The sequence below is a fragment of the Arvicola amphibius genome, chromosome 12, assembly GCF_903992535.2.
Source record: "Arvicola amphibius chromosome 12, mArvAmp1.2, whole genome shotgun sequence".
Lineage (NCBI taxonomy): Eukaryota > Metazoa > Chordata > Mammalia > Rodentia > Cricetidae > Arvicola > Arvicola amphibius.
In genome coordinates, this window is record NC_052058.2 from 51,381,406 (window position 1) to 51,451,538 (window position 70,133).

General features: G+C 45.4%; 1 protein-coding gene across 5 annotated transcripts; it reads left to right on the top strand.

The window, feature by feature from the left end:
• Nucleotides 1–22,405: 22,405 nt before the first annotated feature.
• Fam107a (family with sequence similarity 107 member A) lies at nt 22,406–43,899 on the top strand. 5 transcript variants are annotated; one of them, XM_038349062.1, is made up of 4 exons: nt 22,406–22,484; nt 39,008–39,182; nt 40,629–40,785; nt 41,557–43,899. In XM_038349062.1, exons 1-4 carry the CDS (start codon nt 22,406–22,408, stop codon nt 41,653–41,655), a joined length of 510 nt encoding a protein of 169 aa, XP_038204990.1. In that variant the 3' UTR covers nt 41,656–43,899. The 5 variants fall into 5 exon arrangements, with proteins under 5 accessions (XP_038204990.1, XP_038204988.1, XP_038204986.1 ...); XM_038349060.1 differs by lacking the exon at nt 22,406–22,484 and adding an exon at nt 28,664–28,718; XM_038349058.1 differs by lacking the exon at nt 22,406–22,484 and adding an exon at nt 29,721–29,914.
• Nucleotides 43,900–70,133: the final 26,234 nt, after the last annotated feature.

A 70,133-nucleotide genomic window follows, 5' to 3' on the forward strand; every position in this document is an offset into this window, starting at 1 on the left:
CAGATATGATCCAAAGCCTATAGTAGAGGATTCCCTGCTTGGGCTGTTACTCTTCTGCCTGATGTTTTCAGCAATGTATTCAAAAATTTAAATGCCCTGATTTATAATTTTCTTTCTTCTGTTACTATAAGTCCTTAGCACATTCAACCAACCCCACATTGGATGAGATCTCCAAAATCAACAAAGAACTCAAGAAATTGGTCATCAAAAGAACAAATAATACAATTTTAAAAAGTGGGATACAGACATAAACAGCGAACTCTCAACAGATGAATCTAAAATGCTGAAAGACACTTAAGGAAATGCTCAATATTCTTAGCCATCAGAGAAATGCAAGTCAAAACAACTCTGAGATTCCATCTTACACCTGTAAGAATGACCAAGAACAAAAATACTAATGACAACTTGTGCTGGAGAGGATGTGGGGTAAAGGGAACACTCCTGCATTGATGATGGGAGTGCAAGCTGGTGCAGCTTCTTTGGATATCAGTGTGATGATTTCTCAGAAACAACCTGCCTCAAGATGAAGCAGTACCACTGTTGGGTATATACCCAAAGGATGCTCAATCATACCACAAGGACATGTGCTCAACTATGTTCATAGCAGCAATTTTTGTCATAACCAGAACATAGGAACAACCTTGACCAAAGAGTGGATAAGGAAAATGTGCTACATTTACAGAGCAGAAAAAAAATGACATCTTGAAATTTTCAGGCAAATGGATAGAGCTAGAAAACATCATATTGAATGAGATAACCCAGACCCAGAAAGACAAATATCATATGTACTCACTCATAAGTGGCTAATAGACATAGAACAAAGAAAAACCAGCCTATAATTCACAATTCCAGAGAACCTACGCAACAAAGAGGACCCTCAGAGAGACATACATGGATCTAACCTACATGGGAAGTAGAAAAAGACAAGATTTCCTGAGTAAATTGGGAACATGGGGACCATGGGAGAGCGTAGAGGGGTGGGAGAGAAAGGGAAGGGAGAAGACAAAAATATATAGCTCAATAAAAACAATTTTTAAAAAACTGTTAGCACATTCAAATGTGGTATTTGGGGTGACCTGAATCTGAACTCCTATGCCATGGTCACTCACATTTGGCTGTAGAATAAACCACATCGTACTTCTTTTGAGATAAGAGCTGTGCTTCTACACAGTCCAGAGCAAGTATACTATCAAATGAGCTACAGCTCCAGCCCTTTTATGTGTGTGGCATTTTGGGGGGTTTTTGTTTGGTTTGGTCTATTATTTAAGACAGAGCGGAGAGAGAAAAATAAAAAAAAAAAAACAAATGTAGAAATGAAAGACTATGAATGGAAATTCCTAACCTAGACCAGTGAATGGCCTCTGAGTGAGTCCATCTGGGCCTCTTCTCTTTCCCTGAGTTTCCTTACCTCAGAGAGGAAGTGGGTAAAAGAGACCAATATGGCTGCTCAAGTGGCGGGTAAATCACACTTCCTCCATGGAAGAATTATCTTAATTATTTTCCCTTGATTCATCTACATTTACTTCATCCCAAGCACTCTACCCCACTACCATGAAAAATACTTTCACCTAAGATAAGTTACCCCGGGCAAGACAGTATCTCTCTTTGGGCTCTACCATCCTCCTAGCTGCGGCTGGACAATGGGTTAGAGCTTGTGGTGGTTTGAATAGAAATGGTCCCCATAGGCTCATATATTTGAATACTTGGTTATTAGGGAGTGGCACTATTAGGAGGTATGTCCCTGTTTGGATAGATGTGGCCTTGTTGGAGGAAGAGTGTCACGTTAGGGTTTCAGATGCTCAAGCCAGGCCCAGTGTCTCTCTCTCTCCCTTGCTGCCTGCTGATCCAGGCATACAATTCTCAGCTCCTTCACCACCATATCTGCCTACACACCACCATGTTTCCTGCCAGGAGCATAATGGACCAAACCTCTGAACAATAAGCCAGTCCCAACTAAATGTGTTCCTTTATAAGCATTGCTATGGTCATGGTGTCTCACAGCTAGAGAACATTGACTAAGACAGGGATAAAGTGGGGCAGAGGAGAAGATAGGAAGATGGAAACAAACATTTCCTTAAGAGCTAGCCCTACCCAAGGTGCACAGAACATTCAACAGCCCCATCCCCAGCAGGGGACTCAGATTCTACCCACAGGCACCAAAAACCAAGTCTCCCAGAAATATGCAGGGCCCAGCCAGCCTGTCGCTGCACTCTGACTCTGGGGTTTGCCCTTCTCATGCATAATACGAATGCTTCAAAAAGACAAAATAAGAATGCCTGGGGCTAGAGAGCATGAGGTTGGTAGCGTGAGGGTCTGAGTTTTTGCCCCAGAATCCACATGAAAAGGCGGGACATGGGGGTGTGTGCTTTGCAACCCCAGTTAGGGACAGATTGCTCCCTGGGGCTTGGTGGCCAGCCAACCTAGCCAGTGAGAAACGCTCTCTCAAAAAATAAAGAAGAATGAAGTGGACACCCGAGGTTGGCCTCTGACCTACACACACACACACACACACACACACACACACACACACACACACAGCAGGCGGGGCGGGGCGGGAACGCAAGAATGCCTTCTAACTATTAGACTCCTACAAAACCGCTCTGCATAACAAAGGAACCCAAGCTTCAGCAAACCCGAAGAGCAGGCTCTGAGGGATTAAATTTGCTGTTCAGGATCGCACCACCAGTTCAGGACTGAAAGACTGAAACCTGGATACAGGGGACCCCATAGCCCACATTTTCAATTTCCCAAGCATCAGGATTGAGACTGTTCTAGGGCTAAAGTAAGCCTTCACTTTGCCAGGGAAAGTAACAGCACCCCTGGGAGCCACGGTGAATAGGGTTCTAAAGTTCAGAAGCATCACATTTCTTTCTGGGAAGTGGAACAGGAGGGGCCAACCCAAAGGGTAGCCTTCCTGCAGGCTGCGACCCAAATCACAGCTCCCTGGCTGGGCCAGGCCCCGCTCTCAGGTGACAGGGAGTCTACCATACCGCCTGAATAAGTGGCGGCTTTGTTCGGGAAGAAATCAGATCGCAGAGCCTGGGGCCCAGGCAAGAACCAGGCCAGGAGCTTTCTTTTGCCATCTAATATCTTAGTGGATGACAGCAGCAGCCTGGGCAGCGGGATAAGCCTTGCTTGATCATCATGATATCTCGCTCCTAAGTAAGATTGGAAAAGGGCCTGAGGTGTAACAAGCGAATAGCACACCAGAACCTGCAAGGGCTGGGCCAGAATCGGGGCTGGAATGGTGTCTATCATTCTGAAGCACCCAGAAAGGTTTTCTCTATCTGCCGAGCCTTTTAGAAATGCCTTGGAATTGCTGGGTGGTGGTGGCGCATGCCTTTAATCCCAGCACTTGGGAGTCAGAGGCAGACGGATCACTGTGAGTTCGAAACCAGCCTGGTCTACAAGAGCTAGTTCCAGGACAGGCTCCAAAGCTACAGAGAAACCCTGTCTCAAAAAAAAAAAAAAAAAAAAAAAAAAAAAAAAAAAAAAAAAAAGGTAAAAAAAAAAAGTTTTGGATTGTTTTGGGGTGCATGATGTGACACATATTGGTGGAGGTCCCTGTGGGCCTTCAAGCAACCAGCTCCTTCAATGGCCTGGTGGTGATGCTGTGATCCCAGCTAGGCACGGGGTAGTGACACAATTGTTCTCTCAGGCTGTAGCCTCAGGTTCCAGATGCCACCAACATCTAGAAACAACAGCAGGATTTTTCTCTCCAGTTGTAGAGCAGAAGTCAAAGTATTGTCAGGGCGTCTCTCCAGAAGGCTCTAGGGATCAGGTTCTATGCCTTCCCCACCTCTTCTACATCTGGTAATAGAGTTCCTCAGCCAGTACATGCGCAGCTCCACCCCGTCTCTGACCCCTGCTTTCTCCATCCGCAGGAGACGTGGGAGATGGTCCAACCAGCAAGGTGTCTGCCAAGCACTCGAGACCTAAGTCTGAATCCCAAATACCCACATAGAATCCAGAGTCAGGACCACATATCTGTAACCCCAGTGATGGGAGAGGCAAAGTGGAGATCTCTGGAGTCATTGATCAGCCAGACTAGCCAATCCAGGAGCTCCAGCTTCAGCGAGAGACCTTGTCTCGATACACAAGCTAGAAAGTAATAGAGGAAGATGCTTGACACCGACATTTGTGATTTGTGTCACTGTTCTTCACAAACACTGCGTACACACATATATCGCAGATATAGATATCACACACAGAGACAGACAGACAGACACACACACACACACAGGTCAGACCAGGGCCCACTCTGATGATCAGACGGTAGACTTGAACGAATGACTGCAACTGTGACTTCCGTAGAGGGAGCTCACCCATTTATTCTGAAAATACTTCCGAGGCATGAAGAAGACCCCAGATCAGCCTCAGTGCCCCTGTGGTCATGATCTGCTCCAGACGACCCATAGTATAAGGAAACAAGCATGCTTCCTCCTCAGCCTTCCCTGACGTTGCAGAACATCATAAATTCAAACTCTGCCTGTTACCATGACAATGGTTGGGTGCCAGCATGGGCATGCCTCAAAGGACCAGCTAGCTGCCCCTTCTGGATGTCCGAGCTCAGTCTCCAGGCCCTCCACTGTCAATAACCACGGGGCAAAGGAGACAAAGAAAGATCTCATAGTGGTAGGGATGGGGGTCTCTGACACTTTCTGGAGACTTTAGTTGGAATTTAGGTTCTATGAGAAAGGAGATCAAGAAGGAACTGCAGACCTTTCAGGGAGGCGTGTCCTAGGAGCATACGCCTCCAGAACTTGTGTCACTCAAAGGAGAAAATCTGATCCTTCATTGTCTCCTTGGGTCCCAGAGTGAGCATGTCCCTCACCCTACCTTTAGAAGACTCATTTTGAATTACTCACTGATCATCCTGAGGCCAAGGAAAGATCCCCTAGAAGCCACAACTTCAGCTCTTCCTCTAGGAGGTCAGTCATTTTCTTTTTGCTAAGAGCCCCATGTGAGGCCTTTACAGTAACTAGACACAAGTCTTCAGGACTGACCGGAGGATGGGCAACACCCTGGTCCTTTAGACCTGTGTCTTTCTTCCTCAAAGATTATTTGTAGCGGAATAAAGTCTAAAATGTTTGATTATAACTGTGAAATTTTTAAATTGTTTCAATAATTAAGAAGCTACAAAAGACTGGAAAAAAGACTTTGTGTGCAGCACAACATGAATCCAACCACCTGCTAAAGCACACAGCTGACTGTGGCCCGGAAAGACGCCTGTGTCCTGACGGCCTTTCCTCCCCATCCCTGCCAGGTATCGTCAATCCCCTGGACATCGCCACGGAACCCCAGAGTTCCAACCTCTTACCAGCCCGGCTTAACCCGAATGTAACCAGTGCTGCCACTTCCCACGGGTGCTTTCCTTCCCCTAACGTCATATTCCTGAGAGTCATCAGTGTTGCGCTGTGTGTCTGGGAGAGATCTTCAGGTACTTCTCTGGGTCACCTGCCTATACCATGGTCATCCGACATCTGGGTGTTCCCAGAATGTGAGGTGTCAACTTTCTCGCAGGCGTTTGCAAGTCTCTCAAGTGAGAATCTAGAAGCCTGAGGGCGCATTCTTTCTCACATGAATCCAAAGTGACTATGACACTTCCAAACCCACCATCCATGACCACCTCACTGGCAGCCCGCATCCTAACTCCCATTTTATACTTTAAGCTTTTTCTGTTTTTGTGCACCTGGTGGCAGTATGACTGGAGCCTCACTGTGGGTTTTTTTCTTTATTTTTAAGTAACATACTTGATTTAAAAGGTGCACTTTGAAGATTCTAGATTGTTTTTTCTAATACCAACAGAGTATTTACAAATGTTGACTGTATCATAGGTTGTAAAACAAATAAATAGCAAAATTATCAAGATTATTCATTCACATCATAGTGTGTATTTACAGCACAAGTAAAAGCAAGAAACAAATAAAAAACAAGAATAAGTGAATATATTTGAAAAATATGAAACACTTAAAAATTAACCAAAGAAGCTGTATGGTGGTGGCACATGCCTTTAATCCCAGCACTCAGAAGGCAGGGGCTGAAGGATTTCTGTGAGTTCAAGGCCAGCCTGGTCTACAATGTGAGTTCCAGGACAGTCAGAGCTACACGGAGAAAATCTGTCTAGAAAAAAACAAAGAAAAAAGAAAAAAAAAATTAACCAAAGAAGATGTCGGGAAAATCTCTAGGTTGAACAACAATAAAACTGCTATACATTGAAACTTACGGGATTTAGCTGCAAGACCCTAAAGGGGACGTTTATAGCTTTAAGTTAATATAGAAAAGAAATTTGAAATTTAATGAGGTAAGAATACAAGATAAGAGTTAGAAAAAATTAACTAACTAATTAATTAAACAAACAAGAAAAAAAGCAAATAGATAAGTAAAAGGCAAGAGAGAGTAGCCATCCGAAGAGCAAGCACTATAGCAACTAAAGAGGTGGAGAACAAGCATGTTGATGACGAAAGTCTCATATGTGGCCCTGACTGTCCTGGAGCTTGCTGTGTAGACCAGGCTGTGTGTGGGGTCCATGGAGGCTTTATGGCTGGGAGGGAACCAATCCAGGTGAGGTAAAAATGAAACTCGGTTCAGTGTGACTTAGTTAGCCGTCACTGGTTCAAACTTTGAGAGTACCGTACCAGGTCGCTTACTTTGGCCATACTTAAGCACAGAACAACTCTAGGAAAAAGATTTCTGATAGCTATTAACTCAGTCCCAAGTAAACAACAAATTCAAGACATGTTTACAGTGAAATTCTCTACAAAGCACATCTGGTTTCTTAAGTAAAGAAGTAAATAAGAAGAAATCATTCACTAAAGATGAATACTGTTGGCTCAGAGATAGTGCCCACGATTTAGGGCCTAACGAGAATGCCTGTAGAAGTCAGGACTGGTCTGGCTCTAAGATAACATAGAATTCACTTAGGCTGTTGTAAAGTACAAGTGACATCACTCATCAGGATGGGTCTTATGGTCTAAAAGCAATGTTCAAGATTTAGGGAGAAAGGGACTAGGATAAACAAAGCATAAATTCTGGGGGAAATGGGCAGGGCCTGGCTCAGCAGATAGCGAAGGATCACTAGGTTGTAAACTATGTTCTTCTCCATATACCTTCTTTCTTTGGAAAGATAAGATGCATGTTGAACTTTTTTTCCCTGGTTTCTCCAGAATTTATCTGTGTGCACAGGAAATTTTGCCCTCTAAAAGGCTGTCCTTGAACTCATGAGACACACTGCTTCTGACTCCCAAGTGCTGAGATTAAAGGCACAAATCACAATGTTAGGCCCTTAACCTACAAATTTAACTTTCTAGAAATGTTTAGGTAATATTATTGAACAAAATTGGATGAAGAAAAAATAGAAAATCTGGATAGTTGATAGTTCATTTGAAGAAATCAAATCACAAAATAATCCACTACAGAGATCGAATCTTGAGATGATCCACTACGGAGAAACCATCAGACCATCAACTTTAAACCACCATTCCCTAAACTTTACGGGAATTCCTCAGCTGGGTAGAAACCAAGGGGCCACTTTTCCCACTTCACTTCACGATCATAAAATAACTCTGGTATCAAGGAAACGGAGAACACAATGGGCCAATCATTCTTGAAGGTAAATTTAAAGGGAAATAAACAGGCTGGGGAGGTAACCCAGTCAGTAAAAAGCTTGCTTGTCTGGGCATGAGGACCTGAATTTGAGTCCTAGTGAACATGTAAAAAGTCAGGCGTGGTGTGCCTGTCAAAGCAGCACCAAATACATAGAGACAGGAGTCTTCACTGGTCAGCCAGCCCAGGCAAATCTGCAAGTCCCAGAGCCCGGCGAGAGGCTCTGTCTCAAAAGAGAGAGGGGGGGTTGAGGAGAGAGAGAGAGAGAGAGAGAGAGAGAGAGAGAGAGAGAGAGAGAGAGAGAAGTGAATGACTCTTAAGGATGACACCTGCAGTTGGCTTCTGGCCTAAATGTGCGTGTGTGCGCGCGCGTGCACACACACACACACACAAAACAAAACAAAAAAAAACCAGTTCTCCCAAATTCCACTAAGAGTCAGTGGTACTATAATTGCTTCTAACCTAGGTACCTGCTCCAACACAGTCTCTTTATGTCTGCACCAGTTAGCAAGCTCAGCATTGAAGTTCAGGGGGTCTATGTGTCCGAAAATCAGTAGTACTCTTTCCAGGGATGCCCTTTGGAGAGGGAAAGCCCTAGTGACTTCTCAGGTTTGGGCCACCTGCTGCAGGCAGCGGGCATGCTTCTGGCTGGACCCCCAGAGACCTAGGTTGCAGGGAGTCATAACACCTCGAGCAAAGGCTATCTGAGGGTGTCTGTGACCTGTACTCTTAAGCAGGTTGCAAGAACCAATGCGTTCTTCTAGCTAACCAAGTCTGAACTATTCCAAGGCAAAGAATTGTCAGCCCTAAAAGCCAAGCTGGGGTGCTGGGTGGGGCTGAGCTCTTGAGGAGGCCTTCAGTTCAACCCTTCCATGGCAGTAGTGGCCTATGGTGCTTACCTAGTCTTAGGAAGAGCTCATCAGGAAATGTTTCTAGAGGAGTGCCCGTCTCAGCAGCGTTCTGGAAGAATAAGCCAGACAGTCCAGGTGAGGGAAGCTTCCAGTACCAAAGCCAAGGAAAAAAGCCTCGATGCCATTCTGGGCACCTTGAGCAGCTCAACCAGGAAGTAGAGGTGGAGGCCTGCTGTAGGAGAGGGCACAGGGATCAGAGCTGGACAGAAGCTAGGGCACAGAAGCTGGCATGGAAGCCCCAAGGCCAGAGGCTAGATTTGTTGCAGTATCAGGACTCTGTTCCTACTGTCGGCACACTTCCGCTATGGAAGGCCTTGGACTTCTCAGCCTCAGCCCCCTCCTCTGTAAGCGGTTTACTAGAACCCACCAAGTACAAAACTGAGCACCCAGCAGGAGCTCCACAGACAGCAACTATTTTGTTATTTTTATCTGGCCAAGCAATTCACTGCCTGGAGTTGGGGGGGGAGGGGTTCTGGCTGTGTGGAGAACAAAGGAGATGGCTCAGTAATAAGAGCAATGGAGGGAGCAAAGTATCAAAAGCCAGACAGTAATGGTTACTACTTTGCAAAGACAGAGGTCTGCCCTAAGAGGTGGGCGTGCTGACTGAGCACAGAGGACTGCTTTTCTAGTCCTGAATCAGGGACCTTCCTCCCTTTCCTCATTGGCTGAGTCAACAGGAAGATACAGTCTTTCACTTCATCTAGGTCCTAGGTTCCCTCCACCACTTAACATCTGTCAATTTCTCAACAACCACCATGCCTGTGTTCATCTATACACCATTAAAACTTACCAAGCACATGACCTTGGCACATCTGCAGGTCATGAGGCAGGCCTCTCTAAACTTCTAATTTGGGCAGGTGGGGCAGTTAGACTAACAGTTTGGGTGGCGGGTGGCTAATTTAGCAGGCTACCATCAGGGCCCAGCTTTTCCTATTTATCTGTAGTTGGATTTAAGCCAACTCAAGGTACTTTTCATTTGAAAACAAGCCATAAGATTTTATGTCTTACAGCAGGCAATGTGACCATGCCAACCTACAACGGGACGCTTATCTCCAAAGAGGTCAAGTGAGAATGGAGAGATGACTGAGCCAGTAACGTCCTTGCCTTACAAGCATAAGGACTAAGCTCGAACCCCAGGACCTACGTGGAAATACTGGGCACAGAACTGTGCTACACATTGTAATCCCAGCTTCTGGAAGGTGAAGACAGGAGAATTCCCAGCTTCTCAGTGACAAGCAAGTCTAGCCAAATTGGCTAGCTCCAGGCCAGGGAGAGACTCTGTCTCAAAGAATGTAGGAATAACAGTGTAAGGAGCTGTCTGTCTTCCTGCCTGGGCTAGTACTGTCGAAGCAATACTGGCAGAGCCCTACCTGTTCAATGGCACACTCTCTGAACATACAATACTAGCCTGCTGTCAAAGGTTTTCTGGCCCCACCCCCACCTCCTCACCCAGGGCCTGAGTGATAGCCTGGACCTGAGCAGCCCCACCTGCCTGGTGGGAAGCGGGCTAGCCTCCAGAAACACTCCAGTCCCTCACTGGTGAGAACAGCTGTCAAGAGCTGTTCTGTTCACTTCCTGTAAACCAGGACTTGGAGACACAGTCCAATTGGTAGCACTGTGTTAACCCATTTTACAGATGTGATGTTCACTGCCTGGAGAAGTGAAGAGAGTGACAGAGCTAGGAACAGCCTTGTGATGATCTACACTAACACAGGCTGAGCCCAGAGCCGTAGACTCCCCCCTAGCCACGGGCACACAAGGAATTTCAGAAGGTTACAAATAGTACTCTCCCTCAAGACAGGACTCTGGGATCAGGGCTAGCTCTTCTTCACCCCAACAGGTTGAGCTTCATGGACAGCATCAGACATCCCATGAGGTCAAACCTGAGAACAAGTTCTAGTGTAAAACGGCAGCTGGGTGGCCTTAGGAGAGTCACTTAACTCCTCTGGGCTTCCGTTGTTATCCCTTATGGAAGGGACTGAGGACAGGCATTCTGCCGCTGTGCCTGAAGGCAGCAGAGCCAGTGATCAGTGCTCTTGGTGATCAGATCCTGCCTGTTGGGAATTCCTAGGGCTCATTTCAAGTTGGGTTCCAAACCAGAGCGGCCTCAGGCTCTGAACTCCAGTTGGAAATAACCACAAAGTCTGGGACTCAAGCGTAATCCACATGTTTCTAGTAACTATGGTAATCTTTCAACATGTTAACTAGTCCCAAAGTAACTTGAGAGAGGTTTCAGATGAGCTACAACTTCCCAGGCTAGCTAACAGAGTGGGGTAAAGGGGGGGGGGGCACCGATACCCTGGATTTGCTTCACATCCATGCCAGAAGCTCACTAAATGGCTTTATTTCATCCCACCTTCTCTATGACTCTGAATGAAGTCAGAGGTTGGAGGATGTTGTGGGAACTGGACTAAAAAAACCGAAGTCATGGGGTGCTGGAGTGTACCCGCCTCCAGGTGGAATCTAGGTGATTGACTGAGGACAGCCTGCAGGCTGGACTCCCTAAAAAGCATAGCAGCTGACTGGGGCTGGACTGGCCATTTCCCCATGTGCGTCTAGAAGCAGCTTTGGCTAGCCTTAATCTTGGCCTTAATAACTGAGAAAGAGCAGAGAGTCAGGATGGAATGCTCATTTTGTATTCTTTCTCCTATTCTGCCTCTTCACTGTCTACAGTGTGTATTAACATCATCATCAAGAGAAAATGCTTTTCAAAGAAAAACCCGCCTACAATTCACAATCCCAGAGAACCTAGACAACATGAGGACCCTAAGAGAGATATACATGGATCTAGTGTACATTAGTACATTAGGAAGTAGGAAAAAAAATCTCCTGGGTTAATTGGGAGCATAGGGAGCATGGGAGAGGGTAGAAGGGGAGGAGAGAGGAAGGGAGGGGAGCAGAGAGAAATAGATAGTTCGATAAAATCAATACATTTTTAAAAAAAGAGAAAGGGCTTTCTGTGAGTTTAGGATTTTTTTTTTTTTTTCTTTTTCAGAAGGCATGACTACTCAGAGGAGTTGAACCACAACTGGGAAAACAGCCTTAACTCTAGCACCTGATCCTATTGTTTTCTTGTAGGGTGAAGCCATGCCTCCCTTTCTGTAGGACCAAGCCCTGAAGGTGTACTCACTCTAACTTGACATCCGTGCTGGCTCCTCAGAGAACTCAGAGGCATGGGTCCCTGCAGATCTTGGGAATGCAGCCAGTGGAAAGAGGAGGTGCAGGCAACACCAGCCCCGTGCCAGTGCCACAAACCCACTGCTTATTCATTAATAAAAGAATGCCCAGGCTATTTGGGGCACCTGTAATTTTCTACTTGCATAGCCAGGGAAGTGGCTGCCTGCCCGCTCCTCTGCCTGCTCATGGCGCCAGAATGGAGGAAACAGGATCTTGACTGATGTAACAGAATCTGAACAGAGCTTCGCGGATGATTTCCCTGCCTTTGCCCCGTTCTAGAGGTCCCATTGTCCCCCATATGCCCCCTGAGGGAGCTTTGAGTGATGGAGAAGCAGCCAAGTTTGGATGCTGAAGAAGAGATGGCTTCTTCCAGGCACAGGAAGCAAGTGCAGCTTGGCCATTTGCCAACTGTGAGCCTTTGGGCGGGTAGCAGTCTCTGAGGTACAGGCTCTCCCTCTGGAAAACAGGGACAATCACTCCCCAGGCAGGTTTGGATGCCAAGAGGTGCCTGGTGCTTAGGATCACTAGCCTGTTGCTGCTACTGCTCATTTCAAAGATCAGAAAGGGGTCATTCTGGAACGTTTAAGGCTAGTAGAGGTCATGTGACCCACATAAGACCTTGTAGCTGGTAAATGGGTCAGAAAACAAACAAAGGCGCAGGAGCTGGAGCTGGGAAGATGGCTCAGTTGCTAAATGCCTGCTATGTTATCAGTTAAATCTCCAGACCAATGTTTTTTAAAATAATTTTTTAAAAATTGGCATGGAGGTATACGTTTGAAATCCCAGAAGATGAAGACAGATGGATCCCTGGGGCTCACTGGCCAACCAGCATAGCCTGCTGGTTGGTGAGCTCCAGGCCAATGAGAGACCATGTCTCAAAAAATAACAAAAAGTAGGTGGTGCCTGTGGAATGACACCTGAAGTTATCCTCTGACCTTCACACACACACACACACACACACACACACACTAGTTAGACAGACACAAAAGGAGACAGTCCAAAGAATCTAGAGGGGACCCACATGACCCCCAGAGTCTTGCCTAGGGCCCAGGTGAGCCCAGCTAGCTGAGATTCACCAGAGATAAGCAGTTCTGAGGAGGAAGGTGGCCTGAGATACCCAAGGTTGGGCAGGGGAGGCAGACCCAAGGACAGTTCTCATAGGCACCAAGTTGAGCCACCAGGAACAAGGGCACACTGTAGTGAAAGACCAAGTCAACACCAAATCCCTCAGGATCCTCAGAAGAGAAGGCTCACTGGGGAACCAGCCAAGTCTGAAAACTTGAGAAATTAGCCAGTGCTTTGCAGAATCATTCCCTGAACAAAGAGCTGAAGCAGCTAGAGTCCCCAGCAGAGGAGTGGAAAAGCAGCCTGTGAAAGTCCAAAGGTATCGCCTAGAGATTTTACTGCCTGCTAAGACAATATTTAATTAACACTTTTCTCAGGAAGATAACAGAATCCAGGATGTAAACAATGTCCAGTATACAGTCAGCCTTTCCTAGAAACAGAGAAGCTGAATAATATAAACTTTCATTAAGGAAAAAAAACATTAGGCACTGATGCCAAAATGACCCTAAGGCCAGTTTGTGCATGAAGATCCTAAAGATACGGCCCAGGGACTGTCTCAGCCATTAAAGGCCAGGCTCACAAACAAAAGACTCATCACAGATTCCCAATAGATGTCCGCTGCTCATTTCCACACAGAGTAGTTGTCTGTTCCTCTAACCACTTTGAAATCCTTCACATACTAAGTTCCTGCTGGCTGTAGAACAAAGCCACCGGGAGCCATCATGAGCAGTGATGAGAGAGACTGCCAGCCTCACAAGTCCCTCTGTCGTGCCTTGCTTTCCTCTTTTATGAAGTGGGACTCTGTTGAGGAGTCTGAGTGTGTTAGCAGATCCCAAGATAAACTCTGGGCTAGGAGCAGAAAGAATCTGTTAGAGAAGGGATTGGATCTGCTGCTGGTACCTTGTGGGGAACCCATAATGGGATGTTCTCCTCGGGGTACAACAAAAGCTGGGCTATGGGTGGAGCCTCTGCTCCTTTTCCAAAGGAAACTTTCTGAGGATTGTCTCCTAGCAACCAGATCTTTCAAGGAAGCTACTTGCAAGGACCTTACAAAAGCACAAAAGCTCTTCCTCCAAAGCCCTCCTGGCAACCACTTATCAATGAGGTGCTGGTGAGAATACAGTACCAGTATAAGCACACTTGGTAGGGTGCAAACCCGGGGTGAGGGAGGGAGGGTCCACCCATACCTGCCACCTCTTCTCCTTCCATGAAATAATAAGCAATCTAGCCTTGGGGAGGATAGCATGGCTTCAGATCTGAATTCAAAACCCAAGTCTTATTAGCTGGGTGACTTTGGGCAAGTTACTTCAACCTCTGTGGGCTATAAACTGAGTGGTCTCCTATCCCCATTGTTCCTGTGCACAGTGCTGGCTGGTAAACATCTTTGACCGTGTGTCTCTGTCCATAGCTCAATTCTTTAAATCAGATTCTTAGAACTAGAATGACACAGGTATTTGGGTGCGCTGACTCGTGGGGCTTTTACCCCATTTCCAGCAGGGTGGTCACATGTCCACCATTCCCTCCTGGAGCGGAGCAGGATGTCCACTCCGCATACCCTCTCCAACACCGGAAGTTGTTATGATTTCACATCCGCCAGTCTGAGAGGAGGAAGAAAATGTAGTATTGTTGCTAGAATGTGTGTTTTCCCTCGGTTTCTGAGGGGGCCAAGCATCTCTTCTTACTTTTGTGGGCTGTTTTGGGTTTTGCCAGCTGAGAACTGCATTAACAAAGGTCCCTCTGGGGATCTCCTCCCTTTCCTCCTCCCAGTCTGTAGCATTTGTAGCGATGGGTTCAGTAGCTCCCTGGGGTGTTTCATAATCCTGCAAAGCTCTGCTTCCTGCTGGATAGGTGCCCAAGTAGGTGGTTTTCACCTTAGCTGAAGCCCTCCCCAGCTAGGATTAGTGGGGATTCAATTGCTTGGCCTCCAAGCACCTCCCACCAAGCGCCACATCCCATCTACATGCCTACCCCATAGGGATGGCAGAAACCAGACCTGTTAAAAGAAGAAAAACAATCTGTTTTCTCCCAAATTCCAAATCCACCCAACAAATACATTCCAGGAGTGATTGTTATCATGACTTGAGGAAACTTTTCAGAACTTATCAGAACATTGCTTTTAAGTCTAGTGCTTCTAAGAGGTTTAAAATCAGCCTAGACTGAGGTCAAAATCTATCACAGTTGGAAAAAAGAAAACCTCCAGCCATTGGCCCTGGAATTCCACTGTAACAGTCTTCCTCTGGGCGAGTACAATTGCCCATGTGCAGAGAGGAAAACAAAAGGTCAGCCTCTTCTTCCCACTGAGTCAGATGGGGTGGGGGTGGGGGTCTGAACCCAGTCTTACCGCAAGCAGCTAGAGCCTGCCAGGGTGGACTTGGACGCTGGACATCTGTCTGCACAGGTGCAGCTTCAGTTCTCAGCAATATATGACCCCGCCTAGCAGTGAAATGAACCGACCTAATTCCAGGCTCATTCTAAGGCAGCTGGCAGGTCACTGGGCACAAGTCTGGTACAGGAGTCTGAATCTAGTGTTCCCTTATAGTGGAATCCCTCAGTCAAATAGCTGCTTCTGGTAGGTTTTCAAAATCATTAAAGAAATTGCTGAGATCTGCAAAGTATTGGCCAGAGTGGGGGGAGGGGTAGGAAACTTTGAAAGAACAAAAGCACATGACTGTTTTGCCTTTCCACTGTTAACACTGTGCTTCAGAGACTAACACAGCACAGCAGGCAGCTCCATTGCAGCTCAAGAAGGGAAGTGGGGGAAGGAGGTGGAAGAGGAGGAGGTGGAGAAGGAAGTGAAGGAGGAGGTGAAAGAGGAGACAGAGGAGGAAGAGGAGGAGGTGGGGTAAGTGGTGGAAGAGGAGAAGGAAGGCAACATCTCCAAATGAAAAAGTGAACACAGCCGGGGAAAAGCGTAAAGTGAGTTTCTCCACACCACCAAGAGGAGAGATTTCAACACTACTCATTCATTCTGCCTAGAGTCACAGTTGAACCGGAAGGAAGGACAAGAGGGAGGGAAGGAGGGAAGGAGGAATCTAAACTCCCATCAGAAAGGATCCACAAAGCAAATGATGAATGACTCTCCCCTCCAAACATGACTTAAACTGTGAACAGCATGGACTGAACTCTGTCCCATGCGGTAACTGCTCTGACATCTGTCCTCTGGCCTTCAGCTTTTTTCCTATGGGTCTCACAACTCCCCAGAGTTGCACAGTCCAGTGTGACCCACTTTAATTAAAATGAATCCAAAGTAAGGTTGCAGCCACTCCATTGCACTGGCCATGCTGTGAAGGATGGATAGCATCCTGTGGCTGGCAGTGCCACCCAGACAGCACTGAGGACCATGTGTGTAGGAAGGGGCACCTCTCACAAGCAGACCGCTTAGTGAATTTGGGGACTCCGATGTCATATTAGGAAGCAGGAAATCACCAGCATCCTAGGAGCCTCCATTGCACCACTGTGCCCCACCCCCAGGAAAACTTTTACCCCAACTTCTAATGCCCCCAAGCCATAGAAGACAAATGATTGTGCTCCAGCCATTCTGGAGGGTAATTTGGTGACATCTGCTAAAATTTTAGATGCATGTATTTCTTGCCTTACCGTTTCCACTTTGTAGTATCTATCCTAGAGAAGCTAGCGTGTGAGCAGAGAGACAAGCATAGGACACACAGAGCAAAATCATTTGAAATCACCAAAAACTGAAACAAACGAGATGTCCAACTAAAGGGAATTGTTTTTAAAAATCAAAATCAAAAGGGCACAAAAGCCTAGGGCCTCACACTGCATTGCACACAGCAGCGTGTCAAGAGAGTAAAGGGAACACAGACTGACATAGAAATACCCCCCAAGAAGGCAGCTGGGTTCAGAAAGTGTTCGGCCTGCAAGCATGAGGACCCAAGTGCCACCCCAGCACCCGTTTCTGAAAGCCAGGTGTAGTGGTACACACTTGTGATTCCCATTGCTGGGGAGGTAGAGGCTGGTGGATCCTTGTGGCTCACTAGTCAGCCAGTCTGGCAGAATCAACAATAGTCCCCAGGCCAGTGAGAGACTATCAAAAAACAAGGTGGACAACCTGAGAAACAACAACAAACGTGGTTCTACAGTCTTCACACAAGCATGAATACAAACACAGAGAGACAGGTAGACAGGGAAACAGATTCATATTGAGAAGAACGAGAGAGAGAGAGAGAGAGAGAGAGAGAGAGAGAGAGGGGGAGGGAGGGAGGGAGGGAGGGAGGAAGGAAGGAAGAAAGAAAGAAAGAAAGAAAGAAAGAAAGAAAGAAAGAAAGAAAGAAAGAAAGAAAGAAAGAGGGAGGAGGGGGAAGGAGGGAGGGAGGAAGGGCTCTATGGAGCTTACATTTTATGTCACAGGATCTTCCTTCTTCCCTCCCTCCCTCCCTTCTCCCCTCCCTCTCACCCTTCCTCCCTCCTTCCCTCCTGTGCTGTGCACCTAGGCTATGAACCCAACAGCAGCCGGATAAATCCCTGCATGGGAAGCTGCCCCAGAGCCAGGCCTTTAGTGGGGCTGCTGGGTTTAATTTCCTCATACCGGGGAAGAGAGGCACAAAAGACTGGCAGATGTCCTCAACAATAGGGCCGCTCCATGAAGGCAAGATGCTGAGGCAGAAGGCTCAGGTGGATCCAGCAGCTCACAGTGGCTGTGGCCTCAGTGAGTGGGTAGTTCGTGAAGTGGAACTCCAGGCTCTTGAGTTAAAAAAAAAAAAAAAAAAAAAAAAACATTCAATCTTTAAGATTAGCTTAGTGGGAAGAACGGCTCTACGGACCCTGTAGGAAAGGGTCCTTAATCTCTCCAAGTCTCTGTTTTCTCCTCTGGAAAATGAAGTGAGAGCTAAGCATGAGGAGGAGTTCCTGTAATCCTGGTGCCCAGGAAACTGAGGCAGGAAGATAGGGAGCTCCAGTCCAACATGAGCGTGTGTCCTAAGGTGGAGCTGGTGAGATGGCTTGGTGGGTAAAGGCGTTTGCCTCCCGAGCCTGGTAACTTGCATTCAATGTGGTGGACACATGCTCAAGTGTAAAAAACCAAGACAAAAACATTTATCTAGTGAGGATGTCAAAGCACGGTCCATAAATGGCTGCAGCTGCCCTTGGCAGCGTCTCTCTTCCCTTAGAGGCCAGCAGCTCCACAGCCAGGTGTCTGCTGACCAATGTGAGCACTCAATTACCCACCATGGAAGGACAGTCACAGATATCTTTAGTACTGTCCAAAAGCCACAAAGCAGGTACCAAATAAACCAGAAGCCACTCCGCTGAATGTGGCCATACCCACCTTTAACCTCAGAAGCAGAGGCCACTGGAGCTCTGTGAGATTCCAGCCCAGCCAGGGATAGTGAGGCCAGTTTCAAAAGAGACAAGACAAGACAAAGAAAGAGGTCCCTAAGTGTCAGGCTATGGGGACGTATTTCTGGTGTTTGTCTGATATCTTTGACATTGTCACACTGAAACATTAACCTCTAGGTAAACACAATGTAGCAGAGTGGAAAAGGAGAAGCTTTGGTGGAAAGGGCCATTGAGGTTACCAGCCACCAGCCCAAAGAGATTTCCAGCAATCAGGGCTCGGGAAGCAAGCAGATGGTGGCCTCATAAGGCACAGGAGGCATGCAAACATTCTTCTCCAGCCAAGACACAGCTGTGGTGAGCAGCGTTTGGATATTTTGCATGCCAGGCAAAAGCGCTGCCTCTGCCCATCATAGACAGAACTGACACCCGCCAGTCTGGCAATGGTTGACGACCAAGTGAAGAAAAGTTAGCTGCGTCAATCGGCACAGTCCTGGTAGAAGGCAATGAGTTACCATGACTGCCTCAGCAAAGACCCAGGTGGCATTTCTGAGCCACCTCGCTTTATCAGTGCCTGTGAGTGCAGAGACCACTCAGTAAAAGGGCACCCCCAACTCTGGCAACGTTGCCCCATGAGGCACAGGTTAGCATCCATTTGAAAAGTTCGACAGGTATGCCAAGAGCATTTTTTAAAACTAAGTTCTGGAAGCTGCATTGTCTTTGTAATGCTAAGGCTGTGTGTGAGCCCCAGCCTACTTCCCTGCTCTGTGTGGGGAGACACTGGAGAAGGGCTTGGGTGTCCTTCCAACTCTCTGGAGTAGGTCCTTTTTCTATGTCGCAGAGTCTCTTTCCACAGATGACGTCACTTGTGCCCTCAATCCTTTTGAGAAGGAAGACAAAAGAGCAGCCTGACCGTTTTCTAAACACTGCCCCCTTCTCTGTTCTCTTCAGTGGCAATGCTCAAAATGGGAAGCCTCTGGGGACCGCAGTCCCTCCTATTTACCTGAGCAATGCCACACAAGGAGCAGGTAAGCCTCTCTTGATGTGTCTGTGGAATTACACAGCGTGTCAACACAGGAGAACACAGGTCTCCAGCAACTTTCCAAACTGTGAAGGCCACAGCCAAGGGGCGCCTAGGAGACAAAACACAACAGGCTGTGTGGGATCCTGGAGAGAATCCTGGGACTGAGAAGAGCATTCACTAAAAACTACAGAACAATGAATAAAATATGAACTTCTGTCTGCCGACGTGTGTCAAATCTGTTCATTCGTTTCAAGAAACCTACTATGGCACATGCACTCATCTAAACATATTTGATTACACTTATTTACTTACTTATTCATTTTTGGAAGGGTGTGAATGCCATAGCAAGTTTAGAAGGTTCAGATGGCAGCCAGGATGACCCAGGTGGGCCCCGGGGATTGAACTCAGATCCTCAAGCTGAGCTTCAAGTGCCATTGCCTGCTGAGTCATCTTGCCTGTCCTATATCCATTGTGATGTTAAGGATGGAGATAGTTGGTATGGAACACAAGACAGTCTTTGTACTGTCTTCTTAACTTTCTTTTAAACCTAAGACTATTCTTAGAAAAAGAAGAAGAAAATAAAGGAAAGGAAGGGAAGGGAGAGGAGAGGAGAGGAGAGGAGAGGAGAGGAGAGGAGAGGAGAGGAGAGGAGAGGAGAGGAATTGTTCTGATTTGTATATGAAGCATCCCCATGCACCTCTGCTAAAGCTCTGTAGCAGAAGCTTGATCACAATGGCAGCAGATATTCAGAGATGAGGATTTGTGGAACCAATTAAGCCATGAGGACTCAGGCTTCGGGGGTGGGTTAATCTATTGGTAGATCCATAATTTGGTGACATTATTGGAAAGTGGAAGATGGACAGATTTGGAGGAAGTGGTTCATTGGGGGTGTACCCTTGGGTGCTATTACTCATCATTGGACTCTATTTTTCTTTTTTTTTACTTCCTGATGGCCACGAGGTCAAGCTTTGTTATGACACCTACATCTCCCTGGGATACTCCACCTGACCAAGCAAGAGAGCACCAAAGGACTATAGACTGTGCCTCTGTAATTGGGAGCCAAAATCAGTCCTCCCTCCATTAAATGGCTTGCCCTGGGTGCTTTGTCACAGCAGGAAAAAAAGCTAATACATTTTTTTAAAGGAGCATAATTAGGGCTTGGGGAGATAACGTGGGTAAGGAATACTTGCTGTTTTGCAGGGGACCAGTTTTCAGTTCCCATCACTCACATAGGATGGCTCACACTGGCCTATAACTTCAGGGGATCTGACACCCTCTTCTGGCCAGATCCCATGGTGAAAAGTGATATGTAAAAACTAAACGGACGAGATGAGTCAGACCTCCCTGCAATTTACCAGGGCTTACCCAGAGACATCTTTCCACAGATGCACCAAGTACACATCCCTCAGCCACTCTTTTCCTCAGTCCCTCTCTGCTCAATAGGGGGCTGGCTCTGTCCATGGCAGCAAGTATAGGGCCATCTAGGTTCAGATCTCAGCCCCTGCTACTAACCAGTGAAGTGACCAAAGGCAAGTCCCTTGAACCTGCGTCCCTGGTCCCCCAGAGGGACAGAAGCCACTGGGTGGGTCCAATGAGAGGCACCATAAGATGGCTGTCCTTCCATGCTCTGAAGGAAAGATGTGACAGGAAAGTCCTACGTGGTGCTGACAGCTAGTTGTTGGTGACAATCATGCTCAGCCAGGTCAATCAGTGAGGCTCCTGAAGGTCAGGGTCACCTTAAGATCCTTCAGGATGTTTGGGGTGTGTCGTGTGTACTCTGGAACACTGGGTGGCGCATAAAGAGCTGAGCACCAAGGACTTCTGGTACAAAAGTTGGGCCGGGCAGTGATTGGGGGCCCACCAAAGAGCAAGAAAACAGGATGGCAGGAAGCACACAGAGGTGATGGGGGTTATGGTGGTGGGCAAGGCCTTAACAGCTAACTCATCATTTCTTGGCCCACCCAGGCACAGCCTTGGACCGTCCAGTGCCCTAGACAGCTCCCATGTTTTCGGACACAAATTTTACAGATTCAGAACTGGCTGGATCTTAAGTGTGTAAGTCATTTCACCTGCTGAGTCTCAGTGACTTTATGCTGGAGGGAAGATTCACACTTTAGGACTGTTCTGAAGAGAGACTTCTATAATAGAAGCAGTGGAGAAGAATCAGTATCTCGGGTCAGACCATCAGAATTTGTGTCCTAGCTCCATGCTGAGTGACCTCAGAGCAGTAGATTAGCCTCTCTGAGCTTCTGTTCCTCTCCTTTGTAAAATCAGAATGCTAAGAGACCCGACTTAGAAGGATTATAAAGGTTAAAGGAACTAGACCACAAATAGTGCATACTTTATATTCTCTTGTTTTATTTAGATGCAGTGTAGCCCAGTGCAGGCAAAGCGGAACATCTCACATGTTCCACATCTGCCCAGTGAATGTTGCCCCATGAGTCTCCAGACTCTTCCACTGGCCTTCTCTCCTGCCTGTTTACAGAACACCAGAAAGCCAGAGAAATCAGTCCTACGGCATCCTACCAACTTCCCCCTTCAGCTTTCCCCTACCCCAGCAAAGACCCTACCTCTCAGTACCACTTAAATCTTTGGGGAGTGTTCATTTACTTGCTTGCTTTTTGAGACACCTTTCACATAGCCCAGTCTGGTCTCAAACTAGCTACGGTCTGAGGATGAACTTGAACTCCTGATCCTCCCACCTCTGCCTCTTAAACTCTAGGATTACAGATGTGCACCACGATCCCAAGTTTTATGCCGTGCTGGATCTCGAACCCAGGGCTTCATTCAAGCAAGCACTCTGCCAACTCAGCAACATTCTCAGAGTCCAAAGTATTGGTGCATGGTGTTTGCTCTGAACCCAGCGGGTTCTAATCACTTCACCTATCCGCCTGCCAAGCCTCACCTTATAACCCTGTGGGCAAAGAACTATGTATGGCTCTCCACGCATCTCAGATAAGGGTCCTGGTTTTTATCTCTTCACCAGCGGACTGGAAACAAATGCCAGGAATGGCGCTTCTGAATCCCATACCTGCTTACAGCCTTCACAGGGGCCAGAGACCAGGAACAGGACGAAGTGGGCAAGAAGCCAGGCTGGAAGGAGGCCGGCCACGCTCCATGTGATGCTGCAAGGGTGTCCTGACGCCCGCTGTGCCCTGGCTGCTCCGTGCACAGAGACTCCCTGTGGCCCCAGCCCTCTAACACCACCCAGGAGCCTACAGTAACCAGATCCTCAGCGGGCGGGTGGAGCAGCCAGGCGCGCGTCACTATCACTGAGACGCTACTCAGGCCCTCAGTCCAGGCTCAGCGGTGGGGACACTCAGCTCGGGGCATGGCGCAGAAGCTGGGCGAGTGGTCCAAGGCGCCCGCCGAGGCTACCGGGCTGTACCGGGCAATGCTGCTCAGGTCGGGTAAGTGGGAACCACCGGGACCGCCCCCTGCAGACCTCCGCTTCCCTGGTCCTTCCTTCCCTTGGTGCCGAGGTTTCTTCCTTCCCATCATCTCAAAGTTTCGACATTTTTCTATCACTCCTTTTCTTCTCTCTCGTTTCTTTTCCCATCGATTGCCTTCTTCTTGGGTGTGGAAGCAGATGAGCGCACACAAAAGCAGACTCTTGCTTAGACCCCAAGTCCTCCCTGCCGAGGTTCTGCGAGGTCCCTGTCGGGATTAGTATCTGGCAGTGTCCCCAAGAACAGCCCAGAGTAGGAGGTAGGTCTGGCAGCAAAGAGGGAATTCCGAGAAGGAAGAAAGCCCTGAGTATTGGCCCTGATGTCCCGTAGATGGTTGCCCATGACGAGGGGACAGTATGGTCCAGGCAGCTCAGAAAGCATTTGCTAAACGTGGGCGCGCATAAATTGGAAAGGAGACATGAAGCGGCTTTTGAATTTTGAGGATGTTGTTGGATGACAGGTGTTCATCTCTAAATCTTCTGTTGGCTTATGTGCGGATAAGCACTGTACTTTTTGCTCAGGACACTTTAAACGCCTTTTATTCAAATAATAAAATAAATGACTATATGGTCAGCATAAAAAATAATTTGGAAAAACCTCGAGATGTAGAAAAAAAAAAGGAGAAAATGCCCTTAGTGAGGACTTAGATGTTTCCGTCTGGAACTGAACTCCGGGAAAGGGTTTGAGAAAAGGTAAAAATTGGAAACCACTGGGACCCCTGCCCTCTTAAGGAAGTGATTCGAAAGTGTCAAAGGACTTGTCTCCCTGGCCAGTTGCCTTCTGCCCAGGCAAGGAGCGGGTCTCAGTCAGTGGCGGACTATGTGACCAAAAGTGCTAAAGCGGCCGGTAGGTCAGAGCATTTCGCTGTTGTGGCGCCGCCTGCGTCTGTATAGAGCTCTGGGGATCAGTGTTGCTGCGCCGCACCGCTACCGTCGCCCAGACATCGCCGCCCAGCTACCCGTTGCAAACTTTTGAACAAGGGTTCCCTTAAGCCCCTAGACAATAACTGGCCAAGGTTTCAGGACCAACAGCGCCTTCCTGGCGGAGGGTCTGAACCCCACCCGCATAAAGCCAGCAACTCCCAATCAAAGAATCAGATTTCAAACCTCAAAGCCCGCCCCTTGGGGCCTCAGTTTTCCTAAAGCTGGCGGCAAGGTTCCCTAATCCGAAGACCTTGCGCTTTCTCTAGCTGGAAGAGCTGCTGTGAACCGCTGCTCTCAACTTCCAGCGCTTCAACACCGACAAGCAGGAGCTTCAGGGTCACAGGCTGGTCCCCTAACTATCACAGCCAAGCCAGGAAGGAGACAGAGGCCTCCCTGAGGATTGGATGCTTACTGATGGAGCACTCACTAGAAACATAAAGTGTTGTCTAGTTCCACCTTCATGATTCTGCCAGGACCCACTAATTATCCTCTCCGTTTAGTGAGTAAGCAGACAGTTCCAGGGAGCAGCAACAGCAGCCCTTAGTCCGCTAAGGAATCTCCCACCTACCTCAGAGGCAGAAAACAGTTTCAAACTCAGGGCTACCTCTCCAAAGTTCCAAAGACCCTTTCACAGCGGGTCGCATACCAGATATGCGGCATATCAGATATTTCCATTATGATATATAACAGTAGCGAAATTACAGTTGTGAAGTACCAATGACTTAATTTTATGGTTGGGGGTCACCACAGCATGAGAAATTGTATTAAAGGGTCCCATCATTAGGAAGGTTGAGAATCACTGATTTATACAAAGAGAGGACAATTGTTCCCATCTCTGCAACCTGGTGATGAATGCATCTATACATATTTGGATGAGAAACGAAAGGGCAGAGCTTACTTCATAATCCTACTAACTACAAACAGCCTCTTTTAGTCTATCCCATGCATAGTTTATCTGTACATTTGTTTCCTAACGTATTTCCAGTGTTTTCCCTTGAATGGGAACTTTAGTGTTGTTACATGAGGTATTACGATAATAGTGTCACTTAAGCAGGTGATCCAACTCTAGGGCTAAGGTTTCCCCACCCTTTGCTCTGTTCATCAGAACAACTGTCCAGTTTCAGAGATGAGGAAGACATATTGAAGGTCCTCTAGCTGGACAGCAGTGCATCCCGGGTTGGTGTCTGGGCTGACATATACTCATAGCCCCCTGTCTGAAAGAACTCACTCTGTGATAGAACTCACACTCAGTCATAACTGAAAAGCTACTGTCCCTCCATAAAAGTCTACCGGGCATGTTTTACTTCCACCCTAGGGAGGAAGGCTTCTGTCTGGAGCCTGGATAGCAGGGTACCTCTTCATATGCCTGTACTTCTTCTTAGCCACCAGGGGGCAGAAAAGCCTCCATTCCACTATTACTCCCAGGGAACACAGCATGAAAGAATTGAATCTTAGTACAATTTGAACCTCACATAAACAACGAAGAATAGTTTATTGCAAGTAGCTCCAAAGATAAAATGGATGTGCTTGTATGTACTTAAAAAATTCATTACTTATCTGAATTAAATTCCTCTAGGAGGGCTGCTTTCCCCCACCGCCAGCCCCCAGACATGCAACCATGAATTTCTGAAATTTTATGGTTTACTATGATCTGCCCATCACACATACATACACATGGGGTGGGGTGGGAGAAACATGAGAATATATCCTGATTTGTCTCACTGCAAGGCAAATAAAATAGGGTAAGATCACTCATAGAGACTAAATTCACTATGCCAACGGCAAGGGGTTCAGAGCCAGCTTTCGGAAAAAGAACCCTTGGTTCTTGAGGCCCTGCCCCACTTCCCGTCTTCACGCTTGAAATCCCATCCCCGGGGTAAATGTCTTCCAGTTCAAACTTGGAAAGGCAACTCTTCCCCAATTCACAATCACCCACAAGCTTCTTCCCCTGCCCCCAGGATCCTTTCATTAGAATATGTTTGGAGTGGCCAGAGAGGTGGCCAGTTTGATCCTAGGACTACTCTGTGGGCTTCTTTGGAACTTGAAGCTCTAAAACACAGGGTCAAGGAAAAATGTTCAAGTTGCTATGGAAACTTCTCTGATGTTTGTGGGCCCCTCTGAATTGCCTTTGGTGCTACTGAGCTGAAGAAAACTAAGCTGAAATAAAAGGAAAGCGTTTGGGGAGGTTTTTCCTGTGCTACAGCAAGAAACGCCCCAGCACTCAGCTAGCTGCCTTCCCTGGGCTTCAGGACCCTTCCCTCTCATACTCTAGGTGAACGCAGCAGCGAAGCAGGGCAGCTTCCTTCAGTCTTCCCACTGTGGGGCTGCCCATGGGCTTCTAACGCTCTTTGTTTCAGAAGAGAGGAAAAGCAGTGGCTCCATCTTGAACCCTGAAGATTTCTGGAACAATCTCCTGCTAGATTCATTTGCTTAAGGGCCCCTGCTTTCCCATACTCAAGTCAGACAAACATGACCCGTACAGAATTCCAAACCGAGTCTCGGGACAGCTGCTTGAAGAGGCGGCTTTTCCCCCATACTTTTGCGTTCTTATTGCTTTTCTCTGACAAAAGCAGTGTGTGGATGGGTTTGCTTGGTTTTAAACCGCAAACATTACAGGACAGTAACAAAAGACAAGAGCTTACAACTGCGTTCTATCAAACAGTAGTTCTCAAACTTTAAAATACCAAAGATTCCCCTAGGGGAATATGCTAACTGGGCCCAGCAAGGACCTCAGTGATAGATCACATATCTAGCATGCCCAAGGTCCTGCTGTTGAGCCACAGAACCCCACACACATACACAAACTTCCTTATCGAGGTCCCATCAGAAGTTCTGATACAGCACTCTATGAGCCTGCCCCAATTCTTCTGTTTTCCCATCCAGAGATACCTAGCAATGGTGGTTGAGATTTACTCCCCTAGAAGTAGCCTCGCCGACGGACTTGTGTACATAGAAGTGGGTTCTCTATGTATGGAAGGGGCATCATTGTAGGTGTGATTGTCCCCTACAATGTGGGGGGGGGCAGTCTTTACAGGTTGGCATGGAGGTTGACTGAACCCATCATAAGGTGCTGCAATCTCTTTTATTGACGGCTGTGGTTTTTGCCTCTGTTTGCCCATCTCCTGAGCAATGTCACGAGCACTCACACACGACAGGAAGCTGCTTCGGTTACTTTCAAGACCATGACAATTTTGAGTGAGGTAACCCAGACCCAGAAAGACACACATCATATGTACTCACTCATAAGTGGTTTTAAGACATAAAGCAAAGAAAAACCAGCCTACAAATCACTGTCCCAGAGAACCTAGACACCAATGAGGACTCTCAGAGAGACATACATGGATCTAATCTATATGTGAACTAGAAAAAGACAAGATCTCCTGAGTAAGTTGGGAGCATGGGGACCTTGGGAGAGGGTTGAAGGGAAGAGGAGAGGCAGGGAGGGGAGCAGAGAAAAATGTAGAGCTCAACAAAAATATTTAAAAACAAAAACAAAAGACCACGACCTGACAGAAACATGATAGAAGAATACTGCTTCCCTTATAATAGCCAGGGGTAAGGAACAGGGAGAAGATGCACCCAAAGTCACCCCATCCCAGAGACCTACTTCCTTCCCCTAACTAACCCCCCTTCTGATAGCCTATTCAACTGTGAATCCATCAGTGCGTTGATCTACTGATGAAGGTAGGGCCATCACGACCTAGTTACTTCTGAGCAGCACATCCGGAGACTAAGGCTTCAGCACTTAGCTTTTGTGGGGAATACTTCATGCCTAATCCATAGCCAGCATCAAAGTATTGAGACAGAAACCACAACGAGAATAAGGTAAGGCTCCTTTTGCTGGGCTGTCACCCCCATGGGTGAGCCTGTTGGGTCTACACCAAGTTGGGCTGTGCCAAAAGCCTTAGGTAGAACAACATAAAGAGTCCTGGCCACACAGTGGCACTAACACCTAGCACTGATGTTTCTTTCCCAGCTGTCCTTGGCCATTCATCAAGCAGGAGAGTGGGTGAACAGTAAGAATAGTGACCATGGCTGATGTGGGGACTCCAGACATAAACAGAAGCTGTCAAGGGTCCTTCCCTAGGACCCTTAGAGCCTCAGTTTTCAGAAGGCACTAAGGTTGGTTTTGAGGGGCCACTGAAATCCCCGAAGAAGAAAAAGCACCCAGTTCCTTCTCTGTTGAATAGATAAGAAGGAAAAGAGTAGCAGCAGTAGTCAACAAGTCCTTTGTCTTAATTAAATGACATCTCCTGTGGCCCAGGCTGGCCTTGAACTGGCTCTGTAGCTGAGGGCAATCCTGAACTGCTGATCTTCCTGCCTCTACCTCCCCAGTACTGGGATCACACGCATCAGCCACCACACCCAGTTTTACACTGTGCTGGAGATGGACTCCAAGACTTTCTGCATGCTAGGCAAGCATCCTACCCCTGAACTACACCCCCAACCCCTGACAAGGCTTTAGTCCTCCTATTCTACTAGGAGAATTGAGTGAAACGAAGCCACCAGGGTGGGAAGCTGGGGGAGGCTACCATTCCAGGAATTTCCAGAAGAGCAGAAGTTGGGAGCAATAAACACAGAGGACTATACATTGTTTCTAGAACATTGTCTTATGCCTGAGTACCTGAGAATGCACAGCTTTAGGTTTCTATGGCTTCAGAGTGCTTGAAGCACCCTCCCACAGATCCATTTTCCAGGTCCCTCTGTCTCCCTCCTTCCCCACTGCAGTTTTCCTGGCCTTCTGCTACTATTCCCAGCTCATTCCCACTCTAGAGCCTTGACACTAGCTGCCCTCCTGCTGGAAATCTCTCCCACATAAACAATGGCCAGTTTCTTATGAGTCAGCCTCTGCCATGCCCACCCTTCCCAAACTCTAGATCACTGCCCTTCTCTCATTCAAACTTACTTTCTGCACAGTCATGCACCACAGATTGGTGTTTTTTTGTGTGTGCCTTCCTTATCTGCTCTCTCTCTCTCTCTCTCTCTCTCTTTCTCTGTTTCTCTGTGTGTGTGTCTCTCTCTCTGTCTCTCTGTCTCTCTTTGTGTCTCTGTCTGTCTCTGTGTCTCTGTCTCTGTCTCTGTCTCTCTCTCTCTCTCTCTCTCTCTCTCTCTCTCTCTTTCTCTCCCTCTCTGAAGGTTCCAAAGTTCATGAGAAAACAAACTGGGATAAAGGCCTAGTCTCACTGGCAGGTGCTGGTCTCCTTACTGGGGAACACAGGATAAGGCCACAAGCAGAAACACTCCCAATGCTCAAGCGGAAGCTAGTTCAGAGGTAAGGGGAAAGTCTCTGATCTATGCGCATGTGGATTTGCTTTGGGGTTCTGCCCATGTCCTCAGCTTCATTTGCACACAGTCTCATTGTGACCAAGAACAAGCATGGATATTGGGGCCCTTAGCACATGACAGTTCTCTCTGAAGCGTACATTAGTGGACACCATCTCATTGAGGTTTTATTACCCAGCCACAGAAACCAAAGTACAGAAAGGGCTGGGATCAGGTCAGGTCTGGGTATAGACTCCATCAGCTACCCTCCTCCTGCCTACTACATCCTGCTGCTTCTTCTTTGAAGCCCCAGGCATGAAGTTATATGCGTTATATGTGTTTTGTTATTTGTTTTGGTTTTTTAGGGATAGAATTTCTGTTTAGCCTGGCTGTCCTAGGACTTGCTCTGGTAGACCGGCTGACCTCGAACTCAGAGATCTGTCTGCCTCTGCCTCCCAACTGCTGGGATTGTCCACCACTACCCATGTATGCATGGATTCTTCAAACCATCATCAACAGGTGTGTCCCATGTAGTTCACCAGCTTTGTAAATGACAGCTTCATGTCACAATGTTACTGACACCTGTGCCTGGAGAATTGCCAAGAACTGGCTCAAGGCATAGTTTTCTCCCTGCTAGCACCCCAAGAGACCTTTCTAAAGAATTCCTTGCTGCCGCGCAGGGAGCGTGGCTTCCCACTCCTTGAGGGAAGTGCTGGAATCCCCTCCCACACAAACAAGGGAAATTCCTCCACAGCAGCTAGAAGCCTTCTTGATAGGAACAAAGCTTGGCATGATTCATATTCCTCATCAGTCTGACAAAACAGGTATTTATTTGTGCCTCTCAATCAGGGTGGCTTGGACATGGTGTTCTGAGTCGTGGACATGGCCACTCACCAAGTGAAATAACAGTTTCTATAGCAACAGTTCCTTTTTATTGATATCAGAATAAACAGGAATGCAAGACTGCCTCCCACCTCGGGAGTTTAAGGCCCGCCCTTTGGGGGCGGCTGCCTCAGCCCTGGGACCTTCTTAGGGTTCCCTAAGTCTGAGAGCTGCAGAGGAGCTCACAGCCCAGACTCTGCTCGAAGACTGCTGTCTTTTCTGTCCCAAGCTGTCAGGCTGTGTTCTGAGAGAAGGTGGAGGGAAGGAGAGCGACCTGGGAGCACCAGACCAAGCCGTCCTGGTAACTGAGCCCTTCGAATTTAGGTACCTGGAGACTGGGGTGAATGATATGGGGATCGTAAGTGGGGGTGGGGGACAGGGATTGAGTGGGCTCTCAATTACAGTTCTGGAGCCTGTTGGATCTTTTGCTTCTAAATACTGGGAGTAATTTAATGTCTGCTACAGCCTCTCCTAGATCCATTATTACACAATAGGGGTGGGTGGGTTATTGAAGGGGAGGTCACTAAATAATCCACAGACAGACAAAAGCCCTGGTTCTATATGCAATGAGAACACAGAACCTGGGTTTGGGCACCAGAGTTCAGCTCAGATTCTTGTTCCTTTGGCCCCTGGCAATGTGATCTGGAGAAATCAGATGGCATTTTTGAGATTTGGTGACTTGCTCCTAAGAAGGGGTTACCCACCTTCTCAGTTTATCGGGAGTTCAGTGGGTCCAGGGCTAGATGCATGGCACAGTACTCCGCCTGTGCTGTGAGTGCAGGCTAGCAGTATTGTCTGTCCACCTTGCTGATGAACTTGGCTTTAGCATCCCGTGGTACAAGGCCAGTCTGAGACTAGAGAAATTAGGCCCTAGGGGATCGCATGTCACTATAAGCTGCTCTAAGCAGGATGGTTTCTAAGTTTGAGGCTGTCCCCACGCATAGGTTTCTGGGTGACTGGGATCCTGGTGACTTTCTTAGCTTGAAGGATGGTAATCCCTGCAGTGATTTTCCCTGAGCCAGTCTCAGGTGAAATGGGCTGGCAGCGGACCACATGGGGAGCAGTGTGGGAGGTCTGTTCATGCTGGTTCCTACCCAACAGCATGGTACAATTCCTAACCTTGCAAAGGACCCTGTATGGCTCACCCTTCCAACCCAACTCCTTTTCTCACTGCCTAGAAAGTTCCAGTGAACCAAGACAGAGAGTCAAGGAAGCCAGCCTGGGGTCGTCTTGTTCAGATGGACAGGCAGCTTCAAGAAGGTTGGCTTGAGGCTGCAGGGAGACCGGGAGGCGTTGCCAGATATGTTCTTAGGCTACTGGCCAGTGAGCCACAAATGCGCGCCACCCGTAGGGAGGAAAGGGCAGGCAGGACACGTGGTAGCCAGCTTGTCACTTTTCTGAATGTTCCTCCTTCCCTTGCCAGCTTTTCTCAATGCCTCCCTTCTGAGGTTATTGATGCTGGTCCAGGAAGGTTTGGAGGGATGGGGGTGAAGGCTGCCAGGCCTGTGGTTTCAAGTGGCAAGGTAGGGCTAGCATTTCTCACAGGCTGGGTCTCTGGCTCTCATGTTCTCAGCTGTTGAAGGGGCTCAACTGCTTCTCCCATTGGTTTCTTGAGCAAATGTAAAAGTAAAGTAAATCTGCTCTACTGAGTCAAAAATATGCCATTTGTGGGAGACAGTGTCATGATAGAACGAATACTTGGTTTGGAGTCCAAAGATCGCGGCTTTGCTAACTACCCAAGATGTATCTTGGCATAAAGGGCCTTGACTTCCTCAACTATAAAATGAGTCAGGACAATCATGAGATTCAGACCAAGTCCCATGCTCACCCCAAAACGTGCAGGACAGGAGGCTTACAGTTTGCCTTGGGTGGGCCTTGCTAATCCAAGTACTGTGCAGAGTGCATTGGGCACACCGTATCCTTTTACACTCCAACTACCTTAGAGTGGATGCCATGACCTCCACTGGTCAGAGGTCAGAGAGCATGGGTTATTTGCCTGACTAGCTAGGCCTGCGTGTTACCATCTATTGCCTTTGCCTTAAGCGTTGGGCATTTGACTAGACCCAGTGTCACTTGTTGTAACAGAAATACGATAAGAACATTGAAGATAGTCGGAAAGCAGACAGAAGGAACACTAAGACCGTAGGCAAAGTTAAGAATGTAGCTCAGCTGGTCAAGAACCTCCCTAGCATGCACAAAGCCCTGAGCTGATCACTGGCCCCTCATTCATGGGGCATGGTGGCTACACTATAATCTTAGCACTTGAGAGGCAGCAGCAGGACAATCAGGAATTCCATGTCATCCTTGGCTATATAACATCTTTGAAGCATATATGGCATATATGAGCCCTGCCTCAAAGAGGGGTAGGAGGACCTTGGGCATCAGCCTTGGTCCCACAGCTGTTTTCAGTATGAACTTGACCTGAACCAAGATTACCATTCTCCTCTGTCTCTGCCTTCACTGCCCAGGAAGGAACCAGGGATTGGTGTCAAGGCTACTGTTCCAACCCAGCTGCATACACCCAGAACCTGGCTCAGTCTCTAGGAGGCAGCTCTAGGACCTCTTAGAGAGAACCAGAGGTCTCAGTCTCTCTTCTTCACTCTTATCTCCCCGGCTGCCCCCTGCAAGAGGTCAGCCTCACCAACTGCCCTCTTAGAGACACGCAGGCCACTCATTTAGCTGACACTTCTGGCTGCAGAGCTTCCTGTCCCGCAGACGCTCGTCAGTCTTCCAACACCAGGATTCTCCAGAGGAGGATGCCTGGGTTAAAAGCCTAAGTGTACCCTCAACCAGACCTGTATGCAGTGACTGGCCAACCACAGCCAGCTAGAATCACTTGGCTAGAGCAATGAGGCCTGAATGCCTCCCTCCCTCCCTCCTTCCTTCTTCTGGTTTTGCAAAGGCATTGACTACTGAGTCACCCAGGAGTTTTCAAGCCTCTCAAACACTAAGATGTACCCCTAAGCTACTGAACTGGAATTGAGGTGTGACTCCGATGTCCCCCTGAGGACTCCAACCTTCAGCCAAGGTTAAGATTTAATGACTTAATGATTATCCCCTCTTTTTAAAAAAAGAGAGAGAGAGAACTCAGTCCTAAGGCTAGGATCAGGATGTATTTAACAGGGACCTCAGCTAATAAGGTGTCCACACTGTAATTATACATCGCTATTCCTGGTTTAATCTACCTGGGAGTGCAACTCACAGGCTGCTTCGCCATCTGTGGCAGCCCTGGAACCAGCACAGTCTTTGGACTCCGAGCTAGCCATTTGCCAAGAGCCTTGTGAGCATCCGCAGCTTCCTGTTCAGAAATCTTCAGTGATTTGGGAACAGAGCTGAAATTCAACTCAAGGTGTGAATGACAGATACTTCCATGTCTCCTTTAAGGTACTGGCCACTTATCTCCTCCTTCACCAGCTCTTCCTCTCCCCTGCCAGCTCATTTTCTTTCAGAGCTAGCCTGTCTAAAGCCCAGTTCTTGGCCTCATCATGGCCTCATCCTGAATGGTGTTAGACTGCTCAGAACTGCAGCAGCTTTGGGAGTGCTACCCAGATTTCTACCCAAGGTGCCCAACATGACCTCCAGGATAATTCAAATCTTCTTCTGCTTTGGAGTTATACAGCGACCTATCAAATATCAAGAATAGAGGGTTCCTATCAGCAACCAGGGCTGCCACCCTAGTGAGGCAGGTTGTAACCACAAGGTTCCAAGGCCTCCAGTGAACAGCATCTTCCATGAGAGGACCTACAGAAGGTTTTCCACTCGGAAGCCTCATCTATCAAATTAAAAGACTAGAAGACTCATATTGCAGTTCTTAAACCTTGAGGGTTCCCATGAGCCCTTCCTTCATTCTGAACACACACACACACACACACACACACACACACACACACACACACACACACACACACACACACACACACCTACTGAAGTTCAGCATTTAGAGAGGTAAAGGCAGCTTTCCCAGCTGCAGCTGCCCTTTTAGAGATCCCTGCCTCGTCATAGACCACAGATTTAAAAAGAGTGGACTCCCAGAGAGATCCTTAAGCCAGGACTAACCACTGACAGACCTGGTGTATGAGGTGATCCCATCTGCAGGGCCCAGTACAAAATGAAGGACTCTGCTCTTCCATGTGTATGAGGTATTTCAGGACAGTGATAACAGAAGGGTAAGCCAGACAAGGCTTGTCTTCCCAGAAGGACCCTGGAAACCAAGACTGAAGGGGTGGCCTGGGAGCGAAGATGGAGAGCCAGGCCAAGCCAAGGTTTCTCTGGAATGTAACAGGGATGGAACGAGCAAACAGAAACAGCACACTGAAAGGGAAGGAAATAAAAATTCCTAAGGCCTGTTGACCATTTCCCCTACACGGAAGCCAGCATGACCTTTTAGAAATCTAATCTGCCTCGCCCTCTCCCGGACCTGAAGCCAACTGTCCACCCTCATTGCGAACACTCCACCACCAGATAGGGCCACTCCGGGCACACTGTGCCTTTGTGTTCCCAGAACAGACCCAGCTTGTTCAAGGTGCGGGAGCCAGACAGCTGCTCCCCAGGCCTGGAGCAGCTTTTCCTTCACTCTCAATGCTCACTTGAGCCCCACCTCCTCACAGGGGCCCTCCCCAGCACCTGAATGAACTTGGTCCCATTTGTAATCGTTAAAGCAGGGCCCCCCACTTGCTTAGCTCCCTGCTGGGTACCTAATGCTACCATAATACCTGGCAAATGAGAGGAATGCAAGCATCTGACGATTGTATGGCAAACATTATTTCATATATTCTCAATGTCCATTCCTATTGTGCAAGACTCTTAATTCTTTAATTCTGTGTAATTATTTGTGTATTAATTTCTCTCCTATTGTTTTACTAGGTATATAGGTATGTCTTTTTTTTGTTTTGTTTTGGGTTTTTTTTTGTTGTTTTTTTTTTAGACAGGGCTTCTCTGTGTAACAGCTCTGGCTGTTCTGGCACTCGATTTGTGGACCAGGCTGGCCTTGAACTCACAGCGATTTGCCTGCCTCCACCTCCTAAGTCCTAGGATTAAAAGCGTGTACCGCCACTGCCCAGCTATGTCTTTTTAAAATATTATTATTAAATAATTATATCTTAAGTATTATTGTACATAAGTTTCCAAGAGTTATGCAACTTATTTCTGCTTACTGTCTTACCATGTTGGCAATAGACAGCTAGTTCTTTGAAAGGTGACAGAGCCGACGAGAAGCATTCTGCACTGGGAAGACTGGGGCACAAAGAGGTTGAGGACAGAGAAACCAGCCGGGGAGTCAAGGGAGACACTGAAGTGTGGTGTGATGGCAGCCTGGACAGAATGGGAGCTGGGGACATGGCGAGTGCTACAGAGAACTAAAGGCTGGAGAACTCAGCAATGGAGTAGATAGCAAACAGGGATCTTAAAACTCCAATTTGAATCAAAGCATTCTGGTACATTGGCTGCCAGAAAAACGAGCCCATCAACTAAAACAACTAATCCCCCTTGGTGGGCGCGGTGGTAATTTTCTAATGCTCCCACTTAAAGATACTAAAGGCTCCAAGGTGTAACTCAGACGGTAGAATACTTGTCTAGCATGCATGGAGCCCCGGGTTTGATTCCTAGCCCGCTTAAAACCAGGCATGGTGTCTATAGGCTTGTACTAGCAGGTAACAAGTCCAAGGTTATTCTTGGCTATAGCACAATTTTGAGGCCAGCCTGGGCTACATGAGGTCCTATCTCAAAAGCAAATAAATAACTAAGGTGCTTCGTGATCATTTTAAGAACCAAAAAAATTAGAATATGAGCTGAAAGCAAATTGACTTATAAGAAAGATACAGAGAAAGACAATAATTATTCTCATTTCAGAGATGCTTCCAAGCCAGGTGCGGTGGTGCACGCCATTAATCCCAGCACTCAGGAGGCAGAGACAGGGGGATCTCTGTGAGTTCAAGGCCAGTCTGGTCTACAGACCAAGTTCCAGGACAGCCAGGGCTACACAGAGAAACCCTGACTCAAAATTCAAAGAACAAAAAATTGCTTCTGAGATTGCTAATTCAATCAAAAGTGCGTGGTACAGGACCTGAACAGGTCCATGCCACATGGGGGCCCAGTGCTGAGAGGGGATGAGAGGAGAGTGGACACAAGCTCTCATCCTTAATCAAAACGCTATCCCCAATTGATAACTGCTTGCAAAAGAAAAATTAGTGTAAAATATGGAGTCTCAATGGGTTTATGAGCCACACTTAACAGAGGCCCCACCCCCAGCGGTGGAATGCCATCAGAAAGTGAACTCAGTAGGATTTCTGTAGACTTTTCGTCTCATATCAATTGCTTTGTTTGAACACTACATCTTACTGATCTTTTACTTGTATATAGGGGCTTCTGATTCTGTGTTTTTATAAGTTTTGGTTTTTCTCGTGTGTGTGTGTGTGTGTGTGTGTGTGTGTGTGTGTCTGTATTTCTTGTGCTTTTTCTTTATTTTTGTCCAGATTTCCTTTAATTTACCCATTTGTTTTTCAAAGAGATGAGAGGTCCCTGAGGGTGTCAGGCAGGAAGCAAACCATGCAAGGAGATGGGAATGAAAACCCGTTGCAGACTGACTTAATCAACCTGGATCAGACTTTGAGGTGTCTAATGCCAGGCGGCTCACTTGTCAGCATATTTAAAACACAGTACAACTTGGGGAAAGGTTTCCAGGCAACAATCAGCCCAATTCCAGGTGCACAAATAAAGCTTAAGGTGTGACTACAGAGAGACTCTTTTACAGAGTACGTGTGGTCTTGAGGGTGCATTCTACAGCTAAAAGGCCTAGTATCTAGTGTGGTCTCTGACCGACAGCATAAAAGTCAGCAACCATAAAGTACTTGTGACCATAACCTTTCTAAGGATGGGTAATGGTCTAGGGAGGAAGAGTCTGGAATATTCATTCTGGGAAATTAGGGTGAGGTCTGCCTCCACAGATAGCAAAAAGGCCTCCGGGTTGTTAATAACTCCACTCTCAGCTCTCCGAAAGCAATGCAGATATTCAATTTGCATCTCCTCCATGAGGAGACACCCCTGTGTGATTAACATTCCTAATTCTCTTAGTGTTTCTCTATGAGTGCTAGGACCTCTGTGCCCCTAACAAAGAGCTAGAGAAAGAAGGTACGGAACCGGCTGAATTGGGAGGTGGGAAGAAGATGTGGGAAGAGAAACTGTGATCACAATATATTGTATGAAAAAATATTTTCAATTTAAAAAAGCACTCTGACACTTTCTGCACTCTGACACTTCACCTGGCTACCATCAGAACACCTTTGGGTGATTAATGCTTTTCCTTTGCTGGGGTTGAAGGTGGAAGCAGGACAACCTCAAATTCAAGGTCATCTTCAACTATATAACAAGTTCAAGACTAATCTAAGCTGAGAGCCAGAGACAGAGAGAGCCTGGAACAGAAGAGAGGAGGCCAAGAAGGTGGGGTCTCAGGGTGTGAGATAGGGCATGCTATCTCCATTTCCACATGGAAACCAACTTAGGGCTAAGGATTCCCCAAGACCAAAACCTTAAAAGTTTTAGCACCAGTTACCAACGAACATTAGTGCCTACTGCGTATTAGACCAGATGCTTGCTGTGCCCACCATGCAGAGCATGCTCAACCCCACCAGCCGCCGCATGTTGGCTGGTGCTGCTGGTGCTACAGGGGTGGAGGGAGGAGGGCTGCAAGGTCAGTGCCAGCAGGGAGTCACGGAAAGACCTGTCTCAGAGAAGGGGTGAGGGCGCTTTTCTGTAGGCTGGGCTGAGGGACTCAAACCTTTCACCTAATATTCACTGTAATTACTCCGAACCACTAACAGCCAGGCAGCAGCTATCACCTGTGACTAGTTTGTTAAAGAACTTTGCTCTGCTCTCCCCTCCCCTCCCCTCCCCTCCCTTCGCCTCCTCTCCTCTCCTCTTCTCCTCTCTCTAAAGCGTTTCAAGAACTGGGACCTGTCTGTGGCAGAGAAGCCTTTCTGCCTGAATCTGAACTATATTGACAAAGTTCCAGTACTCTGGCAGAAGAGGGACCAAGAGTAGTCACACATGAGCTCGGCAGCCATCCCTTTGTAACAGCCCCTGAATTCCACACACTACTCTCGGCTGTGGAAAAGGCGGAAAGTCTCAGCCTTCCCAGCAATTTTGGAACTATGGCTAGGGAATGGGACAATAAGGGGGGAGATGTTTTGTTTTTTACCATATCTAAATTGTCTTTAACAACTACAGATTACACACACACACACACACACACACACACACACACACACACACCTTTTCTTTTTCTAGTACAAGCTTGTTGAAAGCAGAAACGCAAACATAATCCCTTTGGTTTGGGTTTGGGTAATTTTTTTTCTTCTGCCAGTGTCCTAGTCAGGGTCATCACAGTCACTATTTCTGTGATGGAATACCATGACCTAAAACAAGTCGGGGAGGAAAGGGTTTATTCGCCTGACACTTCCACATTGCTGCTTATCAACAAAGGAAGTCAAGACAGGAAATCAAACAGGGTAGGAACCTGGAGATAGGGGCTGATGCAGAGGCCGTGGAGGGGTGCTGCTTACTGGCTTGGGGTGCTGCTTACTGGCTTGTTCCCCATGGCTCAGTCTGCTTTCTTATAGCACCCAGGACCACTTTCTTACAGCCAGCCCAGGGATGGCACCATCCGCTATGGACTGGGACCTCCCACATCCATCATCAACTAAGAAAATGCCCTACAGGCTTGCCTACAGCTCGGTCTTATGGGGACATTTTCTCAACTGAGGTTCCCCCCTCTCAGATGACTCTAGCTTGTGTCAGGTTAGCATAAAACTATCCAGCACAGCCAGCGGCAACCCATATGTATGCACTTTGGTATGTATGTATATGCAGATGTGCATGTGTGCATACATGTGTAGAGGCCAGAGGTCATCTTCGGATGCTATTCTTCAGGCATGGTCTGCGTTGCGTCTTGAAACAGGGTCTCTCACTGAGACATGGATTAGGATTAATCTCACTGATTAGGCTGGCCAGGCTGGCCAGTGAGTTCCAGGGATCCACCTGTCTCTGCCTCACAGTACTGACATCCCAAGAACAGAGCATCACACCAAGCTTTTTCTGTGAGTACTGGGGAATCTAACTCAGGTTCTTGCGCTTGCGTGGCAAACGCTTTCCGAAAAGAGCCATCTCTCCAGTCCCATAACAAAGCCATATCTTAAGCCTTGGTGTCATTTTACTTCTGTGCCCCAAATACTTTACAAACATCATCTTCAGTAGTCACAACAACCTTTTAACCTAGGCGCAATGGCTGATTACCCACAACAGAGAGGCAGAAAGCAAGATTCAGATGGTCAGATAGCTTACCCACATTTCCCCACTAAGCTGTGCCCCAAGGAGTGGGTAGGGCTGCGGACATCCTTGAAGTAACTTCTCTGCCCATCGCTACAGCTTCAATGTACTCGGAGATCCAGAGGGAGAGGGCAGACATTGGGGGACTCATGGCTCGGCCAGAGTATAGAGAGTGGAATCCAGAGCTCATCAAACCCAAGAAGCTGCTGAACCCTGTGAAGGCCTCCCGAAGCCACCAGGAGCTACACCGGGAGCTGCTCATGAATCACAGAAGGTAGGATGGCACCCAGCTGCCTGGCCCAGCGATAGCCTGCACAGGCCTGCTGTGCTTAGAGAAATATATAGATAAATATGACCTAAAGAGGTTGGCCTGGTCATTGTCCGGAGCCCCACAGGGTCACCGTTGAGAACCCAAAAGCCCCATCCTCTCTCCCAGCCACAGAAGCCACATAAACTTATTAAACACCTATTGCATGCAGGGCACCATTCCCAGACCAAGAATACAAAAAGAGAGGCCCAGTTCCTTTCCTCCCAGGGGAGAATGAAAGAATATCAGGCAGAGAGTGTGTGCCCTAATGGAGGCTTTAAAAGAGTGTGGGGCCCCAGAGGAGGTACCGGGCGTGTGGGGCTATCTAAATGACTTCTTCAAAGAGATGAAACCTGGAAGGCCTAAAGCAGGGAGGGGAGGCAGCCCTGGTGGGAGGTGGGTTGTGTCAGCAGAGAAAACTAGAGCGCACACAGACGTTGTTGGGGTATCAGGCAGTGATGGCTCCTTCACAGCCATGTTCCCATATTGGGCAAGAGGCTGGCAATGAAACAGAAGAGCCAAGGGGAAGTCTGGCACATCTGCAGTCGCCCGGCCCAGGCTGAAGGTGGAGGGACCGCCTTCGTGGCGCCCTCTGCTGGCCAGTTGCATTGGAGCTGGATGTGATTTCCATTCTGAGATACAGCCAAGAAACAGCAGAGTGCCCCTTACACTCTGGACTGTTTGTGGGTTTGTTTTCCCTTGATATTGTAACATTGCCATGTTCTTTGTTGCTTTGTGTGGTGTTCATTCACTATAGTATCAAAAATACCACCACAATGAAAAACAGCTTCAAGCAAACCGAAATATGTGCTATATAATAAATTAAATTGGAAATTACATATACAGTGTAAAATATTAATATATTCATGTACCTTAGTCTACAAGGAAAAACCAAATAAGAAGAAATAATTTTCAAAAGGAGAAATGTAAATGCTGGAAACATTTTAAAGGTCATTGCATGTGACTGATAATCAAGGAAACATGAAAACCAGACATTGTTTCTTGTCTCCTAGACTTTAAAAAAAATTGGCTCGGAGAATAGGGATAAATAGATATCCTTGTAAGGAAATTAACTTGCAGGAGATTTTGAGAGTGCTCAGCCCAGCATCTTCAGAAGCTCTCATAAAATACATAGCAACCACATGGCACCTGGTCTCTGCTGCCTGGGCTGAAATTCTCCTGCTATAGTTCAACCCTGCCTTGCAACTGGATGCAGTGGCTCTTTGCCTTTCTCTATAGCATGGGACAACTAGGGCGCCCCCCTCTCCCTCCCCGTCCCCACCCCCACTCCGCCACCACCACCGATGTTGCCCAAGCATCATAGGAGATAATGGTGCGCTGGCGTCACCAAAAGCTGCCGTCCCAGACTGGGAAGGTTGGGAAGGGAATCTCCTGATAGCTCCCCTCCTCCAGGGGCCTGGGTGTGGACAGCAAACCCGAACTGCAGCGGGTCCTGGAGCACCGTCGCTGGAATCAGTTGATCAAGAAGAAAGAGGAGGAGCTGGAGGCCAAGCGGCTTCAGTGCCCCTTCAGGCAGGAGCTGCTGAGAAGGCAGCAGAGATTGAACCAGGTGGGTAGGAGGCCATCCAGTCCAGGCTCCACCAAGCCCCCAGGGAAAGTCGACATTACCCCTGCTGTGTGACTCTAGTACAGCGGCTTCACTTCTCTGGGCCTGTTTTCCTACAAGGTCCATAGCCACACATTAGATCTGACGATCATCTGCCCTGAGAGCAGACGCCATTGGCATTTTAAAGGTCAGGAGTTCGAAGCCAGAAGGATAAACAATTGAACCAGACTTCCCAAGGAGCACCCAGTCTCTTACACTATCCCCCCCCCCCCCCCCCCCCCCCCCCCCCCGTGTTGGTACAGAAGGTACTCACTGAGATTCCCAGGTTCTTGTGTCCTGGGAGAGTTGGCCCGGGGCATGGATGGTGGCGGAGATAAAGTTTATTGAGAGGAAAGCACTTACGAATGAACCTGGGATAGAGAGCTAGAACATGCCCAAGGCTCAAAACCCCAGGCCGCAAGCAGCCTGACCTTTACTCATTTACTCATCAACCCTCTGCCCATATTCAGAAATGGGGGGATTACCTCATGCATACTGTTTTGGTAGTGTTTCCTGAAATGAGGGTAGATTTTTTTTCATTAATTATGATGACTCTCTCTCTCAAGCATCTATTTTCCTGATACCTATCACCACCACCACAGCCGCCACTACTTTGGGAGGGTTTGTAAAACCCACCTAAGGGTGCTTCTGCTTCCCCATGGACCTTTGTTTCAATACCACGGCTTTTGAAAAGAGGAGCCCCCTTCCAAATGCACCCGTGTCTCTCTCTTCCAGCTGGAAAACCCACCACAGAGAGAAGAAGACCATGCCCCTGAGTTCATCAAAGTCCGGGAAAACCTGCGCAGAATCGCCACGGAGGAGAGAGCACTGTAGAGTTCCCTCTATTCAGTTCCTGTCTCTCACTCTGACCTCCTGAACCAGAAGGCCCTGGCATACCGTGATGCCAGCAAGGCAGACCTGAGAGGCTGGCAATCCCTGGGAAACTGGGGATCCCCGCACCCCAAAGGGAAGTCTCTGTAGGGACTTTTCCTTCTGAGCACCTAGCTTTCCTGTGCTAAGAAGAAGCCACTGCCAGGAAAGACCTTCCCGAGGTGCCCTCCCCAATCCCACTCACCAAGTGGGCTTCCCCAGCAGAAGTGGGAAGAGAGGCCAAATGTCCTTCCACTCTGCCTTGGCTTCCCAACAGTCCCTGCTTTTGTGAGAAGCCCAGCTCCTAGTGGCGGGAACATCCCAACTCTGGCTTGACCCGAGGCCAAGGATGCCTTGGAAATCACAGAGCAAAGAAAGGGCCTTTCTGTGGCAAGGAAGGGCAGGGGAGGTCACAGCAGGCTGTGGCCAAGAGGGAAGAGTCCTAACCAAGGCAGCTTCGGGCCTTGCTGGCTTGCCGCAAGCTGCAGCTTTTTTCCTCCGCACCTGTCCTCCCTGAATTGCTAACCACATCTCACCTCAGTGCTCCGGCTTCCAGCCTAGAACAGCACATTGCCAACTTCACTGTACATACCATACACACATGTATGTACATACATGTACATGTCATACAAACTGGAGAGTCCTGGAAACAGTCCCCTGAAGGTGCGTGTCTAACACACCCCCGGGGAAGGCCCAGGACACTGGCTTGAGTAGATAGCTAGACTGAAGCATCCGATTCCCTTGGTTCCCTGGCCTGGAGGGTCCCAGTGCCCGCTCTAAAGCCTGTATTCATTCGCTACCCATAGACATCCACGCCCCCCCCCCCACAATACACACATACAATACACACGCAGGGACCCTTGGTCTGGAAAACTCTAGCCTAGCAAATACAAATGGTCTTGTGATTGTAACTGCCAATCTTCACTATTTGCTGGCGTAACCACAATGCCATTCTAGCCAAAAAGAAAAAAAAAATCTTAGCTTTTCAACTCTGAAAATACAGACGGTAGTTTGAAGACCCCCACTGCCATGGTGACAAAATGGCTTCTTAGAGTCAACGTTGCCAGCCACTGTCACCTGAGACTCTCCCCCCAACACCCCAAGTCTGATCATCCCCACCTCTTCTTCCTCCAAAGCCCCTTCTTGTGCTTCTTGTGTGGATCTTTTGCTTCTGCACTGTCTTGAATACCTATAGGAAGGCCTAAATCCTTTCCCCTGAAGAATGAAACCCATGCCTCTGTTTTTAAGCCCTTCCCTGGTGGGAACAGCACTGCCAGAGAAGCGCAGATTTCCCTGTGGGTGTGCTGGATGCTCAGGCTCCAGAAAACAATGGCGTTAGGATAGCAGAGCGGAGTGTGTGAAGGCAAATGAAGACTCTATCTCTTGCCCTCATGCTCTCTCTCATGTGTATTTTTCCAGCTCTCGCTCACATGGATGTGCGTGTGCGTGCATGCATGTGTCTGTGTGAGTGCATGTATGTGTGAGTGCATGTCTCTCTCTGTGTGTGTGTGTGTGTGTGTGTGTGTGTGTTCCAGCTGTAAAGGTCTAAATGAAGTGTACCTGTCTTAGGTATCTGCTGATGAGGTGTTATGCTGATGCGTGTTTCTTAAATAAAGACAGTTTGAGGGTTGTTGCTCTACAGGTATGTGCGCTGTTCTGACATGTTCTGACACATAAAGAGAAGCAAGACAGGGCACCAGGGATAGAGTAGGACCACCCAAGGTCCTAGTGGTCCCTGGAGGAAATGGCAAGTCACGGAGATGACACCCAAAAGAATAAAGGCCCACCGGGCAGGTCATCCAGGAGAACCATGGCAGACACTTTGATGCTCTGTGACTCTGTTAGACCTAATCCATCTTTCTCATCACCTCCCACCAGTGACTATAAATATAGATTCTCACTCTCTCAGTCTGCTCTGTAGGGTTTTGTGACCATGTGACCAGGTATGGCCAATGTAATTGAAGTAGGTGCAAGTCTACAGGATCTACCAGAAAATCAATCCCATGCTTTGCTGAGAGACTCCCTCTGCCTCTTCCTTCTTCTTGCCTGATTGGGATGTGATGCCCGGAGCATTAGCAATCATGCTTAACCTGAGGAAAAGGCCAAGAGATCCATAAGCCCTGTGATCATTTGACCAAGCAAGTGCCAACAGTTCTCCGTCTCTGAACACCTTGTAAATAAAAATAAACTCCTGTTTCTTAAAGCCACTGTGAGCCTGGTACTCACATTTCTTAACTGACTCTGCCTAGTTAGGGTGTCTATTGCTGTGAAGAGACACCATGATTATGGCAACTCTTACAAAGAAAGCATTTAATTGGGGTGGCTCACTTACAGCCTCAGAGATCAGAGCTTCAGTCCGTTACCATCATGACAGGGAGCGTGGCAGCGTGCAGGCAAACGTAGTGCTGGAGTAGCAGCTGAAAGTCCTACCTCTTACAGGCAACAAGAAGTCAACTGAGACACTGGGCAGAATCCTGAGCACAAAAAAACCTCAAAGCCCACCCCCACAGTGACACACTTCTTCCAAAAAGGCCATATCCACTCCAAGAAAACCACAACGCTAATGGTGCCACTCCCTTTGAGATTATGGGGGCCAATTACATTCAGACTACGACAAACACAAAAGGTCAGTCTTGCCTGCCTGTCCAGAAATCCTTGTAAGCGAGGCTGACAACTTAATTCCCTCTTTTCCAACAGAAACCTCTTGGGACTAGTTCCACTGCAGGGCCTGTTCCCTCTTCTACACACACACTCTGATGCTGCCCACCTGATCCCAGTCTGGAACTGGAACTCTTCACCATTGATCCCGCTCCCTGGTGCCAGGCGATGTGGGACTGGAACTCTTCACCATTGATCCCGCTCCCTGGTGCCAGGCGATGTAGAACTGGAACTCTTCACCATTGGTCCCGCTCCCTGGTGCCAGGCGATGTGGGACTGGAACTCTTCACCATTGGTCCCGCTCCCTGGTGCCAGGCGATGTGGAACTGAAACTCTTCACCATTGGTCCCGCTCCCTGGTGCCAGGCGATGTGTCGCCTTTGCGTGGATTGGTGCACAGACCTCATCCCTGTCGCTGCCTTTGCCCCAGCGCCTCCTCAATAAAGCAGCGAGGTCAGCCCTGTTACAGTTTTAAGCAGATCTTGCCATCCTTCACAGAGCCCTCTGCTGACTTTCAGGGGAGGTTTCAAGCAATCTGGAAGGTTCTATGTGCCCAGCTCCCTCTCTACCCTGACCTTCCACTGTGGCAGTCAGCCTGGCCTTCTGCACTGCCCAGCAAGCCCCACCTCACTGCCTGCTCCCCAGCTGCTACTGGCCAGGAACAGGCTTTCCTCAGGAGCCACTAGCCAAAATTCATTTTCTTCAAGGTTCCACCCCCAAATCTTTCAAAAAAAAAAAAAAAAAAGAGCTCCAGCTGAAATGTTGGCATCTACATCCTACAAACGTAGGTAAGCATGGACCATCTCAAATGCATCAACATGGTACACTGATCATTTGGAACCCCCAGAGCAACTATTCACGGGCATCTACCCAAGCACGCATGCTTCAGGACAACTATGAAAGCAACCCAACACAAAGCCATAAACTTACTTAAAACATGAGATTTTCTTGGGCATGATTTTTTTTTTCTTTTAACTCCATTGTGTGGTTCTCCATCATGAACTGCAGATGGTAACATATCACAGTGTCCAAAGGTTGGGCCTCCCTGACAGCCACAGAAAGGGATATTTGTCTTTTTAACAAGCAGCAAACCATAAAGGTTCCATGGGGAAATAGTTTCCCCACAAAACACCAGCACCTGGGCTGTCCCGAGCCTCAATAAATAATTTCTCTTCTGCCACCGTATATGGGCTCCCAGAAATCTTCCAGTGACATCTCCTAGTCCAGAGACCTGTGCCCCAGCAGACTTCACAGGCTAGTGCATTTTGTACGGAAAGGTGTAAAAGCATCATGCTTTATTCATTTCTTCACACTTCACTTTTTTTGTGGAAATACTCACGTGCGTGTAAAGGTAACAAATGGTGTGGCTTTTCTCTTCTGAGTCTTGTATCAACTCAGTTCCCACTTCTCCACTGTCATTGAAATTCTAATCAGCCAACATGGTGTTATAGTCACAGCTATCCAGGGACTATCAAATCTGGGTGACTAAGACCCAGGAACATAGAATCCAGTTACCCCAAGCTCCACGTACCCCAGAGGCAACTCATTCTTGTAAGCAGACGGAAGTAGCTCTGCCTCAATGGGCCTCGACAAAGCCTAGTACTGCCACTTTTTTTTTTTAAAGATTAATTTATCTATTATGTATACAGTCTGCATGTATGTCTGCAGGCCAGATCAGAAGAGGGCACCAGATCTCATTTCAGATGGTTGTGAACCACCACGTGGTTTCTGGGAATTAAACTCAAAACCTCTGGAAGAGCAGCCAGTGCTCTTGACCACTGAGCCATCTCTCCAGTCCCACCTCCACTTTTTTATATGGTAGTTTAAATCCTAAGGAGTGAAAAGCAAAGTTGCCTTTCTGCTGTTATCAGGTTTACAGGAAATGAGATCCTTTCTCAATAGCCCCCAAAGCTGTTAATCCCTGTTTTCCAATTTCAAAAATCAAAACCTTAAGGAACCAGACAAGGAATAAAGGACTCCAAATATTTTTGGCATTTCTGGACTTCAGCCAAGACAGAGCAAAGGACATTTTTTGACTTTTGGCCAAGGATATAATCAAGGCCCCTATCTCTAAACGTTCTGCATCATTTCTATCTTTCTTTTTTATCATTCCCTACTGTTTTAGGGTTTCTATTGATATGACAAAACACCATGACCAAAAAGCAAGTTGAGGAGGAAAGGGTTTATTTGGCTTACACTTCCTATATCTCTCTATCCAGCACTGAAGGTCAGGAATTCAACAGGGCAGGAACCTGGAAGCAGGAGCTGATAAAGAAGCCATGGAGCAGTGCTACTTGCTGGCTTGCTCCCCATGGCTTGCTTACCCTGCTTTCTTACAGAATCAGGACCGCCAGCCCAGGGATGGCACTGTTGATAACAGGCAAAAAGCACTGAGTCCTAAATGCTGCCATTTTGACTTTAGACTCCATCTTACCTGTAGGGTAAAACAAAGTTCAGGCTCCCAAGGCCTAGGGGAGTTGAGAACCTTACCATAACTGACCAACCTCCTCCCTAAACCATAGAAATAGTCATTATACATATTTAGTTCTCTGGAAACATTAAGACTGTTCGTAACAACAGAAGGAAAAGTGAATCTAAAGGTTACATTGAAAACCTTACATCTGTTGTTGTTTGACGATGATGGAATACTTAGGGAAAGCCTTACTCTTTGAATCCTGAGTGCTGGGAAAATGGCACTGTAACTTGGCATGGATATTTGTGGGTTTTGTGCTTAAATACTTGCTGAAATGCATGCTTGGGGGTCACAGTTCAGCTCCAAAGTCTATTCTGTCACCCTGATTTTCTGTAGTGCTGCCCAGTAATAAATTTCTTTGCAGAACCTCTTGTGTCTGCTTGGGTTGATTCAAAGCCTAGGACCACAACAGCACTGCCCACAGTGGGCTGGCCCCTCCCGCTTGAATCACTAATTAAGAAATTATTACGAGGCATTTTCTCAATTGAGATTTCCTTCTTTCAGACAACTCCAACTGTGTCAGGTTGACATAAGACTAGCCAGAACACCCACTCTGAAGAAGAAACCCTAACTCCATTAGGGAGTTTAAACGATGCCCAACCTGGCTTCCTTTTGTTGGGTGCAGTCATCTGTTGTGGTGGGCCTATCCAAGGGTCCTTAAAATCAGCCAAGTATACTGAGAAAAGATCGCCAACAGACACCTGGTCAGAGATGAGGGGAAAGAGTAAAGTCAAGAGGGGTCTGGGAGAGTACGCACTGAGTAAGTTGGGGTGCAAAGGGCTTGAGGGATCCCACGCCTGTAGACTTTCAAGCCTTAGAGGGTGATCAAGAGGATTCAGGTAGATAAAGTTAGACTTTCTTGGGGCAGACTCCTGGCCAGGTGATCCACAGCTGGTTAACTCCTGAGGAGACAGTAGAATGGAATGTTGCCATGTTAGGTAGCTTGGAAAATCAGGTCTCCATCCAGAGTCAGAGGCAAAACTTTGATTTGACCTGTTGAGCAGGAGGAAACAGCTTTTCCTTGAATAGGTGTGAGGTCCAAGCTGCATGCTAGAAAAGGAAGAGTGTCATATCATAGCAGGCTGAGATGTCAAGGAGCTGCAGAAAGAGAAGACATATTTTATTCACCAGCACACAGATTGTTAGGCAGGCAGCTGCTGGCAGATACCCAGTGTAATGGATTAAGTAAAATGCTGCAGATCCCCAAGTGGCTGCAGCAGACAGAGGGCCATGAGACCATGCTGCAGGTCCCCAAAGTGGCGGCAGGCAGTGGGCAGCAGGTCCCAAGAGCAGTCAATCCCAGGCAGGGACGGTGTAGTTCCCCAAGTAGCTGCAGTGGGCCACAAGTCCCAGGCAGGGAGCTGCGTGGTAGGTAAGAGACCTCAATGGGGCAGCCAGTCCCACAAGGAGAGACAGATGGATGGGCACACCATGCAGAGTGAAGCTGGATATTTATTTAGTGGGTTATGGAGGGGAGAGGGGAGAAGAGCAGAGAGAGAGAAACAGAAAAGAAGGAGATTCAGGCAAGAAGCTGAAAATCAGCTTGTCTGGGCAGATGGGGAAGGGAGTGGGCACGGCTTGTCTCTTAAAGGGATAGGACAGACCATTACACTTAGACACAGGCTGAATGCAGACTGGCATGCAGGCCACTCAGATTTAGGCATACAGGCTTACAGACAGATACACACAGGTGGTTAAGCAAAGACAAAGGTTCAGGATTCTGCGCTTAAGACCATATTCATATAGAACCCACACAAAAGTGTCATCCGGCTGAAACTGGTTATCTAACAGTTGATATCACTATTTACTTTGGGGTTCCCTGAAGATTCAGTGTCAGTGTGCTAACTCAAAGTCATACCCCAACTCCAATAACTATCTTTTTTTTAATGAGACAGGGTTTCTCTGTGTAGCCCTGGCTGTCCTGTAACTTGTTCTGTAGACCAACTGGCCTCAAACTCAGAGATTCACCTCTCTCTGCCTCCTAAGTGCTGGGATGAAAGGTGTGCACCACCCCCACATCCACTTCCAATAGCTGTCTTGATCCATGCTGGATATCCACATCAGCATCTTGTTGTCTGAACATAAAGTGGCCCCTCAAGGCTTCTGTTCCCAACAATGGGCCTCAATAAATACCAGACAACTCCTTATATAACAAAATTAATCCTAAGGAGTGGTGATGCTGTTTACCTTTCTAGTGTTACCAAGGAAACAGGAGGTGGGAATCCATCCTCACAGTAATAATTTAAATATGAATGCACTAAGCCAGAGTTGTGGGTGCACACCTTTGATCTCAGCACTTGGGAAGCAGAACCAGGTGTACCTTTGTGAGTTGGAGGCCAGTCTCGTCTATGTAGGACCCAGCCAGCCATGGCAGGCTCAGTGGAGGCAGTGCCTGGTTCCAAGAAAGACCACAAACTGAAACCACAAGGGCACCACCCAGGAACAGACCATCCAAAGGAAATTCCTAACGTTCCGACTGTTGTAGATAGGATCACCTGCCTGTACACATCCATTGCTTTTCACCCGGATACCCCCAGACAAATGTCAGTCAATCAGGGGTACTGAGCCTTAGAAATCACTCACCACTACCTTTGTTACTATAAAAACTCAATCCCAACTGAGCTGGGGACTCTCCAATCATGCCAATACATTGGACCCATGGAGAGTCTGAGTTTGCAGACTTGTGTAAGAATAAAGGTTCTTTGCTTTAACATAGAGGACTCAGTCTCTTACTTGGTTTTGGGGGGGACTCCAGAACTGGGCATAACAATCTACACAGTTAAGTTCCAGGACAGCCAACCTTTCACAGAGACCCTACTTCAAAAAAATCAAAGGAACAGAGAGAATGCACTGTTAGTTGCCATTTACACAGGTATGAAGTAGCTTGGGGGCAGGGAGCAATAGGGGCTCAGAAATTAGGATTTAATGAGAAAGAATGAGGCAGTTGCTTGAGGATAGAAATTTATCAGGCAAGGTATTAACTCCATGGATAGACAGCAGCATGGTGGGAGCTCTTCGGAAAGTTCAGGCCCAAGAGGCAGAGTGGAGATCCCTTTCTATAGGTTCCAGAAAGAGGCGGGAAGTTCTATGTCATGAAGCTGTGAGTGAACCAGAGTTTGTGCTTGTCAGGTCAAGATGTCATATTCTCAGGCAACAGTGAAAGAAATGAACTTTGACCCTTGGTTAATGTGACGTCACCTGCAGTTTTTATTTGCTGGAGAGATGACTCAGTGGTTAAAAGCATTGACTGCTGTTGAGGTGGACCCAGCTTTAATTCCTGGCAGTTCACAACTCTCTGTAACTCCAGACCAGGAGTCCAACTCCCTCTTTTGCCCCTGACAGGTACTGCATGCATGTGGTACACAGACATACATGCAGGTAAAACACCCACACATGTAAAAATAAATAATAATTTCTTAAAAGAACATCATCTAGTTATTTTAATAAAATTAGCTTCTCAGGCCGGGCAGTGGTGGCCCGGGGCCTTTAATCCCAGCACTCAGGAGGCAAGGCAGGTAAATGAGTTCAAGACCAGCCTGGTATATAGACCGAGTTCCAGGACAGCCAGAGCTACACAGAAAAACCCTATCTCAAAAAACAAAACAAATAAATAATTGAATGCAATTAAACTTTTCAAAATTAGAAACATAAGTAATGAATGCTCAAATTCCATTTAAATTTTGACTTTTCGGGGCCAGTGAAATGGCTCACGGGTAAAGGCACTTGCTATGAAGTCTGAGAACCAGAGTTCCACCCTTAGGACCCACGTGATGGAAGGACAAAAACCAATTCCCGAAAGTTATCCTCTGGCCCCAATGTGTGTGCCATGATATATCCACACCTTCATAAATAAATGCAGAAAGAAGTTTTTTAAAAAGTTAATCTTTCGTTCCCAATCTCCATTAACTATGTCATCAATAGTTTAGAATCATGAGGACAAGGATGTTAAGAAGTCATCCCTTCAGCTTCTTGACTCATATAAAAGGTAGAATAGATAAGTATGAATAGTGATTTAAAAATAATTTGTTGAACCAGGCATAGTGTTGCACACCTTTAATTCCAGCATTTGGGAGGCAGAAGCAGGCAGATCTCTGAGATCAGCCTGGTCTGCAGAGCTACTCCCACAACAGCCAAGGTTACATACACACATACACGCACACACACACATACATACACACTGTCTCAAAAACCAAAATAATAATAATTTGTGTGCTTTGTATATTTTGTCTGTTAGAGACTGTGGAAAGTACAAGTCAGTCCGCACCTGTAAATCCATCCCTTGTCATCTCTGACACCCTGAAGTTACTGCTCTGCTTTTAGTAACATCCTAGGATTCGCTTAAAGGATAAGGTTTTGTGAGGGGAAAAAAAAAAACTATTTTTAAATGATGTCTTACGTATCTATGATTTTCAGAAGTAAATATTGCTCTGTATCTGAACTTTATATGTGATACAAACGTTTACAAAGTTAGTGGTGCATTAGGTTAATGCAAAAGTAACCAGGCAGTGTTGCTGCCCAGCACAAGTCCTCAGCAGCTGACTATGGCTAAAGGAGAGACAATAACAGACGCTACACCCAGAGCCAGCCTGAGCGATGGCCCAGCAGACCAAAGATTAGCCCTCATTGCTCTTGGCCTCGGGGCAAGTTGCTTAGCTTGAGCTTAACCCTACTCAGAATGGAGAAATGCAACCACGGATGGGAAAGAGAAACAACTTGGGGAGGACCACGGTGGGCTGACAAAAGAATTCCTGTCTTAATTAGGGCTACTATTGCTTCGACAAAGCACCATGACCAAAAGCAAACTGAGGAGGAAAAGGTTTATCTGTCTTACACTTCCACTGTGCTGTTCATCATTGGAGGAAGTCAGAACAGGAACTCAAACAGGGCAGGCACCAGGAGTCAGGAGCTGATGTAGAAGCCATGGAGGGATGCTTCTTACTGGCTTGCTCTTCATACTTGCTCAGTCTGCCTTCTCATAGAACCTAGGAAAAGCAGCCCAAGGATGACACCATGTACAATGGACTGGCCCTTCCCTCTGAATCACTAATTAAGAAAATGTCCAACAATCTTACCAAAAGCAATCTACAGATTCAATGCAATGCCTATCAAAATCTCAGCAAAATTCTTCTCAGAACTGAAAAGAACAATAGTTAATTTCATATGGAAAAACAAAAAACTGAGGATAGGCAAAACAATCCGATACAATAAAGGAACTTCTGGAGATATCACAATCCCTGACTTCAAACTCTACTACAGACCTACACTGAAAACAGCATGGTATTGGCATAAAAAAGACAGGAGGACTAACAGGACCAAATTGAAGACCCAAATATCAATCCACACACCCAAGAACACCTGATTTTTGACAAAGAAGCAAAAAATATCAACTGGAAAAATATTCAACAACTGGTACTGGCATAACTGGATATCAACATGTAAAAGAATGAAAATAGATCCATATCTATCACCATGCACAAACTCAAGTCCAAATGGATCAAAGACCTCAACCTAAAGCCAGCCACACTGAACCTCATAGAAGAGAAAATGGGAAGTACACTTGAATGCATTGGCACAGGGAACCACTTCCTAAATATAACCCTAGCAGCACAGACACAGAGAAACAATTAATAAGTGGGACCTCCTGAAACTGAAAAGCTTCTGTAAAGCAAAGGACACGGTCAACAAGACAAAACGACAGCCTGCAGAATGGGAAAAGATCTTCACCAACCCCACAGCAGACAGAGGGCTGATCTCCAAAATATACAAAGAACTCAAGAAATTGGTCATCAAAAGAACAAATAATCCAATTTAAAGCAAGTGGGGTACAGACCTAAACAGAGAACTCTCAACAGAGGAATCTAAAATGGCTGAAAGACACTTAAGGAAATGCTCAACATCCATAGCCATCAGAGAAATGCAAATCAAAACAGCTCTGAGATTCTATCTGACACCTGTAAGAATGGCCAAGAACAAAAACATTGATGACAGCTTATGCTGGAGAGGTTTGGGGTAAAGGGAACACCTCTGCATTGCTGGTGGGAGTGCAAGCTGGTACAGCCCCTTTGGATGTCAGTGTGGCAATTACTCAGAAAATCAGGAAACAACCTGCCTCAAAATCCAGCAATACCACTTTTGGGTATATACCCAAAGGATGCTCAATCATACCACAAGGACATGTGCTCAACTATGTTCATAGCAGCATTGTTTGTCATAGCCAGAACCTGGAAACAACCTAAATGCCCCTTGACTAAAGAATGGATAAGGTAAATGTGGTACATTTACACAATGGAGTACTATACAGCAGAAAAAAATAACGACATCTTGAAATTTGCAGGTAAACGGATGGAGCTAGAAAACATCATATTGAATGAGATAACCCAGACCCAGAAAAACAAATATCATATGTATTCACTCATAAGTGGCTTTTAGACATAAAGCAAAGAAAAACCACCCTACAATTCACAATCCCAGAGAACCCAGGCAACAAAGAGGACCCTAAGAGAGACATATATGGATCTAATCTGCATGGGAAGTAGAAAAATAGAAGATCTCCTGAGTAAATTGGGAGTATAGGGACCATGGGAGAGGGTAAAAGGGGAGGGGACAGGCAGGGAGGGGAGAGGAGAAAATATATAGCTCAATAAAAACAGTAAAAAAAGAATAGAAAGAAAGAAAGAAAGAAAGGAAGGAAGAAAGAAAGAAAGAAAGAAAATGTCCTACAGTCTTGTTTACAGTTTTTTTTTATTTGTTTTGGTTTCTTGATTCTGCATTTTTATTTCTTTTTTAATTTTTATTCTTATCTCATACATTCCAACTGCAGTTTCTCCTTCCTCCACTCTCCCCAGTTCCTCCCCTGACTTCTGTCCCCCCTCCCCCCACCATCAACTCCTCTTCTGTTTTCCTTAAAAAAAAAAAAGCAGACCTCCTGGGAATATTCACTGAATACAGCCAAATAAGACAGAGTAAAACTTGGCACAAACCCTCGTATCACAGCTGGACATGGCAACCCCGTAGGAGGAAAAGGGTCCCAAGCACAGGCAAAGAGAGATACCCCACTCCCATTGCTGGGAGTCCCATAAGAGCAGTGAGCTAAGGACCATGAGGTATATGAGCAGACCTAGCCAGCCCACGCAGGGTCTGTGTTTGTCACTTCAGTTTCTCACAGCTGGATCTTGTGGAGGCATTTTCTAGATTGAGGCTCCCTCCTCTCTGATGACTCTAGCTTGGGTCAATTTGACACAGAACTGGCAGGACACTCCCATTCACACAGTCACACATAAATGTGTTCTTTTCAGAAAACAATGAAACCTTTTCATGCCGCATTAGAGATTGCTAACATTATTCTTCAGTTCCCTTAGCTACTGAGGCCTGCTTACCATGACCTCCAGAGACCCTGCCCACCATTGTAAAAAGTCTCATTGCACATGTGGTATAAACATTGTCTCTTAGTGTCTGACAGGCAGTAATTTGCCACCTGGACAATCTTGCCACTTGAAACCTTGGTATTAATTTTTGCGCCCTGACAAAATAAGTGTTCAATATTCTATGTGAGGTATATTTGTATGTAATGTCTATAATAACTAACACTAACCCTAGACCTGTACAAGATACAAAATTTAGGGTTTTGCCAATGCTACTGCCCTTTTACCCTTCTGAGCCAAAGATCCTAAATTTTATTCCAGTAGGAAAGTTGACTTAACACACACACACACAAACTTGTGTATAATTCTTCTGTTCAATAATGCTAGTTATTACTGGCTCTTTTATATATGTATTACATAAGTCATCTGAGATATAAAGCTTTCTAAAACCACTTTATTGAAATGATGTAGCAATCAATGTTCATAGGACTAACCTTTCCCACCTTCATGTTTGTGTAATCTCGATCATATTGTGACTACTCCCTTGAGCAAAGACGAAAGAGAATAACCCGCCAGATGGTTCATCAGCCACATCTTCAGAAAATGTTGTTCAGAGGAAACACAGGGCAGGATGGGTGAGAGTCAGGATTGAAACGAAGTCACCTTGATCATAGTAGCATTTGCCTATAATTCCAGCACTTAGGACATGGAAGATGGAGAATTTCAGGTTTGAGGCCAACCTAGTCTTCATGGAAAGACCCTATCTTAAACCAATAAAGTAGTCAGGCGGTGGTGGTGCACGCCTTTAATCCCAGCACTCGGGAGGCAGAGGCAGGCGGATCTCTGTGAGTTCAAGGCCACCCTGGACTACTGAGTGAATTCCAGGACATCCAAGGTTACACAGAGAAACCCTGTCTAGAGAAACCAAAAACAACAACAAAGTAGAATCCTTTATGTCAACCTCCAAAGGTCACTAAAAGCTAAGTAGTTACTGAACACCAGCAATAAGAGTTGGCTGAATGTATTCTACTTACATGTGTTTCAGACATAAACACTTTCCAACCACCTCAAGAATTAGCTGTCAAAGCAAAAATGTAATCACTCTGGGAGGAATGAAAACACCCCCAAAATACTCTTGTGTCCCTTACTTCAACTATCAGACTATTGAGACAATGGACTCAAGAAATTAGAACACCCACCCACCCATAGAATCTCACACTGGAAGGAGAGAAACCTACACCAAAGGGTAACTTGTCTCCCAGAAAGAGATGTACAGTCTCTCTGAGCACCTTGCAGGAGCACAGACAAAACAGTGATGAACAGAACATGCCAGAGGAGGAAGTATTCATATGATCTGAGCTTTTAATTTAATTTATTTGTATTTATTTTAGAGGAATCAGAGAGTAAACAAGGTTTGAATAAATGGTTGTTATAAATCTCTTTAGTTAATCAATCTCCTTAAGTAGTTTTGTCGCAAGTATGTTAAGTCACATATATATATATATATGGATTATATAGGGAAGGGCAGTTAGGGAAAGGGCAACCCAGCTCCTGGGCTGGAGAAGTTTAGGGTAGGGATTGGGGTATGCCAGCCAGGAGGACCCTGTAACAGGTGGGGACTGAGGGATACTGAGAGAACCTGGCAGCTTTGATTTGTTGAATAGGCACCTGAGCCAACTGTCCCAGGTTTGAAGCCTAACAACATTCAGGTGGTCGTTCTCTGCCCTATAACCCATTCTGATACCCATATGCACTCTCCACCCCTTCTGAGAGCTTCTCTCTCACCGGGCATGGTGGCTCACACCTTTAATCCCAGCACTCAGGAGGTAGAAGCAGGTGGATCTCTGTGAGTTTGAGGCCAGCCTGGTCTGCAGATTGAGTTTGAGGACAGTCAAGGCTACACAGAGAAACCCCGTCCCAAAACAAAACAACAAACAAACTACACATTTCTATCTGCTCCCTCCTCTTCCCCGCTATCCCACTCCCTCTGTGTGGGCACCTGGCCTGGATCTGGGCTGCAAGCGGGAAGAATCAGCCTTTGCTCCTCCCACTGAAAAACTCCATGCCCACCCTAACTAAAGTTTCTCTAGGCCCCACCTCTAGATCAAAGCCAGGACCAAATTCTGGGCCCTCTCAAGTGCTGAGAGATTCATTGCTGACTTACAGCTATTTGAAACCAGGTTTTACTCCCCACAAAATCAGATTAGGAGGCAAAGTTCCTCATTTTTTAGACCCCAGCCCCAGCCTGAGTTGCATTTTTAAAAACTAACCTATATTAAATCCCCAGATTTCTACAATGCTCCTCTAATATGCAAAAATCCTTCACCCCTGCCTCTTCTCCTCCTCTCCCTCCTCTCCCTACCTCCAAAGCTGAGTACCTGAAATCCAAACTCCAAGCTCACCCTGTCTTCTCACCTGCAGTACAGCTCTTAGCCAAAGCACACAAGGCTAAACAGGGCAGCGGGCTCCCAGCCATCCCCGCCTTTACAACAGAGCTCTGGCCAAGGTCCAGTCTGCCGGATGAAAAGTAGCAATCTGTCCTTTACCCTTCTCAGTGGCTCAATACATTCATATTATATGTTACTCCAATGTACTGGCCAGCTGCCTTATGTCTTCCTAAGGATTTCATATAATCTGTCATTTTACATTCAAAAAGCTGAGAGGCCTATAGTCACTACACAAAGTGATTTGCATTCCTGTTATTTTTAAGATGTGTACATATCGTATATAGAGGAGTGTGTGTTCATATATAAACTTTAAGGTATTTTAATTCTTTATTTGATTATTTTATGCACATGAATATTTGTGTCTTATGCTTGCAGAGGCCAGAAGAGGGTATCAGATTCCATGGAAGTGGAGTTCCATGTGGGTGCTAGAAATCGAACCCAGGTCCCCTCTAAGAGTAGGCAGTGTTTCTTACCCACTGGCCCATCCCTCAGGCCCGTAATCCTAAAACTATAACCTGTTTAAAGATATACAGTTCTTTTCACAGAATATTTAACTTGATTACCATGCCCTGCCTGTACTTAAAAATGTTAGATACTTGGAATACAGTATTCATGTTTCCTATGTTTCAAATACAGTTTATTAAGTTATAATTCAAAATATTATTGGTTTCAAGACATATACACAAAATCAAACATAAAAGTCATTAAATAAAAAGTAAAAAAGGAGTTATGAGTATAAAGTGCATAGGTACTTTAAAATATTTAATAGGGGGCTGGAGAGATGGCTCAGCAGTTACAAGCACTGGCTGCTCTTCCAGTGGATGTAGGTCTGATTCCCAGTCTCCCCACGGCAGCCTACAGTCCTTTGTAACTCCAGTTCCAGGGGGTTCAGCGCCATCTTGCAGCCTCACCGGGCACCAGGCAGGCAGGTGGCACCCAGACACATGTACAAACAGAGCACCCCATTCATGAAGTAAAAGTAAATGTTTAAGGGGCTGGAGAGATGGCTCAGCGGTTAAGAGCATTACCTGCTCTTCCAAAGGTCCTGAGTTCAATTCACATGGTGGCTCATAACCATCTGTAATGAGATCTGGTGCCCTCTTCTGGCCTGTAGGCATACATACATACAGAATATTGTATACATAATAAATAAGTAAATAAATATTTTTTAAAAAGTAAACGTTTAAAAAAATGCAACTAAATAAATTCTACCTTAAAATGTGTATATAGGGGCTGGAGAGATGAGTCAGCAGTTAAGGGCACTGGCTGCTCTTCCAGAGGACCTGGGTTCAATTCCCAGAACCCACATGGCCGCTCATACCTGTCCATCAGGGCTTCTGACTTCACACAGACAAACCTGAAGGCAAAACACCAATGCATATAAAATAAAAGTAGATCGTAATGGGCTGGAGAGATGGCTCAGAGGTTAAGAGCACTGACTGCTCTTCCAGAGGTCCTAAGTTCAATTCCCAGCAACCACATGGTGGCTCACAACTATCAGTAATGAGATCTGGTGCCCTCTTCTGGCCTGAAGGCATACATGCAGGAAGAACCCTGTATAAATAATTAATAAATAAGTCTTTTTTTAAAAGTAGATTATAAAATACTTATATAAAATTGATTAAACTATTACAAATAGTGATAACATATTATATACATTATATGATGAATATGTTTTATAAAACTTATATAATTGTAATTCCTAAAATCAATATTCTGTTACATTGAGGAAAAACTGATGCCTGATTTATATTGACAATGATAGGTTTTCTTAAATATTAACTTTGTTTGATCACCGTACTAAATAAGATACTTAAAGCCTGTGGTTTCTCCAAATGCTGTTGATATATATGTTCCTGTTGGGGAAAGCCTCCCTCGAATCATAAAAATTGTGTTAGTACTCCTACTCAGGACATGTCTGCTAAACTACATACTAACCAGAAAACTTACATTAGTGAACAAGATTTAGATCTGTTTATAAGCGTGACACACTATATACATTTCACTGTGCCCATGATCCTCAGTTCTCTAGATGAATAAATAAGTCACTATCACTAACTAAAAATAGTTCATAGTAAGGCCCTAAAAAGTAAAGATCTACATTAATCTAAACAGACTTTTTCCTGTTCTTGGAGGAAGGTACCGCACTTTCTAAACCCTGTTAAATGTCAAAGATATTTGAACTTTTACTGAATTATTTTTCAGCATAAAAATAATGCTGATCTTGATTCTGATAAGACTCAGATAAAGATGATATTAGATCCTTCTGTAACAATGTTTTTTTTTTTTAACTCAGACTACCTGTCCTACTTAAGCCATTTTGGGGGTATGTTTATTTAAACTATTCTAAATTAGAGTACTTCTCTCCCTTATCTGCTATCTTTGCTTCTTTAAAACACACTGCATTTTTATTATTTAAATATTAAATTTAATATTTCTTTGCTACATGCATGTAAAAACTTCAGTGAGCTACCCTTATACTGTATAAATGATAAATTTCAATGATAAGTATAGAGAGAAAATTCCCAGAGTCCAAAGCCAATTATGAGAGTCTAAAAAAATATATAAAGACCTGAGGACATCAATACAGATTGTTAGGATATGAAGACATAAAAGCTTGGATTATATGGGTCTGAGAGGATATTGCAAAAAATATAGATACAGCTTATAAGAAATCATGACTTAAGATGTATATAAAAATTATTACAAGATTTCTTTCCCTTCCATAATATTATTTTTTTTTGCATTCTCCACGTTTATTTCCATCAATATCATCCACTTCCAAAGAATAGTAAGGGGGCCAATGAGATGACTCATCAGGGAGTGGGGTTTGCCAGTTCCATAATATTATTATACTAGAATTTCAAAAGTTCAGAGTTTAACATGAATAGAGTTCTGACAAGCTAATAGAGCAATCATTGCTTACTATTTGGGTCACAAGCTCAAGATTTTAAATTTCTTTTGGCTGTCTTCTAAATATTGGCTTATATGGTGTTTAATTCAAATCTATAGTTTTTGTTAGGACTCAAGGATGTGAGTCTACTCCTGATATTTTACAGACACCTGTTACCTCCTTTTTCTACAATATAAATTTCAGTACAGACTAGTAATACTAATATATCTAAAACTTTTATGGCCTTTTATAAAATGGATATTCATACAAACTTCAAAAAATTGAGAGAATTATATACCTTTGACCCACTTCTCACAAGTCAAAATGATTACAGTATTTCTTCTCTCTCTTGGTCTTGAAACTCTTCCCCTTCCTTAATTATTGAGAATAAGAGTCTACAATTTTCATGAGTTCATAAATTTAACTTCTGTTCCCACTTTGCATCTGTCTCACCAGGTTTCCACTTGGCCAACAAACACAACCAAGCATCAATCACTGATAACAACCTGCTCCAAATGACTATGAGTCCTGAACTTGCTGAAACCTGATGTGGACCAATCCAGCCAATGTGACTGCTGTCAATAAACCAAATAAAACCCTTACTGACTTTGACTAACTTTCTAGTTTTCCATGGCCCTGAGAACAATGTCCTAAGGTCAGCAATAAATAATTACAAAAATGGATACATCATACCCCCATGGCACATGGGAGTCTTAAGACTCAACTTAAAATATAATTAAAAAGTGGGAGTTAGGGTTATACCCACAGTCACCATATATGTGAGGTTTTTTTATTTTTAAAAGGGATGTCTGTGAGCAATCTTCTGTAAATAAACTTTGACATAAAAGCACACCCATATAGTTTCCTCAGGTCTAATGGAAAGATCCATCTACTGGTTTATAAAGGGATCCCAACTTTGCTTTGGTATGGGGAGAGGGCATATTTATGTTTGCTCACGAAATAAAATTAAAACTCAATTGGTACGGTGTATAAAACAAAAATATACTAATCCTGCTTTTGCTGATGATAATCCAAAAAAGCCAGAGTTAAGACCAATTGGGCCTATGTTTCTGATCCACCTATTTTACATCCTGCTGTTTGGAAAGGAAAGGAGATTGTGGTCACAGTCAATAATATACGACTTTTAGATCAACCTGCCACACAAGAGTTCCTGATTGCTCGAAATTTTCTTATGTTGGGTATGGTAAAGGAATTCCTTTATGTTTTGCAAAGAATATTGCTTTGGAGGAATGTCTTGGAGTGTTTCCAAAATTAATTATAGGACACGATATACAATGTACTTATTTTACAAAGTTATTGCTTCCTCAAGGTAACTGGGTAAATGATATATCACCCCTTCAAAGATTTCCTCCATGCACAAAGGAACCCAGAGTCTAACAAAAAATTTGATGTAGAAACAATACACTGGTATTATCCCATTAAAGTACAACATCACATAGATATGTTCTTTACTGGTCTAAAAATCAAGAAGGATATAGTGACTCTTATCCTTTGTCTACAGCATAATCTTGGGACCAAGGACTGCAAGCTGGAATTTGGTGTTCCAGTACAAAATTTCCACAGACTTACATTTGAAAACTTGCTGCTGCCATGGGAAAAGTGGCAGGACAGTCGGTTCTTCAAAACCTGTTTTGAAACTGTTTTGGCTTGAATCAAAATGCCTTATGTTCTTTTGGTGGAAGAGATAGCGTTCTCTATAAATGGTATTGTGTTTAATGTATCAGGCCCTGATTGTAATTTGACTAATTGTATTTCTCAAGTGGATGATCACACCCGTGTATTGGTGTTAAAATAACCTTCTTTTGTAATGTCACCTGTGCATGTAAATGATGCATGGCTTAATGACAAAGGGTTATAAATAATTTTTAAAAACTTTTAAAAGCTTGAGGTAGACAAAAACATGCTTTTGGATTAGCTGGAGCAAGGATTTCAGCTCTTGTTGCTATGCTTACTACTGCTGTTGAAGTTGCTTCAGAGGCTTTGTCTCGGTCTATTCAAAATGCAGGGTTTGTTAATCAATTATCTAAGAATGTTTCTATAATATTGGAGATACAAAAAGACAAAGATGTAAAAACAAAACATAAATTAAATGCCTTGTATGATGTGGTACAATCTTTAGAGGATAAGCTTCAAAGCTTAAAAACCAGAGTCCAGTTAAAATGTCACGCTAACTATAAACGGATTTGTTTACATCTTCTGTGTATAATAAAAGTGTTATCCATTAAAAAGAGTTAGAGCACATCTTAAGGGAATCTGGCATGATTCTAATGAGTCCTTAGATTTGGCTAAATTACATCAAAGAAATACTAGATTTTAAAAAGGCTAAATGGATTTTAATAAATCAAAAGCAGTTGAAGATATTTTGGAACAGTTTAAAAAGGCTGTCCCCTCATGGTCAGCATTTACTTCACTTCTTAGTAGTATTGCAATTGTTGGAGCTTGTGTTCTTTGGGGCATAATTTGTTGATGATCTCTAAAACAACAGGAATTTGCATTTCCAGAACTAATGCAACCTGTTTTCCTAGATTCTTAGCACCCATCTAGTCAACCCCTAGTAAAAGACAGGAGAGAAAGCTGATGACCTGACATTCTTTACTCACTCCCCCTGGCTACACCCAGCAGTTATCAATATCAGACTGAAGAAGAAACTTTCCAATCTCCTTTCTACCCCATTTCTCTACCTGCCCTTTAAGTATCTCAGATAGTAAGCAGAAAGGAGACTCTGACTCTCCCAAAACAGACACACACAAAAGAGACACAAACACAGACACACAGATGACACCGACATACAGACACACACACACAGACATATACATACAGACACATAGAAGACAGAGACATGCAGACAAACACACACAGAGATACACACAGGCAACAGAAACACACAGAAATCTGCACATAGACACACATGTACAAACATACAGACACACACAGACACACACATACATATACACGTTTACAGACACAGATAACACACATACCCTGCAGGTTTTTCTCCCATATAAAAGCCTATACTATTGCTCATTCTCTTGCCCATCTTTCCTTCCCATTGAGCTCCTGCTTTCACAGGTAGATATTCTGTTAAAATAGCAAAAGAAAGAAAGAAAGAAAGAAAGAAAGAAAGAAAGAAAGAAAGAAAGAAAGAAAGAAAGAAAGAAAGAAAGAAAGAAAGAAAGAGGAGAGAAGAAAAGAAAAGAAAAAAGAAAAGAAAAAAAGAAAAACCTGCAGAAGGCCTGAATGTCCATGACCCTTGACAGAGAGTCATTCCAGAATTTGGGTCAAAGAACATAGCTCAGCTGGTAGAGTGCTTGCCTAATACACACAAAGCCCTGGGTTGAGATCCATCATGACATAAACACAATGGTGGAATATGCCTGTAAGCCTAGCACACAGGAGGAGGTAGCAGGATATTCAGAACTTCAGAGTCAGCTTCAGTTACATAACAAGATTTAAGTTAGGCTGGAGTACAAAAAAGAAGAAAGGAGAAAGAAGAGGAGAAGAGGAGGAGGAGGAGGAAGAGGAGGAGGAGGAAGAAGAGAAGAAGAAGAAGAAGAAGAAGAAGAAGAAGAAGAAGAAGAAGAAGAAGAAGAAGAAGAAGAAGAAGAAGAAGAAGAAGAAGACCACCACTGGAGATGGAGAGATGGCTCAGGGGTTGAGAGCACTTGCTACTCTTACAAAGGATAGTGCTGAAGACCAGCCTCGATGAAATTCATACATTCCAGGGTAGGAGCATGAGGATTAGAAGTATTAAACACAAGGAACAGAGATATAAGAGAAATAAGAGACAGAAACACAAAACAGCATGGGAGGCACATTCAAAATAAATACTGAATCTGCTTTGCTTATTTTCCACACATTTATATACTTCACTCCAAAAGGGGCAGAAAGAGGCAAGAGACTTCATTAACATGATATAAATAATAGACTTGAGTTCTCCGACCTTGGGTCCAGGGGGAGCAGATCCACCTCTATACCCAAAATACTAACCAAACCCTATGTCAGAATCTCTTGTTTGTAGTCACATCTGTTGTCAACAACTCTGAAAGAGCACAAATAAGCTCAAACTCTGTGACCTCCAGTCAAGGTGGAACAGGTTCGTAGATAAAATATTAGTCATTAAGAGACATCAGGTACATTTAGAAAACTGAAAAACTCTAGGCATAGTGAAATTGAAAAAGAAAAAGACATCATTGTTCTCTAGGTGGACTTGTTACAAAAGACCAAGAAGACACTGGTGAGGAAACACAGAAGAGAATATGCTGTGCTGGCGAGTACGCGTTAGTAGTGGCTATGGAGAACAGTACAAAGCAGCCTCAGAATCTCTAAAGAGAAATCCTGAGATAACTGGCCTACTGTTTTAACTGCATCTTTCATCTTTTATGTAGTTTTACTATTGATTTTCTTGATTTTTTTTTAAAAAAATGAAACCCTAGATTGAAAAAAATAGCCATGGACATACATGCCTCTAATTCTAGCCCTCGAGAGGCTGAAGCAAGGGAACCATGAATTTAAAGGCCCTGAGTGACATAGTAAGACTCTGAAAACACACTCACACCTACTCTTACACACTCACACTCACACACAAGCATATTCACACCAACTCTCAATAAATTGAAGTTTGAGACTGTAACAGATATCTTTTCTTGGACACAATGAAACTAGACATAAATAACAGGGAATTCTCAAAACATTTGTCAGAGTATGATATTTAAGCAACATGATCCTGACCAACCAGTGAATCAAAGAAAAAATTGAAAAAGAAATTTCAAAAATATTTTGAGATAAATAAAAACAGACATACAAAATACAAGAAAAAAATTAAGAGATGCAACAAAAACAGTTCTAAGAGCAACACATTTAGCAATAAGCACCTAAGTCAGAAAAGAAGAAAAAAACCTCAAATATATAACTTTACTGCTTAAGGAATAAGAAAAAGAATAAGAAATTCAGACCAAATTTGTAAAAGAAGAAAATAAAAAATTGAGAATAGAAATAAATAAAATCTAGAAAAATAGAAAAGATTGGCAAAACTAAAACTAAAATTTGTTTCTTTGAAAGAGAATTGATACATTGGCTAGATTGAGGAAAAAAAGAAATCAGAAATAGAAAAAGGGGACATGAGAACAGAGATCACAGAAGCAGGAAGGGTCCCGGGAGATAACAGACAAAGGCACTCTAACTAGTTGGATAACCTAGAAGGAATAAAGATGTTTCTACAAGCAACACACTGAGGCTGGGTCATAAACAAACAGAAAATCTAAACAGACTGTCAACAAGGTAAGGACACTGAATTCAAAATCCTCAGTTGGTAGCACACACCTGTAATCCCAACAGCTGGGAGGGTAAACTACAAAGTAGACTAGACGAGAAACATCTTAGGATCTGGTGCTCACCTGGGCATTCTGACAAATACTGAAGAACTAACTTCAAACTGTGAAGGTGGCATTAATTGTTAGCTCAGCAAGACCACGAGTCACCTAGGAGACCAGCCTCCTGGGACACGTGGGAGTGATGATTACATTAGGCTAGTCCCTGGAAACACCACTGAAGGAGTAGCTTGACTAAAGGAATTAACCTGGAAAACCTGCCCAAAAGGAGGGTGGCATCATCCCCTGGACTTTGGATCCTAGGCTGCAAAAAAAGGAGACAGTCAACAGGGCACAAACTTTGTCCTTCCCTGCTTCCCAACCACGGACGTGTGGGCCAGTGACCTCAGGCTCCTGCCACCAAGCTTTCCAGCCACTGTGAACTCTAACCCCTGTGAGCTAAAGTGCATAGGTTTTTCAGGGATGAGACATGTAACTGATACAACTGCCTGTTCACAATCAGGTGAATGAAACAAGGCCCTATGTCACACTACACACAAAAGTCAAGTCAGAATAAATTAAGCATTTATGCATAAATCCAGAAATTGCTAGAAGAACACATGAAGAAGGTCTGTAGCACTGGTCTGGACAATTTAAGGCAGGGTGGAGTGTGTAGTGAGTATAAGCACAAACCAAAAAATTAAAATAAAAAGCAAAAAATAGGACAGAATACTAATAGCATAGGCACGAAGAACAATTAACAAGTGGGACCACATGAAACTACCAAGCTTCTATATGGCAAAGGACACCATCTTTCAGACACAGCTGCAGAATGGGAAAGACCTTTACCAAATACACATAAAATAATAAATAATAAAATTAGCTAATGCTAATATCCAAAATACATAAAGAACTCAAAAACGGCATCAAGAAAACAACCCAAGTAAGAAATGGTATTCAGAACTAAACAGAGAGTTCTCAGAATATGAAACAGAAATGGCTGAGAAACACTTAAATGTTCAACATCCTTATCAGGAAAAAGCAAATTAAAACCACTTTGAGATCTCATCTTACACCAATCAGAATGGTCAAGATCAATAAAACAAATGACAGGCAAGGTGGGCAAGGAGGTGAAGTAGAGAGAACACTCATCCACTGGTGGTGGGAGTGCAGTTTTGTACACTCACTGTGGAAATCAGTGTGGCTGTTCCTCAGAAAGATGGGAATCAATCCATCTCAAGATCCAGCTAGACGGCTTGTGGTGCTTTGAATGAAAATGACCCCCATAGACTCATTATTGTTGGGGCCTTGTTGGAAGAAGTGTCACTGCAAGGTGAACTTTGAGGTTTCAGAAGCTAAAGCTTCTCTTTCTCTTTTTACCGCCTGCCAATCTGTATGCAGAACTGTGAGCTACCTCTCCAACACGTCTGCCTGCATGCCACGATGTTTCCCCGCCTTCACGATAATGCACTAAACCTCTGAACTATAAGCCAACCCTAATTAAATGCTTTTCTTTATAAGAGTTGCTGGGGTCGGGGCTGGAGAGATGGCTCAGAGGTTAAGAGCATTGCCTGCTCTTCCAAAACCTGAGTTCAATTCCCAGCAACCACATGGTGGCTCACAACCATCTGTAATGGGGTCTGGTGCCCTCTTCTGGCGTGCAGGCATACACACAGACAGAATATTGTATACATAATAAATAAATAAATAAATAAATAAATAAATATTTTTTTTTAAAAAAAAAAAAGAGTTGCTGGGGTCATGGTGTCTCTTCACAGCAATAGAAACCCTAAGTAAAACAGCACTCTTGGACAATATACATGAAGGCTGCTTCATCCTGCTACAGAAACTCTGCTCAAACATGTTCACTGCTGCTCTATTCATAATAGCCAGAATTTGGAAACAACCTATATATATCCACAAACAGATGAATGGGTAAAGAAAAGATGGTATATTTACACAATGGAGTATTACTTGGCTGTTTTTTTTTTTTAAAAAATGAAATAATAAAATGCACAGGTAAATGGATGGAACTAGAAAAAAAAATCATCCTGAGTGAGGTAACTCATGTTGAGTCCGGGGTCACACAATAATGGGGACAGACCACCAAAGTCTATGAAACCAGAAGAAAACTTTATTCCAGAAAAAAATAAATTATCACTGCAGGGCACAAAAAGCTTATCAGTTAGCGGAGACCACAGCCAGAGTTCAGGCTTTGAAACTGTGGCGAAGGAGCTGGGCTCTGACCCCCTTTTTACAGCAAGAAGTAAAAAGTAAACATGGACAAAGGAATTTTTATAATTTCGAGGTAAAGTTTAGAGATATTTTGCATTTTAAGATTTACAATTTTTGTTAAAAAGGTTTCAGTTGAAATGGTGTTTACAGAGGAGGCCTGCAGATTTTCTTCACAGCCAATAGTATTTGTAAAAAATTCCACAAGTTTTCTGGCATAACCAGTTTCTCATAGCAAGAAAGATACAAAAAAAAAATGTGAAGCTGAAAGTCACAAAGGAATATTTGGCTAAAATTTATGGGATGGGGTCTCGTGCAAACCTTTATTAAAAGTTAACTTTGGTCGACAACAGTTGCCAGTTATAAGTGGCAGGGGGGTTATGTTAAAATTTAACCCCTGGCTGTTGACAGATGTGCTAACTGTAAGGTTTTTAAAAGCCATGGTTAAAAGTTAATCCCTTCCTGCTGACAAAGATGATGATGGTCTGTTGCCATTTCTTTTCTGTTTATATTTGTTTGTTCCTGTTCCTGGATCCGTCACTCAGACCCAGAAAGACAAACACAGTATATATTCACTTATATGTGAATGTTAGTTATTAGGTCATTGATAAGCAAACTACAATCTGTAGAACCACAGAGGTTAAGTAGAGAGTAAGGAAGTGTGAGCTCTCTGATCTCTCTAGGAAAGGGAACTAGAACAGATAGTTACGGCTGGATGGCATGGGGAAGGCCGAAATGGAAGGATCAAATAAAGAGAGGGAGGGAAGGGGAGCCAGGAGGGGCTACAGGAAGGAGCAGTTAAAACTAAGGTCAATTTGAAGGGTTGTATGGAAATCTAACACAGTACAAGCTTCCTGTAATATATACATGTATGAAGGTGGTCTAAATGAAATTGACTAATAATGGGGGAGAGAGAGCTCCAACTAGACCTCTCTCATCACCAAATGAAACTTCTAGTACCAGGAATGGGTTATATCCAATCAAATTGTTGGCCAAGGGGGTCCCATGGAAATCTCCAAGCAAACCAGACTATTTCCAAGGCTCTCCACAAACTGACAGTAAGGTCCTATTGCTGAAGAAAGCATCTACACAACCCACTGATCATGGAGAAGCTGAGCTAGTGCCTACCTAGAGCCTGCACAGGTCTGTACCAGATGGGGTCCTACGTTAAGAGAAGTGAACGAATACCCTCACCCCTGTGGTCTAGTATTCAAGGTACTAGAAGGCACTTTGCGTTCTAACAAAGGGGAAAGATAAACACCAACCCAGCGACCAACCCTTAAATCTACAAGAGTGACCTGCCAGTGAAATACGCTGGTGCAATAGTAGCACAAAGCTTGTGGGAGTAACCCACCAAGATCCCATTTAAGTGAAGGCCTACAGCATAAAATGGAACCCATACCTGACACTGCTTGAGTGACCAAGACTGAGACTAGATAGGCCAGGGACCTAGGAGAAAACCAAGAATGGAGCAATAAAATAACTCCTAAAGACATTCTGCTATCCTCAAAGATCCATACCTTATTCAGCCTCTGTGCTCGCTGGTTTTACAATCAACTTGACACAAGCGAAAGACGTCTGAAAAGAGGGAACCTTAAGAAAATGCTTCCAGCCAAGCGGTGGTGGCACATGCCTTTAATCCCAATACTCAGAAGGCAGAGGCGGATGGATCTCTGTGAGTTCGAGGCCAGCCTGGTCTACGAAACTAGTTCCAGAACAGCCAGGACTACAAAAGAAAGAGAGAGAGAGAGAGAGAGAGAGAGAGAGAGAGAGAGAGAGAGAGAGAGAGAGAGAGAGAGAGATAAGAAAGAAAGAAAGAAAGAAAGAAAGAAAGAAAGAAAGAAAGAAAGAAAGAAAGAAAGAAAGAAAACTGGGGGTTTCAGGGACACCAACACACCTTCCATAAGATCAGGCTGTACACAAACCTGTAGGGCATTTTCTTAATTAGTGATTGATGTGGGAGGGCCCCATCCACCCACCCATTGCGAGTAGTGTCATACCTGAGCTGGTGGTCCTTGGTTCTACAGGAAAGCAGGCTGAGCAATGAACAAGTCATGAGGAGTAAGCCAGTAAGCGATGCTCCTCCATGGCCTCTGTATCACCTCCTGCATCCAGGTTTCTGTCCTGCTTGAGTTCCTGCCCTGACTTCCTCCAGTGATGAACAGCAATGTGGAAGCATAAGCTCAATAAACTCTTTCCTCCCCAACTTGCTTTTTGGTCATGGTGTTTCATTGCAGCAATAGAAATCCTAACTTAGATTAGTGACTACCCTAATTGTCATCATAGAACCTACATGCAGTAACTGATGGAGGCAGAGGCAGTGACCCACAGCCAAGTACTGGGTTGAGCTCCTGGAGTTCAGCTGAAGAGAGGGAGAAGAAATAATATTAACAAGGGGGGTCAAGAAGATGATGGGGAAACCACAGAGACAGCTGACCCCAGCTAGCGTGAGCTCACGGACAATGGACTGACAGCTGGGGAACCTGCATGGGACCGAATTAGACCCTCTGAATGTGGGTGACAGTTATATGTATTGATCTGTTGGGGGAGTGGGGCCTGACAGTGGCACCAGGACCTACCCTAGGTGCATGAACTAGCCTTTTGGATCCCATTCCCTATAGTGGGATACCTTGCTCAGCCTTGATACAGGGGTTGGGAAGGGTGTTGGTCCTGTCTCAAGTCGGCAGACCTTGTTGACTCCCCAAGGAAGGCCTTACCCCCTCTAAGGAGTTTGTGGGGAATGGGAAGGACTGAATGAGGGAAGGGAAAGGGGGAGCTGGGGCTGGTGTGTAAAATGAAAAGTAATTTTTTTAAGGAAGAAAAAATAAAGAAATCCTAAGACAGACTTTATCAGAGAAGCTTCCTCCAGCAGCAGACAGCAACAAATACAGACATTATGAAGAGAGTGAGAGACCTTGGAACACTCAAATGTGCCCCCTCAGGGCTTAGGGAAAGCTGTTGAAGAGGAGACAGAAAGTCTGTGAGAACCAGAGGGGATGGAGGACAAGGAATGACCACCTTCTAGCCACACAATAGGGCTGGCACACTATGA

What these genes read in the sequence shown, in the direction of transcription:
- Fam107a (XM_038349062.1), top strand. Translation starts at nt 22,406, where the DNA reads ATGGCGCAGAAGCTGGGCGAGTGGTCCAAGGCGCCCGCCGAGGCTACC. An exon ending in CTGCTCATGAATCACAGAAG is followed by an intron (nt 39,183 to 40,628) that starts GTAGGATGGCAC and finishes CCCCTCCTCCAG; the next exon opens with GGGCCTGGGTGTGGACAGCA. An exon ending in GGCAGCAGAGATTGAACCAG is followed by an intron (nt 40,786 to 41,556) that starts GTGGGTAGGAGG and finishes TCTCTCTTCCAG; the next exon opens with CTGGAAAACCCACCACAGAG.